At 44.3% G+C, this 70446-nt stretch overlaps 4 protein-coding genes across 24 annotated transcripts in view; 1 reads left to right on the top strand and 3 right to left on the bottom strand.

Annotated features, from left to right (window-relative positions):
- Window positions 1-2029: 2029 nt before the first annotated feature.
- On the top strand, window positions 2030-28392 carry MTFR1L (mitochondrial fission regulator 1 like). Of its 11 annotated transcripts, none has more exons than XM_083455951.1 (9): window positions 2059-2267; window positions 4820-5173; window positions 6506-6637; window positions 7667-7760; window positions 9611-9715; window positions 11842-11951; window positions 13066-13277; window positions 16731-17043; window positions 23277-28392. In XM_083455951.1, exons 4-9 carry the CDS (start codon window positions 7746-7748, stop codon window positions 23380-23382), a joined length of 861 nt encoding a protein of 286 aa, XP_083312077.1. In that variant the 5' UTR covers window positions 2059-2267; window positions 4820-5173; window positions 6506-6637; window positions 7667-7745; the 3' UTR covers window positions 23383-28392. The 11 variants fall into 11 exon arrangements, with proteins under 11 accessions (XP_083312073.1, XP_083312079.1, XP_083312072.1 ...); XM_083455955.1 differs by lacking the exon at window positions 6506-6637 and adding an exon at window positions 21805-21847 and having other exon boundaries at window positions 2067-2267; XM_083455950.1 differs by lacking the exon at window positions 2059-2267 and adding an exon at window positions 2370-2518 and having other exon boundaries at window positions 6506-6539.
- On the bottom strand, window positions 25970-42060 carry AUNIP (aurora kinase A and ninein interacting protein). Of its 4 annotated transcripts, none has more exons than XM_083455753.1 (4): window positions 41964-42060; window positions 31166-31304; window positions 30168-30294; window positions 25970-27033 (listed from the first exon to the last, which is right to left on the bottom strand). In XM_083455753.1, exons 2-4 carry the CDS (start codon window positions 31256-31258, stop codon window positions 26120-26122), a joined length of 1134 nt encoding a protein of 377 aa, XP_083311879.1. In that variant the 5' UTR covers window positions 31259-31304; window positions 41964-42060; the 3' UTR covers window positions 25970-26119. The 4 variants fall into 4 exon arrangements, with proteins under 4 accessions (XP_083311879.1, XP_083311881.1, XP_083311878.1 ...); XM_083455755.1 differs by lacking the exon at window positions 41964-42060 and adding an exon at window positions 38084-38102; XM_083455752.1 differs by lacking the exon at window positions 41964-42060 and adding an exon at window positions 32496-32607.
- Window positions 42061-47617: 5557 nt separating this feature from the next.
- On the bottom strand, window positions 47618-55713 carry PAQR7 (progestin and adipoQ receptor family member 7). Its single transcript, XM_083455517.1, is given in 3 exon segments — window positions 47618-52281; window positions 55291-55583; window positions 55585-55713. Coding segments are annotated over 3 exon segments (1503 nt in total). The 5' UTR covers window positions 55699-55713; the 3' UTR covers window positions 47618-51185.
- A 2805-nt stretch (window positions 55714-58518) lies between these two features.
- The window catches only part of STMN1 (stathmin 1), a gene marked incomplete at its 5' end in the record, with an annotated part of 23681 nt that continues 11753 nt past the window's right edge, over window positions 58519-70446 (bottom strand). Inside the window, 5 exons of one of the 8 annotated variants that reach the window (XM_083453403.1) lie at window positions 58519-60151; window positions 60833-61024; window positions 61454-61626; window positions 62479-62543; window positions 69649-69851. In XM_083453403.1, the coding sequence (XP_083309529.1) occupies window positions 60080-60151; window positions 60833-61024; window positions 61454-61626; window positions 62479-62491 (450 nt within the window). In that variant the 3' untranslated portion in view covers window positions 58519-60079. Of the gene's footprint in view, window positions 60152-60832; window positions 61025-61453; window positions 61640-62478; window positions 62570-63621; window positions 63876-64734; window positions 65212-69648; window positions 69852-70446 lie in introns of those variants that run through there. The other 7 variants (XM_083453400.1, XM_083453404.1, XM_083453406.1 and 4 more) reach the window with 7 other exon arrangements.

Below are 70446 nucleotides of genomic sequence, written 5' to 3' on the forward strand. Positions count from 1 at the left end.
GAACCCAATTTGTGTGTGCTTTATGTTTTGATACAGTGCCAATATACATTATATTTGAATTTTTTCAAAGGAAATGGCAAGGCCAACATTTTAGCATACAGTGGAAGATGTACAGTGGTACCTCGGGTTATATATGCTTCATGTTACAGACTCCGCTAACCCGAAAGTAGTACCTTGGGTTAAGAACTTTGCTTCAAGATGAGAACAGAAATCGTGCTCTGGCGGCGCGGCAGCAGCAGGAGGCCCCATTAGCTAAAGTGGTGCTTCAGGTTAAGAACAGTTTCAGGTTAAGAACGGACCTCCGGAATAAATTAAGTACTTAACCCTGAGGTACCACTGTATGTGAGTGATGTCAGAGCTTTTTAAAAATGCAATAAATAAATTCATAGGGGGCTGTTACATATTGCCAGAGTCTTGTGTGTCTTACCCAAATTATTCCTGGCAGTTTAATTTTCAGGGGCAGCAGACACACAGTAGATGCAACGAGACTCCCACATGGGCCTGAATACTCCAGCTGAAGTTGGCCTATACATGCAAGTGGAATGAGGCAACAAAATGCTGCAATAGGGGATTGGGCTATAGGTGCAGGATTACATTTTTGAATGCTCCCCCGTGTAAACAACTAGCACATAGAGGAGGAGTTTGTTTGTTTGTTTAATCCAGATCACCTCATGCTGTGCTGGTTTTCTACTTGCAGGGAATTGCTTGATTTGTACGGCAGAACACTAAAAGATGGCATTATCTACCGTGGGAAGTGGGAAAGTTCACTCTGCCATAACTCTAGCACCTCATTCTGATCTTCATTTCCTGCTTGTATAGAGCAGGGGTCAGCAAACTTTTTCAGCAAGGAGCCGGTCCACTGTCCCTCAGACCTTGTGGGGGGCCGGACTATATTTTTTTTTGGGGGGGGGGAATGAACAAATTCCTATGCCCCACAAATACCCCCGAGATGCATTTTAAATAAAAGGGCACATTCTACTCCTGTAAAAACACACTGATTCCCGGACCGTCCGCGGACCAGATTGAGAAGGCAGTTGGATCACATCCAGCCCCCGGGCCTTAGTTTGCCTAACCATTGTATAGAGTAAGCTACATCCCACGGAAGATGAGAGCAGAGGGAAAGTAGTTTCTTAACTGCAAAGGAGGGCAGGAAAAGCTACATCTGTGGACTGGCCCATATCGTGAAGCTGCAGATCTATTTTTCTGCTGTGCACCCAAATCCTATGCATGTTTATTAAGAAGTCTCACAGATTTCAGTAGATTGGAGGATCACAAAAAGACCAATTTCATAGCATCCCTTCTATTCCAGATGTCCAAGTGTGAGTGCTGTTGCTTACGTAGCAGCAGACTTGAGGGAACTCCAAAAATCTTTAGGGGAGAAACACCCCAAGCAGTTCAACCAGGACTGAGTGAGGTGGGAGGGAATGGAATGGAATATCCTGGAGGAGGGCACTGAACACTCCAGGCAGCAACATTGTGTTGCGGGACTCCTTCTCTCACAATTGATTTGTAGCACTGAAAGAGTGAAAACAAAGGGTTGTATCCGACCACTCCAAGTAGACCCAGTGAAATTAATGGATCGAAGTTAAGTTTTGCCCATTAATTTTGATGGGTCTACTGCGAGTAGGACGAGCCTTGTTTACAACCCTGTGGCACCTTAAAAGACCAACAAATTGATTATGGTGTAACGCTTCTGTGGTGCGCGGAGTATTATCCTGAATTGCAAGCGCGCTTATATTATGGTTGGGGTGAGAGAGCTGATAAAAGTTAAGATCCGGAGGAAATGAAACGCAGAAAACTACAGACGGTGATCACGGCATGCTTAACAGTGCGTAATGAGGCCGTTATACTGAGCAACCGGCATCTTCCTCGCATCCTAGGAGAGGGCCGCATCAGTGGCGGAGCTTCTGCCTCAGGGAAGATGCTTATGCCCGTTTCCCGCCCTTTCTTGGAGAGCAGCCCAGGTAAGCGGAGAGCAGGGAACTCCCGCGGCTCCCCTCCCCTTTCCCGCACGGCGCGCATGCGCGGAGAGGGACCCGAGGGGTGGGCTCCGCCGCCGCCGCCGCAGCTGTTTCCGAGCGGAAGGGCGACGCGGGGTTGCTGGGAAGCGGCGGCTTCGCCTCGCGGCGTTTCTTTTCTCTCCCCCCACTCCTCACTCGGCGGGGCCGCCTGTTTTTTCCCGAAGGCGGGTCGCCCCTGCTCACCCCGAAGCGACACAAAGCCCCCCTGCGAGGGGGGCGAGGAACGGCCTCCAGGCCGAGGGAAGGGTAAGCGGCGGAGGGGGAGGCGGCGGCGTTGGTTGTCACAGGGAGAGGCGTGTCAGGAGGACGTGCGAAGGGAGGGAGGGTTTCCCGGGAGGGTTTTAATTTCTGTCATGGCCGAGGAGGAGGAGGAGGCGGGTCTCGGCCTCCCTGCCTGGCATCTTTCTTTCCCTCCCGTCCCCCAGATTTTTAGAAGGCCCAGCCCTTGGGGCGGTGTGGCGTCAGCATGGACGGCAGTGCCCCTGAGCAGGTGCAGAGTGCCTTCCCCCTCTCCGCCTTGAGGGAAGGGCAGAGGGGTGGCCGCGGCAGTCCGTTGCAGCAAAAGCCGTAAAAGAGGCGTGTGGCGCTCTAGAGGAGGCCGACAGCATTATTATGGCGTAGCGCAAGGTTTTTTGGGGGTGGGCTGCAGCTTTGCTTCCTTAAATGCATATGATGAAGTAAGACTCTCCAGACCATGAAAAGGTTACGCTGTGGGAAATGTGTTGCAGCACAGTCCTAACTATGACTACTCAGAAGTAAATCCTGTTGAATTCGGTGGGGCTTGCTCCCAGGCAAATGGGGATAGGACTGCAGCTTTAGTCTTCAAATTCCATCACAACATTAATTGTTGGTTTTGCTATAGAGAATTTATTCTCTTATCTCTGCATTCCAGTACTAACTACAAAATTGGGGGCTTCTGGGAGGAATGGCTTTTAGATCAAATACTGTACTTGAATCTTATTAATAGCTTTTGTATAAGATTATCCATTGTGCAGAGCCATTTAATGCTCTTCTCTGTGTGCTGTACACACACACACACACACACACACACATTTTATCTTATTTTAAAACAGGGCTGGGGAATATGTGATGTTGCTGAAGTCCAGCTGCCATCAGTCCCAGGCAGTATGGCCAATTGTAAGGGATGATGGGAGCATCTGGATGTCCACAGCTTGCTTATCCCTGCTTTAAAACTGTCAGTCTGCCTTGAGTGCAGTATATTCAATTGAAGAGTACAATATAAATTGCCTGAAACATGTTTGTGCAGAAGTAGCGCCTGCTGGTTTTTCTTGGAAGCTTGTGCAGGATTGCAACCTGACAATGTAGTTGTATGCACATGCCCTCAAAAGTAAGCCGCACTGAGTTTAATGGGACTTTTCCCCAGGTAAGTGTGTAGTTAATTGTAACATTAGCCCCTTGTACCAAAAATAGCTTACCAAAGGACTTTATCCCTACCTACTTAAAAAAAAAAAAGCCTTGCTAGGCCTATTCATTATTTAGTAAAATGTCTTAATGGCATAATAAATGTGCGAGGTTGATAGTAGTAAGTCCTCAGTCTTTGGCATTTAAGAGTCTTTTTTTCTCAAATTGTTAAATGTTTCCCACAGGGATCAGGTTGTTGATGGAGTGGTCATAGTGGAGCTGATGACCCACCCTTCACCATAAGGCAGCTGGCAGCACACTAATTTTAAATGTGCAGACACACTCCTGGCAACTGCCAAAACCAAGAGTACACCTAAGCTGCAAACCTGAGTTTTTAGGGGAAGAGTAACACCCACCACAGGTCAATTCCCTATTCCCTGATCTTTCTTTCAACTGACCACAAACACCTCTGGCTTGTCTGGTTTAAGCTTCAGTTTGTTCACCCTCATCCAGCCCATCACTAGCACTAGACACTGGTTGATAGAAAGGAGAGGAGATGTCACCTGTGGCTACCAGGTTAGTGCTTAGATGCAGGGCTGTTGAAAACTGATAGATGCACCCAGTAAAGTAACATAAATCCTCAGTATGGTTCAGCCCCTCTCATGGCAAAATTTGGGAATTCCTGGACCAAAGTGATTCGATGCAGAGGGCACTTTGCCTCTCATATCTTAAGGAGCTATAACTATGATTTTTCTTTTTCAAGTGTTTATTTGTTAAAATATCTGCCCCACCATTACACTTGAAAACAACACTACCTAGGCAATTCAAAGCTTTCTTAAAACAACTCGGTTGAACAGCAATAAAAAAACAAGACAAAAATAAATTGACTAAAACAGCATCTACTGGTTCTATGCTTGTTGCTCAGAGTGCATTATTAAAAAGCACATATAAAACAAAACTGTTTTAAAGCAGATGCCTAAGGGCACATAAAGAGACAGCTAGGCAGACTTGCTGTGGTATGGAGTTCCATAACTTGAGTTCCACCTCTGAGAATGCTCTGCCTCTGTTGTCCACCAGGCCATACCTCATATGGACACAGAGCAGAGGCCCAAAAGCATCCAGACAGGTTTAAGAAGGTAGAAGTGGGCCATTCAGACAGTTCTGTGGGCTATACAGTTGGGCCCATTCCTCCTTCAATAGACAAGGTTGGAGAGCACTTCAGGCATACAAGTCGAGAATCCTTACACACACAAAGAGAGAAACACCCCCTCCTTCCCCATTCACCAGTGTAAAGTGAGCGAAATGTGAGTGCATTTTGATTTTTCAGCTGAGAAAGCAGTTGATTTGTCCTCAGCAATAGATTTTAATCTCTGATCTGCTGTTCCTGCTACTGACCTTGTTAAATCTCTCTCTGGCTTCTCTTCCTTAAACTGCAGGGTCCTGTGCAGACAGTGCCTTCACTCAACATAAACAGCATATGAGCTGGGGGTAGATAAGCAACAACTCCACTTAACGCCTCTGGCTGAGTGACTTGCCAAAGAGCCCATCGCTGTCATGCATGGTTATCCTTGGTTGGCTGAGTTGTGATATCATTAGCTGTGTGTGCCAGTCTGTTGACCTTGTCTCAGAGCAGAGGAGGCTGCTGAAGGCTCAGCTTTCTAACACTTTTATCAGACCTGTTGCTGCTGAGGAAGAAATTTTGGTGGCTTTTTTCTTCTGAAGAATGTAACAAACATAACAGGAAACTAGAAAGTCATTGGTTAGCACACTGGGAGATCTTATTGATGCAGGTACCAATCTTTTAATTAGACCTAATATTACCATCACTTTTCCTTGTTTGCTTTCTCCTCCTTGCAATCCACTATAACTGGAATTTCTTTCCACCTGACACTCTTGTTTTTACATTGAAGTGCCTTTACCCTGGCTTTTCCCAGTGTAGACTCTTTTCCTTTCCTGCCTCACATACCTTGCATTTTCCTTTTAGGTTGCTTGCCTTTGTACAGGGCCAGTTTATAATCTTTTTGCATAGCACTTAGCACTGTTAGTGGTAAGGTTATTTATAAAATATTATTAATGGTCATATTGCTTTCTGTGGCACTTGTATAAAGTGCATTACAATCATACTTCATACCTGTGATGCATGTGGCTATTGTTTCCCCTTTAAACATGGACAAGCTTAGGTTGAAAGCTGGTTTTTGCTTTTGGTGCCTCTATTGGGATTTGAACTCAATAGTCATATGCAAGCCAGTGCCTTTTTGCTCAGAGCTGGCAAGCTGTATCTGGACAATGTTTCATTTGTAATCACTTCAGATCAGTGGATCTGAGGGCTGAATGTTCTCATGTGTGATCACTGCTGCTTACTTGTAGTAGACTATATGTAAGATATGTAAGACAGTATATGTAATTTCTCATGGCAAATGTTAAAAGTAAAGTAGGATACTGTATCCTACTCTAGTCTTGCCCAGTGGTGCATAATTCTGGAAAGTTTTTATATAAAATATTTCCTATGCAAATCAGGTTAATTTGCATTGGAAGCATTCCTGATGCCTTGGGAAATTATTTGATTTAACGTATTTATGCTATTTGTATTTGGTAACAAAAGCTAAAGATGTTGAAACTGCCAAGCTTGTCTAAATTTTATTTGCAGTTGGTATCCATTCACTGTTACTAATTAACTTGGGAAACAGAAGAATTTCTGCAGAAAAACAGAGCACTGGAAAACAATCTTTTTTGGAAACTTTTCTGCCCCACATCAGTGGTCTTATTTTTGTAGAGGCCAATAAATATCCTTCAGAAGATGAGTTTATGTTTTTCAAGTAGATCTCCAAAACCAAATTGGTCTAGTCTCTAGTGAAATTTGGTGAAATCGGAATTTACATCACCTTTGAGAAGCTTCATACCTTGCTTATCTGGTTGTTTGTAGAAATGGCAAAATTGTTATTGGGCAGCATGCAAACAAATAGCTGAAAGGGGAGAAACTGGAATATAATATGTTCTAAACAGCTGAGTAGATACTTTTGGAATATATTTCCCATAGGCAATTCCTGGTGGTCTCTTATTCTTTCAAAACTTTAGGGTTTTTCCCCCTGTCTTGGTAAGTAAATGGGTTTTTCTTTCTGCAGAGTCGATCATATGAAAGTGGGAACAACTACAAAGGTGTGGATTGCTGATTTGTTCTACATACATTTGTGGTGAATGTGACATCAGCTAACAACTCCATCATGAGAAATAGCTGAATTCCTTTTGGTTGTCCTGTGAGTCCCATTTTTTAGAGAAGGGAATGCTGTAATTCTACAGCAGCACTTGCCATCTTCTCTGGGGTCTCTAATTCTCATATCTCAGTTTAAAAGGGTAGAGGGTGACTGAAAGGAAGAAAGGCCCTGCATCATCCCTCTGTTGTGAAGAAATCTGCTGTCAGCATCCAAATCTAACAGACTCAGACAATTTAGGTGCATCAGCCTTACCCTATTGTGATTCCTTTGACAGAAATTAATGCTTAGGTTGGATTGTATGTTTGGTAGGATGGTTACAAAGGGAGAAAACTGGAGGAGGATCTTCAGAAATTGTAGTATGTCTGTAGCAGAGCTGCTGGCTCAAAAGTCCCAGTTTCCATTGTGGTTACTGAACTATTTGATGCATATTTCCTAACTAAGTTCCATCTTGATGGAAGGTACATTAGGGTACCACTTGTTCATTATTTGCTGCAACATTATAAGGGCAACCAGCCGCTTGCTGGCCAGAAGGGTGGCTTAGCTTTCATTATACAAGGCACTTGTCTTTCTGCTTGAAACATTAGTCCTTCTACCAGGATAATATTCAAACACAAGGATAGTCAATGTGGTCATTTCCAGAAGTTCTTGGACTACCACTCCCATCATCCCTATTAATTGGTCATCCTGGCAGGGTCTAATGGGAATTGTAGTCTAATAGCATTTAGAGGGCACCCTTGCCTCATTCTAATTGTAGCAATTGTTGGGCAGTGAGGTTAGCTACCCCGGGAATTTGCAAAATCAGTTGCATTAGGTTTTAAGACAGTATATGTTCCTGCCAGGAACAGTTTCTGTAGAGTGCATTCTGCTGCACCATGTGTATGGTGAACTACATAATTGATGATATTTGGCCTGACTCTTAAGTCTGTGAGCTAGTTTAATCCTAGAATACAGTTACATAACTGCTTAAGATGTAATTGGGATTCTTCGTATCACTGCTTATCCGCTTTAATGAGACAAATTTAGAACGTGCCCTTGTCTATGTTCATAATGAGCAGATAATTTTCTTCCAAGGGTGGAATACTATGAAGCTAGTGCAGAATCTGGAGCTGCAGTTTTGACCTTTGACTTACTTCTTCCTGTTTGGTCAGAGATGGAAGCAGATTCAGTAAGTACACAGCTGTTAACATCTCTCTCTCCCCCCCCCACCCAATATTGAAGACCTTTAAAGCTTGTGCTTTCCAAAACATACTGTTCACTTTGAGAATATGGCTCTTCTGAATTAGGCTTTCCTTCCAGGGTCTAGACAGTTTCTGCTGCTCGTGAGACACTGAAATCATCCTTAAATCCAACTGAAAATTGTTGGAATTTAATTTCCAAAATCTCTTGGGTATCTTTAAAAACTCTACTTTTGTAAAATAATGATGATGATGATAATAATAATAATAAAAATAATAAATAATAATTAATAATAATGATAATGATGTTCTTGTGTTCAGTGTGTATAATTGTGCCTGCCCACATGACAGTTTTCTCTTGCAAAGCTCCCCAAAAGTGAGAAAGTTAAAAGCTTGCACCCATTTTTTTCCAGGGGTGGCTCTCAGTCTGGATGTACGTTAGGTGAGATAAGGAGGGAACGTGTCCCCATTGCTGAGGCAAATGGGTCAATTCCTTGTTTTGTCTTATGATTTTTTAATTGTCGCAGTGCGAATTGACAAATGGGGTATGCTAGCCTGGTTGGACACCCTTAGAGCAATGTGATTGGAACTTAGTAATGACACCATGTAGCTAAATCTGTTAGACTATGTGGTGCCAGAGTGTCATTGCATTCCAGTTCCCATCAGCCCCAGCAAGCATTGCCAGTGACCACGGATGATGGGAGTTGTAGTTCAGCAACATCTGGAGGGTCAAAGTAATAAATCTCCTGTGGTGAAGTGACTGCTTGGACTTTCCTCCTTCATGTAGCCTAGTCCACGTTTTCAGCAGTATATATTTTAGCACCAGAAGAGATCCTTTTGCTGTCCAGATGTTACTGGATTATAGATCCCATCAGCACTGACTATTGGGCTTGCTTTCTGGAGCTGATGGGAGTTGGAATTAAACAACACCTGGAAGGTCCCAGGATTTTTACTCATTTTCTAGCAAAACATTTGTAAATCAAGGTATAAACTCTCTTACTTAAAATGAGAGGTCAGCTGAGTGTCTCTGTTTTATCCAAAGTGTGTTTCGCAGCCTTGGGGCATCAGTAATAGCATGAAAAATAAACATTAAAAAATGTAATAGACAAACTGACAGGTGGCCTAGGCCCCAAGGTATGTAGGGGTGTATTTATAGTACCAGCTGTTGACAACTTTCTTAATGGATTAAACAGAAGTTCTCTCTTACTTTAAACAAAGTGACCTTAGCCACTCTAGCAAGGAAAACCTTTTAAAATAATGGATTCAAACCACAGTTCCCGGAATTGTGTCAATGCAGACACCTCTTAATTTTTTTACTATCGAATTGCATGGTTTGTATTATTCAGGCCTCCTTCAAAGCCTTTGCCATTGATTGGTTGTGATCAGCATACAGAAATAGGTTGCTGCACATAGAATTGGTGTTAGAGAGGGTGCAATACATGGCAGGATAGAATGTGGTCAGAGTGGAAATCCTTGCTGGTTCATTAGCACATGTGTCTGTATGGGATGGTTTTGGTGGCCTCTCCCAATAACAAACTGACTGCAAAAAGCTTCTGTCAACTGTTTGGCAAGGGGTAGATGCAGTGACCAATTCAGCAGGTTCTCCCAGGTCCCTTTATACTGGAGTGATGGGGTTTGCACAAGGCTTCTGATCTCTCTCCTGGGGCTCTGTGACTACAGTAAAACCCAGTAAATTGCACAGCGCAGCGATTGCTGTGCTTCTATTCCTCTGGGCCTGGGCTGTTCACAGTTTCATCCACAAAAAGAGGGAGACTATCTAAAAACTGAACTACTGATTATCGGTTAAAAATATCATTACGTGTTTTGTTTCGACCCTCAGACTGTCCCAATTTGGCAGAACAAACCTTATGGCTCGGCACGCAGCTTTGTGAGAAAGATTGGGACAAACCTTCCTTTGAAGCCGTGTCCTAGAGCATGCTTCCAGGTAAAATACTGAAGTTCAGATGAATTTGCACACCTGTTCAAGGCAGGTTTAAATGCAGAGCCCTGCTCTTCAGCCTTGCTTTGCTTTTAAAAAAGTTGCTTTTTATTGCTACGTGTCAGTCTGTCAGAATTCTTCTTAGAAAGGCAATAATTACTATTCCAGCAGTGGTTTGATGGTTTTTAGCCACTTTCAAGCCTGTATTTTAAAGACTTTTTCCTGTAATGAAATAAGTGTAGTTTGTGACTTTCAGAACCTGCATAGTAAGTGTAGCATGCTTCTAAGTAAATGCATTCTTTTTGCTACCCTTTAGGATATGTTGGCATATGATTTCTTGATGTAGGATGCTATAGCACTCTCATTTATAGCCCAGTACGGTTCATGTTTTCTCAAAAAGAAGTTTCTTTTACTTTAATGGAAGCCACACTCTGCTAAATGTGCATATATAGGACTGGCATCCTGGGAAATGTGGTGCAGCTCCTGAGAGAAATTTGGCTTGGTGATCTAAAATCTTGACAGTCCTACCATAAGCTTTAATTCTTTTTGCCTTAAAGACTGCTTCATATGCTGGTATATGTATGGACTTTATTTGGACACAGCCTCTTCATTCTAGGAAGTCCTCAGCTAGCTATAGTTTCGTGCTTGGTCAGAACTGGGAAACCATGGTTAACAAAGCCTGGCTCGATTCAAAGCTGCCAATGATAGTTTCGCAGTTCAGATGAAACAGGCAACTACAGTTAATGGAAGACTCAGTTGGTTTGCATGCTGGCTCATGCAAAGGAGCTGCATATGTGGCTAAAAGGTGCAAAATGTGTGCATTGTCTGGCCACTATTGGAAATGGAATGCTAACTGGGAGGACCCTTGCTTGTCTAGCAAGATGATACTTGTGTTTGTATATTGATAGTTCAAGGTTAGGTTATTTTTAGTTTATATGCTACTTTTCCAGGGTGGACTGTGCCCAACGTTGCTCACAGTAATAGGAAAATTACATGAAACCAGAAAGCAAGTCCTAACATCCTCATTATTATTTTTGGGGGGGAAAGATTTTAATGGGTTACGTAGGTTGGGAGTGTTTAGCTATACTAGAATTTGTTTATAACCCCATAAACTTAGAATTCAGTTAATTTGTGTTCTTGCCTTCTCAGACTTTGGGGCTAGGGGTTAGTATGTCTTCCCAGCTGTCAAGCCAAAGAGCTTAGCCTGGGACACCTAATAGCAAAGAAAGTAGGCAGTTCTACATAACCTCTGCTGCATGAGGCTCCTGAACTACAGCATTAATTTCTCCAGCTATTGAGAAGCTTGCAAAAAGGTAGATAGTTGTGTTGTAGTAACTCATTACCTCATCTTCTTGCCACTTGCGCTATTGTAAGCTTCAGAGGCCATACATAGGCCACTTTTCCAACTCCTATGTAACACAGAGATGTTTGGAGGGCTGCTTATAAAGTATTAAAATGTGTGCATGATGTATCCCTTTTGGAAATCATAAATTTGTGAATAACCTATCATTGCTCACTTAGGTTTGGCTAATTGTTTGTCTAGTGCATGATCACCTCTAGTCCCACGTAACACCTCAGAGGAGCATCCAACCTTCAAGTTGATGCAAATTAGCTACAGCCTCTAAATGATCTGTAGCATGATTGTTGGTGCTGAACAAGTTGCCCACACATCACTCCCTCTAATAGTGGAATCAGTGCCGCTGTACCAACAGAGATGGAGCCAAATCAGGGGAAAGGGGGAGGTATTGGCAATCTCAGGGGAACCCCAAGGTTTGCCCAAGGCAATATATATATTTTTTTTAAAGGGTGAGAAGGTGCAAACCCTTTTCCACCCCTGCATGTACTGAATGGACACCAGGATCCAGGGAATGTTAAGTGACAGCTGGAAAAGAAAAATGGCAAAGCAAACTGAAAGGAGTCGTTTGGGTTGCTTGGGTCTGTAATGGCTCATGGTATCCTGAAGGAGGTCATGGCTGGCTGGCTAGAATCCTGACTCAGATCACACCTGTTGGGTAATGAAGAAATATTGCATTTTGCTGCAGGTCCCGTCTCTCTCCTTAATTCAGAACTGATCAAAAAATGATTCTACAGCCCCACGATAATGCTATTTCCTTTTCCTTTCTGTTCCTCAGGAATTACCTAATGTTTCAGATCTTTATTTAAATGACACGCCCCCTGTCCCCACTCTGGCAGACGTAGCATGGATTGCTTCAGATGACGAAGAAACATATGCTAGAGTCAGGTACAACCCTTTGTCCTTTTCTTCTCATGCCTCCTGACTTCTTCCTTTCTTGGTCAGTTATTGCTGGAAACAGGGCAATATTGAGGTGGCTTCCTATCTTTATCTTTCTTTTAATAGTAGGTCTTTCAAGGTAATGAGGCATGGGTGCCATTTCAGAGAGAGAGGAAAAAAACTTTTTCATATATCTTGGTAACCAGGGAGCCAGAGAGGTGCTCCAGACCTAAGGGATATTCATGTAAGGTCAGAAACCTGGAGTGGGGGACCATTGGTGCTCATGTTGAAGAAAGAGTGATACTGAATTAGAAGTTGACTCTTACACAAAGTGCTAGGGGGAGCTATTGGTGTAGGAGAAAATCCTGCATGAAGAATTGAGCTACTTCAAAGGTTTAGGCAGGTACAGAAGGCATTTGCGGGACACACCAGTATATGGATTGCAAAGTGGCAGCAGGCAAACAAAGAGGAATAAGGGCTAACTCATACATGCATGATGATTCAGTTTTGAACTGCTTCTATTGGAAAATACTATTTTCAGGTGGTTTCAAAGCTCTGTAGATGGTGTCTAGGCCGTCTTAAGCCTTTTTTATTGTCTTAAATACCACCCGTCTTTCATTGCTTTAAGACTTTAATTTTACTCAAGAGTAATGCTATTGAAATTAATGAACCTAATTTAGGGTGGAATTTCATGCTAGGTGTACTCAAAGTAGAACCATTGGAATTGATGGACTTGACTAAGTTAGGTCTATTTCAATTGATGTGCTCTGAATAGAAGTTAGTTGAACTCCACCTTTAGTTATGTTCATTAATTTCAGTGGGTCTACACGGAGTAAAATTTGGTTGAACACTTCTTCATGTCTTTATGAACTTGAATTAGGGATAGTGTTGTCTAAGAAAACATTGCACCATGGGTACATATTCAGGTTGGCTTGAAGTGATGGGAGTTTGAGAGATAAATAATGAGAGAGAAAAGAGACTAATGGGTAGCTAAAAATGGGGTCCTGTGGTGATGAGAGAAGGGCCAGTCACAGCTAGCACACTTTGTATGATATAATGAGCATGGACTACTATTATTCACTGGGGCCAGTTTCATTTGAATTTCTGGGATCTTGACTTGTAGGACAGACACTCGTCCACTAAAGCACAAATGGAAGCCCACGCCACTTTTCGTTATTCAGCGGAATGCCTCTGTCCCAAATTTGAGAAAGCAAGAAGAAAAGCTGCTGGCTTTGAAGAAACCAGGTTTACCCGCTTTGAGTCGGACAACAGAACTCCAAGATGAACTGAGCCATCTGCGTAGTCAGATTGCTAAGATTGTATCAGCAGAGTCAGGTAGGTACCCAGCATCAAGCGCTCAGAGGAAACATCTCAAAATCTTGTGCACAAATTTGAAATGGTGTGGGTGGGTGTGTAAGCGTTTGCAAGCCTACAAGAGTGGATACAGCAGATGAGCAAACAACTTGGAAATTATATTTCCACTTTGATAACCAGAAGTTGTGGCAGAGAGGATGGTAAAAATTTGTTGTTGTTTTTTATTGTGGAGAAAGCATGATGCATGTTTTGTCCTGTTCTCTTCTAATTTGGGGTGGAGATTCTACTCAGAACAAACACATTAAAATTAAGTGACCAAAGTTTTGCTTGTTAATTTCAGTGGGTCTGCTCTGAGTAGGAATAGCGTCGGATACAGCCCTTGGAATTGTGTGTCATGTTTGACAAGTACATAGTAAGTTTGGAGATTCACTTGGGAAGTGCAGTAAGGGTTTGCTGTCTCTCCTGGTGAAGAGTCAGGTTGTTAACAAAATGGTGCAGATATGACTAGTTTAAATTTGGAACACATGAGAGGGAGCAACATATGCAGGTGTTGCCTGCCACCTTCCTTTGTTTGACCTCATTCCACAAATTTCCTTAACTTTCTTGTATGGCTGCTGCCTTTATTCCATGTTGAGAGGGTACCAGAAAACTTTGCCCCTTTTCACTGCAGTGCCACAGCAGTAGGGAACCTGCGACTCACAGGCAATTTGAGTTAGGTATTCAGAGATAATGTTGAACTGTGTAATGGCCACATTTGAAATGTGTATTTTGTAAGGGCAAGACTATGAAGAGCATGGAGCACAGTTAGAATAGATAAAGTGCCAAGCAATTATAGTCTGGCAGCTTTAAAAGATCACTCTAATAGCACAGTATAGCTTGAAAGGTGGGAAGTTCTTATTCTTTCCTGATATTAGTTGTATATCTAGGCCCATCACCTGAGTAGCTGTTGATATTAGACATTGTGTGGTTTTTCTCCATCATGTAGCTTTGGCATTATTCCTTGGGGCCAAAAGGTGTTCTATCTACCAAGCTTATGTGCTTAATTTTAGATATCCCACAGTCAGTAACTCATTTCGGCAGTTGGTTTCCCTCCCTAAAGCAGGTTTTGTAGCAAAAACTTTTATTGGTCTTTGCCAGTGCATATCAATCTATTTGATTACAGCAGGTTGTTTTTTTAAAAAGGGACAGTAAAATTCCAAAATCATTGCTTGTTTAAAAATATTATTCAAGCTATTACTATATTAGATAAATGAAGTCTGCACTAATTTTCAAAAGTTTGACACACACATTTCATACCCTTGTTTGTCCATCCGTTCCCTAAATCAGAGGAGGCCATACTCAGCACTGACTTGGACATATAGCTGAACCATAATTGAGTATCATGTGCATCAGCTGTAGTGAGCCTCATGGTGGCGTGTGGACACACCATTCTCCTGCATGCCAAGAGGAAGAGGCTGAAAACTTCCTCTTCTGATTGAAAATAGAGTTCCTTGAACAAGCTAGCATTATCAACCACAATTTGGTTCTTTCCTGTTCTGTCTAACCGTAGTTTAGTCAGGGCTTGGATTCATACATAAACTCCTGGTTAATCTAAAATCCAAGGCAGAAGTGTTAACGTCTCCTCCTACTGGCATGCAAAAGAGGGAAGCTGGGGAGCATGCAAACTAAAGACTAACCACGGTTCAAGCACATAACTCTAAATTATGGTTTATCATTAAGTTTGAACCAGCCCTTGGTGTCTTTGCCACAGGAAGTAAAGTTGGCAGGAGCCACAAAGCAGGGCCCATCTGTCCAAAGAGACCCACACTGATGTTTCCTTGTGTACTTTGAGAAATAAAGGTTCAAAGTTTTTGTTTTATTTACCCATTACTATTAACCGGGCATCTGTCTCACCCACTTTAAAATGCTATGGTGCTTTTTGGTTCCATTTTATGAGTGGCAACTTTATCAACTGGTTTTATTGTATTTAAGCTCATAACATTACACTTCTATATAATGTGTGTGCCCTTACAGCATTTTGATAAACAGACCAGACATAAATGAGAGACTTCTATAATGTTAGAAGAAATTGCACAGAATTTGTCACAAATTCTAATTTATAATGGCCAGGATCCTATGATTTCTGCATCCCCAGTTTTTCAGGCAAAATATTTTGCTTAATTTTTAATTCAATGTAATTTGCTTATTTGTATTATTGTTGAGCCAACCATTTGCATGGTGCTGTACAGAGTAACAAACAAAAAGACAAAGTCCATGCCCTGAGAAGTTTACAGTCCAAAATTTACTATGGGGAGTGTTAGAGGGAGAAATAAAGGTAAGAGTAAAAAGGAAAGAAGATGCATTCTGCTTCATTCTTCTTCATGCCCTTTTCTTGTAATGGCCTATGACAGGGATGGGGAACCTTTTCTGGCCCGCATGTTATCTCAACGCCCCCGATGGACCAAATTTGACAGGGTGGTGGGGCCACCCACATCACTTTGATGTCAGGTGATGCTTCCAGGCAGCTTCTGGAAGATCAAATGGGGAGGGGGCGTCTTGGGTTTGTTCCTCTTATGACTAAGCTCGTAAAACAGTTGTGTTTGCACGTAACTCTAAAGTCAGTGTTGCGAAGCACTGATCACAGACTGCCACCATTGCATAATATTCCCTTAACAGAGCATGAAGGTAATAGATTTCCCAAAGATATTACCGGATGACTTTGAACGTAGATAAGGAGTTCTGTTTGTACCAGCACAGGCGATTTGTCCATTTAGATCAGCATTGACTGGCAACAACTGTCCAGGGCCTTGACAAAAGGAAGGTCTTTCCCATCACCTGCTGCCATCACCTTTCCATCCATTTTAGCTGGAATGCCAGGGAATGAACCTGAATCCTTCTCATGTGCTTTGTTCTCCTCCTGTGATATCCATTTGAGATCTTGCACCCGAGGCACATGAGCTCTTTTAGCTCTAGACTAAAAGACAGATATCCTGGTTCCTGAGTTAGGCTTTCCACCCTCTCAAGGGTGGCTCTTAAGGAAAGTGATTCAGTAGAGGTGATTGTGTGCACAGGGCTGGGTTGGTTTTAACTGGGAAGGCGAGGGATGGGCCTTGGTTGATGCCAAAAGTGGCCTCCTGTGGCTGTGGGCCAGTTCTCTTCCTATCTGTGATATAAGGTGAATAACATGCTTCTTCTGAGAACTTCATGCTCAGTGTTTGGGGTGGCAAGACAGGAACAAGATAATCTTAACAATATACATTGAAATACTGCCATATAGAAGATGGTGGTTGTACTGGGAGGGTGTGAGATGGAAAAGTGCTTCACCCCTTTTGCGGCATTATAACCAGCATTTCAGTAAAGGCAAGAGGCAGGCTTATGATGTCCATTTGTGGGGAGGTTTGCCTATAAGCTTGGCGTACATGTTCTGTTGCAGAATATAAAACCTGTAGTTTGGCACTAGGTTTATGTCAATGTGTATTGTTCTTTTTTTTCCAGCTTCCACTTCATTAACACCTGATTTATTATCACCAGGAAGTTCAAATGTCTCTTCTCCCTTACCTTGTTTTGGATCCTCATTCCAATCTACAACTTCCTTTGTCATTAGTGACATTACAGAGGAGGAGGCAGAATTAGAAAGCCCAGAGCTTCCATCCGTTTCCATGCTTTGTTCTGCAACCTCTGAATGTTGTAAAGCAGACCCAAAGGATTCCGACGACGAAGATTCGGTGTCCCTGTCCAAGGCCAGCAGTTTTGCCGATATGATGGGCATTCTTAAAGACATTCATAGGATGAAACAGAACAAAGACTTGTAAGTTTTTGTTTGTTTGTTTTCTCTTTTTCCATCCCCAAAAGTGTCTCTCTTTCTTTTCTGATTGGAAGCTTTGCAGTTTTGCTTTGTGTGATCTCTGCTGATCTTTAGCGCTGTGACTGATATTTGCAAGGGTTAGTTCTTATGTACTTTCCCTGCATCACCACAACACAGGTTTTTAAAGCCTTTCTTATAATAGGCCTTACAATATTGATCTCTAAGGACAACTGTTCAAATCAGTTCACCAAAGTTATGAGCCTGCCTGTGCTTATCACAGTCAATTTTGGCTAATAAGAAAAGAATCAGTTTTAGTAAAGCTTCTTTGCCTGACTACCAGGGCAATTTAGTCACCATGGTCAAAAAGACAAGTAGCTTCTTCTAAACTGCCTCCAGATTGAAGTTATTATAACCACTGCCCTGAAGATCTGAATGTTCTAAACTAGGGAAGGGGAATCTGTAGCCCTTAAAACACTATGGACTGCAACTCCCTTCATCTCTTAAGCATTGGCCATGCTTGCTGGGATTGATGGGTCAGTGCATTTGACTGTTAACCAGAAGGTGGGTGGGTGGCTGTGGTCAGGAGTCCTGCATTGCGGAGGGTTGGGACAGATGAACCTTGGTGTCTCTTCCAACTCTATGATTCTGTTATAGGAGTTGGACTCCAGCAGCCTTTGGAAGGGCCATTGGTTCCCCATTCCTGTTCTCACTGGTCTGCAAATAAATGCTGAGATTATTACTATTCTAGCAGCTGAGACAAGGGTAACATGAGAGCTACAGGTCGGAGGTTTTGCCTTGTCTCTTCCTGTTTGCCTGCTTCTCCCTCTGCTACCTCCCAAATTGCCCATTGTACAGTTTATGGTTAAATTTGCCTCACTATGTGTCATTCTGGAGATGGGTATAAAATGTTGTACTTCGATAAGCAGAAAACCACTTGCCAAGTTTCTAGGCATGAAGCCTTCCTAGGTTGCTACAATATATGCATATATGATTACATGATTAGCATGTTGTGGCCCTTCAGATGTTGAACTCCCATCACCTGTGACTGTTGGCTATATCTGATTGAGGCTGATACGATCCAGGGTGCCACAGTTTCTCCATCCCAGGATAAGGGAGACGTTAGTTTAAATCCTTAGTCAACCATGTTATAGCCATTGGCTCCAAACAACAAAACCTGAACTTGTTTCTTAAGGTTAGTAGCTAGCCATTCAGCCATTCTTTATCACATAATTGTTGTAAGGGTAAACAGGGATCACCCCCATCCATCTATATCCTCCTGAGCTCACTGGAGGAACAATAGAATAAATAACTAAAACAGTAAGCTGGGATTGCTTGCTAAATAATAGATAGTTTTTTACATGCAGGTTTTTGTGTTTTATTTATTTAGACTATTTATATACCACCTTCCAACAAAAAAACACACCCTTTTATGCATTAATATTGGGCAAAAATCAAAACCTCTTTCAAGCCAAACTTTTCACTATTGTTTCATCTGCACTCTGTTTGAACATAGTGTTTCTTGAGGTTTGGAGGGTTCAACAGGCAGATGGAATCATGAGTTGAATTCATTAGAGAGAGGGAAGTAAGGGGAGCACATTTAACAATTATTACAATATTTCTTATTCATTTAATGCACAATCCAGTTAGAGCAATTTAATTCTGGTAATAAGCAGTGAGATACCATGGAAACATTGAATTAAAGTGTAATTTGTTTGATCAGCTGCCCTTGGTTTGTCCCTTCTGGTTTCTTAAGGAACAGAATATTATGCAGAAGGAAGAATCACATTCTCATTTGAGCTTTCTAAAAAAAATTTGCTTGAGTTTATTGGAAACTGGAATAGGATTCTCAAAGCTGAAATTGATCTCTTCTCATACTGCTTGTATATCTGCCAGATTGCTGCTGCTGAGGTTATTCCACTCTATATATTAACTTTTAAGAAGAAAAATCTCAGTTACAGTAAAAGGGGTGCAATCTCTACTGTTTTGACCTGTTGCAAGAATTAGCAGCAATTGCTCTACCTCATTTCCTAAGTTAGACTCATTTGCCTTCAGATTTGAGTAACTTACAACATCCAGTAGTGGGGAAATTGCATTGCTGTTCTTCCAAACAATACGTAATGCAGCTGTACTTGCACTTGTTGGACACATATCATATCATCTCATATCATCTCATATCATCTCATATCATCATATCAATGTTATTCCTTGAACAAGTAACTGCTAATTCTTTTATTAGACTTTATTTTCAAATCTCAGATCTTACAGAGCTTGTACAAAGTCTAAACTTAAGCAAATAATAGCAGAAAGTCTATCTACATCCATAACTGTGCTTCACAAACCCACATTTGTGACCATGATTCTTCTAAAAGAGAGTCAGTAGTTTCCATAATCGAGTAAACGTACCCATATTTCTTTAATTATACTTTCAACAATTGCCTCCATGACTATTTGTTTCTTTTTTCACAATTTTTTATTTATTTTATTTATTTATCCCTTCAACCTTAGGGCAGTCAGGGCAGTCAGTGTACATAGCTTGACTTTAAGCAATCCCTGGCCCATTCTTATTAAATAGCTAGACTGGGAGACAATCGCAAAGGAATACAGCAAGGCATGGGGGAAGAGGGGCCAGTTTTATCATAGCTCAATCAAGGTGCTCTCTCATTTTTATACCAAAATGTGGCACGGATGTGAATCAATACAAGTGACTTGCCCTGTCAGTGTCCAGTTTGGACCAAAGAGCATAGGGAAGCTACTGTATTCCATCTAGCCCAGTATCGTTTACTCTGATTGGCTGCAGGTCCCCAGAGTCTCAGGCAGAGGTCCAGCCGTGACATCTTTTCTTAACTGGAGATACTGGGAATTGAACCTTGGAGTTTCTGAATGCAAAGCTTGCATCTAAAACCCACTTCCCTAAGGCCAGTGGCTTTCACTACATTTTTTTTTAAGAGGCTTATCTTTACAGTTTTAAAAAGCAATCCAGATTCGTAGAACTTTTTAAAAATGCCGTTTTAATCTGCCTCTTGTGTCTCTTCAAATTCCGTTAGTTGCATCATATATAATGTGCACATCCCTCCTTGCCATACCCACAATGACCTGAATTGTGAGTGCTGAAAGTCCATGGTAAAATGATGAGATTAGCTTCCTTCTTAGTAGAAAACAGGAAATCCTGCTTTCCCCTTTTTAGCAGCAAATGGGACCCTGCCCTGGCAGAAATGTGTGTCCTTTGTTGCAGGGTGGAAGGAACTCTGGACAACAAATGTTGCAGAGTATACGTAGCTACAGCAGCGAAGCCACTGGGCACATCTGAGACAAAGAGAATTAAGGCGCTTAAGAGCTGCCCCCTCCCTTTGTGCTGTGCAGTGAGCAGCAGCAGACAAGGGCTATTATGGGAGAGAACTGTTCAGCTGGGTGCAGCCTCATCCTGCTGAGCAGAGGAGACGGTTGCAAACACATGTTGTCAGATGCCCACGGGAATGTTGGGACTGGATCTCAGCACTACAGCTCTGCACAACTGGTCCCTCGGATAAAATTGAATAACCTCTGATACAATGAAATACGAATCAGAAAGGTTTGCCATTATCCATTGTGCCAGCAGTTTGAGGAAGTTTAGTCTAAGCATCTGTGAGAAAAGCAAAGAGACAAATAGATAAAAGGAGTTTACTGGTGCTTTTGCCAGTCTTACTGATAAATTACAAGAAGTTATAGAAATTAGAGTGGGTGTCTGTCAGATGAATTTGTAGAACAGCAGAGTCAAGGGTTGCCCTTGAAGCTGCTTCGTCTTACGGCAATGCAGACCACTCCATTTCTCCCTGTGCATGACACAAATTTAGAGCATGGCGGGTGGGTAGCTATAGCTGGGCTTATTCTTGAATCTTTGAGTTGCTAAAGTGCTATCAGAGTATAACATTCCTTAATCTGTAAGTTGCAGAAGCAAGCAGAGTGTGACACTGTGTAATGAGTGCACCACTTTGGACTTGCTCTTGACCCAGCATATGCTGACTATGAAGAAATGATGAGAATGGTGATAAATGGAAAGCTGTAATTAAATCCATTTTGGACAGGGAGAAAGTAGCCAAGTGGGGCCATTCACTTAAAAAAAAGAGGAAGGTGCAGTGCTGCTGTCATTCAGAATCCTTGTGAAATGGTTTGCCCTAAACTAAATGGGTCAGTTTGCCTCCTTTCAATTTTTCAGGGTGTGGGTTTTAGTTTAGGAACTGTATGCTAATGGCTGAAATTTCAGGAGCAATGTGGTGGGGGTCCTAGGGTTCACATTTCTTACCACTTTTGAAATCTTGAGTCCCATTGTCATGCTTATAGATGAGGTGCTTAAAGAATGGTAAATATATAGGTGCCCCCTTCTTGTAAGTTCTAATATACTCTAGTAATGGTGAAAACAAAGGAAAATAATAAATCTGGACTGGTTCACACAGAACAAGGAAGTGAATGGCTTTTGTGTCAGAGATTTGATATTTATTTATTTATTTATTAATTACCACCAACTTACGGTTACCATGAGAGAGGAGAGGAATCTGCCAAGTTAAAAGTCACTAAGCCGGTATGATGAGCCTGTGGCCCTCCAGATGTTGTGGGCTACAGTTCCTGCCCCCATTGGCTGAGATCAATGGGAGCTGGGAATCCAACAACATCTGGAGGACCACAAGTTTCCCATCTTTGGAATGAAGGAAGATACAAATGTTCTTTTGCATGGAAATCCTATGACTTCTGTGCCTCTTGGGCTCAAAATGACTTTTCTTTGTCCCAAAGCATGCTGCTCCTATTTGAGGTTGGCACAGTATGAAGGAACTTGGTAATGTATGCAGCAGAACTGAAGAAAAATGGTTGGAGTCCTTTTGATAGATTTACAGAATGATGTTGCTTAAAATCATCAATATTTAAGTTGTTTTTTGGGGGGTGGGGAACCACCACCCTAAGAATCTACCAGGAGAAAATTAATAACGTTTTGTAGAGAAGCCTTTCATTTGCTTACCCATAGGGATTCCCGCCCTCACCCCCTAGTTAATTAAACTGGTAAACAAAATTATCTAGGTATCAGGGGAATGTAAGGTGGCTGAAAACCAGAGCTACAACAGATGTGATTACACGTGTTTGAAATAAGAGAGCTAAAATTTAAAACTGGACAGATTCCAGATCCTTATGATGCTTATTGTATAAAGGAATCAATGTTCTTTTGCACACGCAAGCCCGCATACATTTACCTCAGAGACTTTAGTTGTTGCTGTGCTCTTGAAATTCCACACATCACCCTGTAGTAACCCATATTGCAAATCCATGCGTACAGACATTGGTGACTCTTCACTTCTGCATACTGTGCTGGGCAGAGAAGCAGATGGGGAATTGCTTCTGCAAGAACAGGAATGAGGAACCTCCCCCCCCCCCCGCCCCCAAATGCTGCTGAACTTCCAACTCCCATCAAGCCCAGCAATTCCTGGCTAATGGCTGGGAATTATGGGCATTGAATTTCAGCAATATTTGGAGAGCCAAAGGTTCTCCACAGAGTTGAGTGTGTAATCTGTTCTTTATTGTGCCAGCTTCATCCTGGTTTTTGTACTTTTGCCAGAAGGTAGGCTTCATCCTTGCAGATTTGTTGGAGAAGTTCTCTAACTGTTACTAATTCTACTCAGACAATAGAATAGCACTTCAGGGTGCAAGAGAGAGATTGCTTTATTGGGTGCTTCCTCTCCCCCATGACATAAGGTTCCTTGCACATTGAAAATTAGCCAGTTGGAGGAATCCAGTCTAGCATTATCCTTGACAGTTCTGTCGAGGGGAGGAAGCCACGTCTGGTGCATCCAGTGCATTTTGTAATTTGTGCATGTGGAATGTTGCACAAATAATCATGGGTGCCTGTGGCATCATTAGGGATCAGCGAAATCTCTAGAAAGGCCCTCAATTTGCTAGGTAAAAACTTGTACGCTGGAAGTAATTTTTAAAAGTCTTTCCTATTCTTACTGTTTACCTAATATCAAATATATGGGATATATATAATATCAGATATATGGGATTTGATGGTGACAAGAATTAAAGAAAACACAAACCGGTAAGAGATTTGCAAGAATAGTCCCTTTGTTGAAAAACATGCAGTTGAACCACAACTAATTTGTTAGATTTATTTTATTATTATTTTTTAATCCTGTTGGCGAAAGCAATTGGGGATGGTGGAGCAGAATGTGGTTTGCACCCCTGTTAATACCCTTCATCTTGTATCCTCCTTTCAGGAACAGAACTTTACTGAAAGAGGAGGATCCTGCAGTTCTTATAGCAGAGGTTTTAAGAAGAAAGTTTGCCTTGAAGGATGAAGATGTAAACATGAAGAAGAACTAAAATTATGCTCATTGGTTACCTTGTAAAGTAAATTATCGTTCTCCTAAGATCTTTCTCCACAGTGGCTGCCTTCCTTGAACATCAAAAGTCCTTTAGGGATTAGGTTTCTACTCTGTATGTGCGTGTGTTGGAGGGGGGAATAATTCCTACCCAAGCAGAACTGTGAATTTGCTGTTTTCCACACAGCCAAGAGAGACTTTAAAAAGGTAAATGGTTTTCCACATTTTGAAATGAAGCATTGTTAGCAAAGTAGCGAGATGAATTAAAAAGGATCTATTCATAATTTTGCTGCAATTCTGAAGCCTGTGATAACTTACTGATAGAAATGTATCCCTTCCACATTCAGGTAGAGATGTTTTTAAAATTTAGTCATTGAAAAATGCATTTGCTCTTTTTCTCCGGACTTAACTTTTCAAGGCAATCAAGTACCTTTTCAAAGTGGATAGATATTCCAGCACTGGCTGACGAGGAAAGGGAGGCACACCATATAGCACTTGTAACCAGGTGGAGAGGTGGTAAACTTGCAGCCTTCAACCACATGCTTACCAAGTGTTAGCAAGGCTACCTCCCCTCCAGAGGGTTTTTTTGAGGGGAAACCTAGGAGTGAAAGTCTGGGCAATGTAAGAAAATATTGACTCCCCATTAAGTACATGCATTACAAGTGAGCTTTAGCATGGCTATCTGAATCCATCCTCTTGTTGACTTGGAGAGAAGCATCGTAGCTGCCTGTGCCTGCCTATGGAAGTTAGATTGCTTTTACCCTGCAGATACTAAACTGATACTGTAGCTGAAGGACGCTTCTTCCATGTATCTCATGTGAGAAGTATTTTTTATTTTATTTGTGTAGGATTTTGAAGAGCAAACCAGCTTTTGCACCCAGAGCAGTGGGAAGCCTGTGTCCCTCCAGCTCTTGCCGGACTACACCTCCCATTATCCCTGAGCCTTGGTCATGCTGCCTGAGGCTGATGGGAGTTGGAGTCTGTCATCCGCTGGTGGGTCACAAATTTCCCACCCCTGACTTACGTGGGGATGCATCTGTACTGCAAACGTGGTTGAGCGCCATGTATTTTATCTTTTAAGTTCCTTGGCTCCTTCAAAGCTTGTAATTAAGGGATAAAAAATGCAGAATGTCAGAGAGCAATTACAGAATGAGCAGCAGGATTGGATTTTGTCTGTTAAAGGTATGGTTGTGTTTAAACTCATGGGGACCTTCTCAGCCACTGTTTATTCTATATTTAAGAGCAATGACAGATATCGTAAGCAGTTATATTGTGCCTCTGTCCTCTATACAGCTCTAGGAGCATCACTGCCATTTTCTTTAAGCCACGGTTGTGAATCTGGTGCATCACGTTTTCCATGTAGCAGAGCAGGGTTCCTCTTTCTGCATTTTTCTCACAAGAGCCTTGTAGGTGGGTGAGGTTAAGAACTCATTGAATGGGCAGTTTTGACCCCTGACCTTCCTCAGAGTTAATTTTGAAATCAGGTCTCCCTTCTTAACGTTCGACAGCAGCCTCTCAAAGTAATGGCTGCACTCAGAACTCCCATCCAGTCCTTTGGGAGAGCACAAGGACAAGAAGAGGATTTTTGCACGCATTAGTGCTAATGTGTGGGTCTGAAAGGGACTCAGCTAACTTTAGAGAAGTCAGCAGCCTTCCTTAAAAGCTTGTAGAGGCTTAGGTTGTAGGGGGGAGTGATAGACATGCTGTCACTTAACCTGCCTAAGCTGTGTCGTCTGTTAATGTGGCCTGTTTGGCAGATCATTCAAGGTTTTATATATCATGTTTTATAAGCCAGGAAGTTGCAGTCACTCTCGCATGAACCTGGGATCGCTCAGTCAGTAGAGCATGAGCCTCTTAATCTCAGGGTTGTGGGTTCAAGCCCCAACGTTGGGCAAAAGATTCCTGCATTGCAGGGGTTGGGCTAGATGACCCTGGTGGTCCCTTCCAGCTCTACAGTTCTCTGATTGCTTTGGCATGAGGAGCTTGCTATATACTAAGCCAAAATTCTCCATTATGTCAGTTACAGACAAGGGCCATAAAAATGCTTCCCTTCTGGTGTGTTGTAAGCTCAGTGCTCGTTAGCCATGCAGGCTTTCTGTAGCATCCACACAACACCGTTAGCATCAAAATGCTAATCTGTATTCTTTTGTCCTTTATCTTTTCCAGGGGAAAATCTGATAAAAACAAAAATAGTAAGAAACCAGATGAAATTTGCAACGTTAAAGCAACCTCCCCCCTGCATACAAAGATCCAGATTTTTTAAAAGGTACCAATTCATTTTAAAACACAGAGAACAGAGTCCAAGGCAGCCTCCACTTTAATTCTACCTCCACCTGATACAGAAAATTCATAGAAAACTGAATGGTAGGTAGTTGGGAAGCCTTGCAAGGAGCAGTGGGGAAGGCACAGCGTAACAGTTAGAATATAAACCTTATCCCACAAAGCAACAGTCTTCTTGCTTAAGACAAAAATGACCTAATAGAGCACATGAAGACCCTGCTTGTTTAGAATGTAATCTGGGTTTTCTTCTTGACACAGCTGCATATTTTGCCAATTGCAGCTTCTGAAACCATTTACAATACTCCATATGATATAATTTCTTTATTAGGCAATGTACAAGTTATAAAGAAGCTGGCATGCAGAATAAGTATGAATGCTACATATATACCTAAGGTCTGCATCAGTTTGTTTTGAAAGTCTGCATTAGGGGCATTCCTCTCTCACTGAGCAATTATGAGTTAGTGTTTAATGACTCTATTGCCTTCCGAATCCTCTGTGAATAACAAGTCATAACATGACTTCTCACTACTGTCTGTTAGAACAGACACGCTCCCGCCTGGGGATAGGTGGGTCCAACTCTCTGCAGAGCAGCAGGCCCCCAAGCAGCCATGGTAGGATGGGCTCATTATAGCGTTGCTTTCATCACCAAGAAGCTTCTTTTGTAAAGATGTTTTGCCTCTCCCTTGAACAAAGAGGTGAGAAATGACTTTGTGACCCTCAGAGTCCTGCGTAAACATTGGCAGGCCTACCTGGCTGTCCTCAATCCCTTTATCAGAACTGCAGACGGCCTTGTTGATTTTCAAACAGAGCCCAGCAACAGATTGATTGATACTCTTCAGAGGCTTCACGTCCATAGTACTCTGCTCGAGCTGAGGATTTATGTTCTCAGAGTCACAGGAGTGCACGAAGGAGCTATAACAAAAGGGTGGGCACCTGTGTCTTCTCTGAGTCTTGGTGTCCTTGCTTGTAACTGTCAGGCTTTGGCTGCTTTGAGGAAACAAGGTGGCATGTTTTTCTCTTTCCCAACCACTATTTTTCTCTCTCAAAGCCAAATCAGGAAGAGTTCTGTGATCAGGATCCCTTTTCTCCTTTAGCTGCTGAATGAAGTTTAATAACTGAGGATCTTCTCTCCCTGCAGCAGAGTCTCTTCTTTCAGTTGGGAGGATGCAAGCAGTAGTCTGGGCTTCAGGAGGGGTAGAATTGCAAGGAGAAATGTGTAAACCTGGTGTTTGTTGGATCCATCCTCCTCCTTCCTGAAGCATGTCCGCTGGCAACATGGTTTTTCCGCTCCTAAACAGTCTGGGGTTGTTCACCTTGGAGGCACGGTTTGATGCAACAGCCAGCCTTCTGTTTGGATTGGTTTTCTTTTCCTCTGCAAAAAAAACAACCCCAAGCTGAATCTGAATATAACCAGACAGATCAAACACACAGCCTGAACAAAAACTTAGTATGATGCTGGAATGGCAAATACAAATCAGCAGCCTTCCATGGGCAATTTTTTAAAAAATAGGTATCACATAATTGCTTCCATGACAAACTGCTCAACCCTTGCCCCTGGACAGATTAGTAACACTACAAAACTACCAGTCCCCTCTGGAATCACTATTGCCTCAAAGACTCAGAAGAACTACCCACCCCAGAGGAATTCACATGGGCACCTTTCTTTGTCATGGGTTTCTGCTACCAGTTGTGGGGGGAGGCCCAGAACTGTGACTTATGCAAACAACTTGCACATGGACTCTGACACATGCGAGTGGATGGAGCAAAAGGTACTGCAGCTTTTCAGAAAAAGTGTGCCTTAGCTGCCGCCGCCCCCCCCCCAAACCCCCAACACCACTGTTGATAACTGATAGAAGAAACATTAGAAGTGTTGTTATAGGCTCCCCCTTTTTGCAGATTTGTATCCTGGGAATGAAGGATTGTTGCATGCAAGGTCTATGTTTCAGTAGATTTTAAGTTACTTTAAATTAAAAGGGCAGGAGATTTCTGGTGTTGCTGGATGGCCATGAGTGCAAGCAAGATTTTCCCTATTTAAATCAGGCATAGGCAAACTTGGCCCTCCAGATGTTTTGGGACTACAACTCCCATCATCCCTGACCACTAGGCCTGTTAGCTAGGGATGGTGGGAGTTGTCCCAAAACATCTGGAGGGCCAAGTTTGCCTATGCCTGATTTAAAAAGTTGACTCACTCCACTGGCCCTAAGCAACTCACTATTCTGCCTTTACCCACCCACCTTCCTGCAATATGAGGGCAATAGGTCTGATCAATATTCTGCCTAAAAGGAGGACTGTTCAAGAAACACCAAGAAGTTTGGTGCTGCACCATTGTTGCTGCCCGGCAAGTTAATCCTCAGACTGATGCCAGCAGACCACACTCTTATTTCCTCCCAGATCTCTGCAGCTCGCCCGTCATACCCTTTTCATGGGGATTGCAATCAACAAAACAGCTGGTCTGTCCTTTTTGAGAAAAGCGAAGTGAAAGCAAAGTAGGGTCACTTTTTGCTGCTCTTCTCAATTACCTTTTCCCATCTGCCTCTGGTTCCTCATAGGATATTTCAAGTGATTCTAAATTTGATTGTAGAGTGGGCAGTTGCTACCTCCTCTCCGCACCCTTGTTTGCAGACAATGGAGAAGCAAAGCTTTTTAAAGGACATTGTGTGGTTTTGTATAGTGTTTACACAATGCAAGGTGCAATGGAAGTGTGAAATAATAAATCCTCTTACAGAAAGCATTGCAAATGTTGTGCAGGTTATTAAACCCTATACTTTCCTTTTCATTGCTGTTGGGATAATGTGCAAACTACTGCACCTTAAGCATTTTGGCCAGCCAACATGGCAGCAGGGTGACAAAGGCAAGTTTAAGCTTTCCACTCCACGAAAGAGAGTTTTGTGGTTGCACAGCAATACAAGTTTCTGAACAGAACACAGAGAAGTCTCCAAACCCCACAAAATAAAACACAATGATAGCAGTCTCAGTATAGTAATGGAGAGGTGGTCTACATTTAAGGAATGGTACAAGCATGTTGGAAAAGAGTACTTTTCCCTTCATAGGACAGCACATCTAAAAATATTTAGTCAAAAGTAGCATGGCTTGCATACCACTTATATGTGCCAATCCAGCTAGGACATGCGTGCCCATATCTATCCACCAGGCATACAGGTACAGAGCACTAATCAGATATTTCACAATCAGTCGTGCATAAAAATGAATGAGATTGGATCTGGTCACTGTGCTCCCTGTCCCAAGATGCTTGGCACTATTGCTGTGTACCTGACCAGAGGCCAGACACGCAGCTGGATCAGGTCAAAGTGTTTCTCTCCTCACAAAGTCCAGCCTTGGCGTATTTGACTGTAGTTCCAGCCTATACATTTTCACTCACATGAGTAAAAAATCACACCAAAATTTTAGAGATTTGTTTGGAATGGGGTTAAAATTTAAATAGGGGATCTAACCTAATTTGCTATAAAAACAGAAGGCACCCATTCGGCTGAACACCCTGTGCTCTGCTTCTTGACAAATCCAATATTGTAAACAGAGGTGCTTCCATTTGTTTTCAGCATATGGAGCCAAGTGCAGCAGAAGCCCCACTGACACTTTGCTCATGTATAGGGTGCAAGCAGGTACAGTAAGGGTGGGGAAACACTTGTATCAGATCCTCAGAACTCTGCCCGGGACTTGAGTGTCTGTGGCCCTGCTTTGCACCCAGGTTCCTGCTTGGCCGAAATGCACCCTTGAACTCTTAATGCCTCTTGCTTACCTGGATGAAGAACTGAGAGGGATGTATGCAGAAACTAGCCTACTGCACAAAGATATCTTTTACATTCATTGACCAGCCCACTTTACCTCTCGTTCCCCCCCACCCCTGGCATGTGGGCCTTGAAAAGTCCAATGGGGCACCGGGACTGAAAAAGGCTCCCTGGTGTAGAACAATGAATGCTTTAAGCCCTGCCGCCCGCCCACAAAATAATCATTGCATATGGGTGTGGAATCAGAAATCCCCATGCACAAACCCCTGCTCACAAGTAGGGGCTCTGCCCAATTGGGGCACTTGAATATTTGCCCTGATAGCATGTATCTGCTACTCATGAGTGGGAGCTCCTGCTTTGAGATTTTCTGCTCACACTACCACATGCAACTGGGTTATTTGCAGGGAGAGAAGAAACATGATGTCAGAGGCAGTGCTTGGAGTGCAGCTCTCCACCTTACTCTAGACATGAATAGGGCTGCAAACTGATCTGGAAGAGGCTGGAGCCAGACTAGGAAACCCACATCCCTGCAGATGTTGCTGGATTCCCAGTTCCCACCAGCCCAAGCCAGGAGACAAGGGTCAGGGATGTTGGGAATTGTAATCCAGCAACCTTTGTAGGGGCGGCACAAGTTCCCTAGCCCTGACCTTGAGTATTTTGAGCATCACATCCAGAATCCCAAGTTCCAGTTGCCCGGCTTCCTCCCATGACATGTTCTGGCTTTTGCCCTCAGCTAGAACACAAAAAAACACCAACATACCTGCTTGTTGTGTGCTGAAGAAGGTGGAAATGGTGGTTTGCTTGGTGCATTGAAGAGGTGCTTTTGTTGGAAAAGGACAATGCGAAAGTTGGTTCAGTGTTCTTAATACTGGCTTAGCCATGAAGCTCTGGGTGGGAAAGCAGAAATTCTGTGTCAGAATTCATCACCATGCAGGAAATCATCCCTTTGAATAGCAGTTGTTGGGAGTCACAGGTGGGGAGTGTTGCTGTCACACTCAAGTTCTGCCTACAAGCAACCATGAAAACAAAGTGCTGGGCTAGATGAGCCTTTGGCCTGATCCTGCAGGGTTCTTATGTTCTCTCCCTTATTGTTCAGAACTGATTTATTCCCATAAATGTTAGTTCCATGGGAACAGGACTTGCACGTGGGCCCTGTGACAAAGTGTTGCAGCACCTATTTAGGGGTCCTTCCAACCAGTCATGGCCCTCCTCCAGGACAGTGTTTGTTCCAGGTTTGGGCAGGCCTGCATGGTGTCTACCTCCTCCCTGCACATTTCCCAGTATTAAGTGATGTCCCAAGTACACACCAGCCACAAACTCACCAAGTACAGTGGTGCCTCGCAAGACGAAATTAATTCGTTCTGCGAGTCTCTTCGTCTAGCGGTTTTTTCGTCTTGCGAAGCAACCCTATTAGCGGCTTAGCGCTATTAGCGGCTATTAAAGGCTTAAGGGATTAGCGGATTAGCTGCTAAAAGGCTATTAGCGGTTTAGCGGCTTAGAAAAAGGGGGTGGGGAGCGAAAAAAAATCTCAAGACTTGCAAGACATTTTCGTCCTGCGAAGCGCATTGAAAAACGGAAAACCCTTTCGTCTAGCGAGTTTTCCCTCTTGCGAGGCATTCGTCTTGCGGGGTACCACTGTAGTCTTAAAATTATCAGCTGGCACCCAGGAATGACAAAACAATTCTCCACCATATGCAGATCTGGCACCTTACAATGTGGAGTTATAAAAACATATTTCCAGGCTTGTTCCTCCATTACCTGTATTTTGCGTTTTTTAAGGGCTGATGTATCCAGCCAGACACCACAAGACTCAGACTGCTTCTGCGCTGGGCTTTTGGCCTTCTGTTTCATGAGCAGTTTGTCTTCTGTGTTCAGATGATGCAAGGCTTTCTGCAATCTAAGAAGAGAGGAGAGGCATGCATGCTAAGTTATACCAGCCTCTGTGGCTGCAGAGGAATGGTTGAAAAGTATACACCTGCCTCAATAGCTTCAGGGCTGAAATAGGCAAGGGATAAGGCCAGCCTATATTATTGTTTCAACACGTTGATACCATCTGCTTCCACACCCATCTCAGTGGTTGGTTGGATGCAACCTTCATGGTAAACAATTCTGCGTCTGACAATGAATGTGGAAAAGCAAACTTCCCAGGAGCTCAGCCCTCCCCGTTTTATCCTCATATGAACCCAGCCAGGTAGGTTAAGCCAAGAATATGACTAGCCCATGGTCCCCCACCAAGCTTCATGGCTAAGTGGCAATTTAAAACTCGCATCTCCCTATTCAGCTACTTAAAGAACCTGAGTACCTGCTGGATCAGGGACATGTAAATTCCACAGCAGCCACCCCCAGCCCCAAAATGCTGCAGACCTCCCCACTACCTCTGTCAGTTGCTATTGACTGCCAAATCTTTTTTTTTTTTTTGAAACCTTTAATTGGTTTTATATTTTTTACAGCCTCCCACCTTTGAAGGGAAAGGATTCTCTAACAGCAAACTCAGTTCCCCAAGCACTGACTCTTACGTTGCCATGCACATTCAGTGAAGCCCCTGTGGTGTACCTATTCCCCACTCAGCCATGGAGCTCACTTGAGCCTCTTAGCCTAGACCTATCGCACCGAGGTGTAAAGATAAACTGGGGAGACGGAGAGCCCCGTACACCACATGGAGCTCCTTGGAGAAAAGGTGGGATGCAAGAAACAAGACGGAGGTCTCGGCAGGCTGAAGGAAACCCAGAGCTTTGCACACACGAAACAGCTGAGGGCGAGAGGGCGGGTAGGAAGATCAAACTATCCCAGGAGAACTGAGCATGCTCAGTGGACACTGAATGCTTCCTGGTAGAGTGGGTGGCAGGCAACATTTTGACGGTGGTCCTACTTGCAACCTTTTTAAAAAAAGAAGAATAAAATTCCCACCATTCCTCCAAGGAGCTCAGAACAATGTGCACAAAGTTCTCGCTATTTCGTCCCGCGGAGGCTGAGAGAAGGAGCGGCCCAGGTTTTTCTCAGTGAGGGCAGGATTGCAATCTGCGTCTCGGAAGCACCGCACCGCCCTGCCTCCCTCCCTTCGCCCACCTTGCATTTGCAACAGCATTACCTGCATCCGAGGAAGCGCCAACAAGAGCCTGTCCCACCAGGAGACTTTGCGCATCTGCCCAGGCTTGCCCTGTTGCAAAGCGATTCCCAGAATTCAACGTTCCCGCGTCTCAAGCCCCGCCCCTCGCCCTAGGAAATGCCCAATAGCAGGGGAAGCAGGAACCTTGCCCCGCCCCCTAGCCTCTTCCCGCCCCCTTGCCCCGCCCCCTTCTCGCTCTCTCTCGCAGCTGCGCCCAGCGGGTCTTTGTGAATGTTTTGCGACATTCCGGGCTAGCCGTCTCTATCCCCACATCCCTCCCCACCACTCTCTCCACACACGCTATTGCTATTAAGCCCAGGCCAACGAATGCAACAATTTTAACAGCTATAACCACGGAGATTACTCCCAGGGGTCCAAGACAACTCTCATTGTGCCAGAGATCTGGACAGACACACACCAAACACGAAAGTGGCTGTGTAGCTCAGTTTCAAAAGTAATCCCACAAAGAGCCAGTGTGGTGGAGTTGTGAGTGTCAGATTGGGAACTGAGAGACCAGGATTCAAATCCCCCCACTCAGCCATGAAGCTCACCAGGTGAACTTGGGTCAGTCACCTCTCAGCCTAACCTACTTCACAGGGCTGTTGTGGGGATATAAATGCAATAAATTAAAAAGACAAAGTAGATGTGTTGATCCAGAAGGTGGAGCAAAAGGGGGGTACAGAATCCACAATCCATACTGGGGCAATCTCCCTGCATTAGGCCCACGCACGACAGTCAGTGAGTGTACAGCCTGTGTACACAAATAGCTGAGCTGTACACTCCTATGTTATTCACATGTAGCCTTCGACGAGTGTAGTCTGTACCAGTGTACACAACAGACTTGGACAAATCAACTGAAAACATTATTTCAGTATTTTAATATTTTGTTGGAAGCCGCCCAGAGATGGGTGGGGTATAAATAAAAAAATATTATTATTATTACTACTACTACTACTACTACTACTACTACTACTACTATGGTCAGCTGGGAAAACATGAAGACAGGAGGCCCACATTTGGCCAGTCTTAAGCCTAGACTGTGGGGCAGAAATTCAAAGGAGACTCTGTTAGGTACTGCACAGGTTTCAGGAAGCACCACCAAAGGCTGCTTTGAAAAAACACAACTTTCAAAAGCATTCATTCTTTATCAAACAAGCTTTACTTTTCATGATGTATGACACCAGTATTTATATTTTTGTGCTGCGGATTTTATTTCCTGCATATTTTAGCATAGGTTTTGATTATATTTTACCACATTTCACACAGGACAGAGAAGGAAGTGCATAGCAGCACAAAGCTAAAAGATGTAGAGACAGCAACCATCAACCTAGATGACTCTAAGGGGAATTAAGACAAATTCATGGAGGATAAGTGCAAGTAGATAAATGGGTACCAATCCAGCGGGAAGGTAAACGGCGTTTCCGTGCACTGCTCTGGTTCGCCAGAAGCGGCTTAGTCATGCTGGCCACATGACCCAGAAGCTGTACGCCGGCTCCCTCGGCCAATAAAGCGAGATGAGCGCCGCAGCTCCAGAGTCGTCCGCGACTGGACCTAACACTCAGGGGTCCCTTTACCTTTTTTAATACTACCAAAGGCTACCAGTCACAATGGGTATATATTACATTCTGCATTTTGGCAGAATATGCCTCTGGGTCCCAGTTGCTGGTGAACACAAGTGAGGAGAGCCATGCTGCCCTCATGTCCTTGCTTGTAGGGCTTCCCATGGACATCTAGTTGGCCAGTGGGGGGATGCTGGACTAAATGGGTCCTCCGCTCTGATCCAGCAGGGCTTGTCTTATGCTCTTAGAACAGGGGCTCCCAAGCTGGTCCCTGGAGCATCCATGGACTGAGAGCTTCTTTCTTCACTATCCGTAAAGTTGAGGAGTTCCCTCCCCACAGAGGTGCTTTACAGCTTTCAGTGACTGCTGAAGACACACTCATTTACCCTGTCCTTAGATGTATGAGGTATGTTTCCAGGACCCACCCGATTCCTCTGACTGGAATTTGTTTTATCTGTTTCTAAGGGCGGGTCATCGTCTCAAGGTGTACATTTTAATCCACATGTGAGTCCGCTACCCACGTGTCTCCCTAGGGCCTAGGCACCCTCCCAAGGCAAACAAATACTATTTATTTGTTTAGCCAAAGCCATCACAAAAGATAGAACACTCCCAAGAAGTTTAGGATCTTTCTACTGGAGTTGTAATGAGCATCTGTTATGAGTATGTGTTTACCCTTAACCTTATGCCCACAAGAAGTTCACACACACCCTCCATGCACATTTGCGTACACACATATACAGGCTAGGAGCCTTAAGTGGGACCCTTCTGGAGGCTTCACCCAGGGCAAAAAAAAAAACTGGCTAGAAGCCACCCCACCCCCCATAGCTATAGCTTTTCTTGAAGCCTAAAAGAACACAAAGTCTGGGGGGAGAAACTGGGTAGATCTACTATGAAACTAATGAAGCTTAAGCTTTAGATGTTATAAGAATTTTAAGGTCTTAGATAGGTAATAAATGTCAAAACTGTTAGATAATCACTCAAGATGCTTGATATCACCAGTTCTGCTTCAAAAACATCACGGCTTCCACCTCTCACCCTTTAAAACTATCTATTCTAAACTCTAAAAACCAATCTTTCCATCTTTCTGTACCAAAAAGCAAAGCTGGGCTGAATTTCAACCCATCACCATACACCAGAACTTAAGAATTACCCTCCTATGCTTGCAGATACATTGCCTTCCATGTAGCCATAAATTGGCAGAGTTGGAAGGGACCCTGGGGTCACCTAGTCCAACCGTCTAAAATACAGGGTTCACAGCAAGATTTGTACTATCAGAGAGACACACACAGATGTAAGTACAGACGCACAACTGGGAAATGCCCTATCATGCAAGCACACATGTGTACTAAGGGAAAAAAGAAGGAAGGGGAAGATAAAAGTACCAACTTCATATAGGAAGCCTTTAACAAACCTTAAGATAAACAGTTTTAAGAGGGAATTTACTTTCTTAAACGAAAGAGTCTAAGGGGTGCTTATAACGCATAAAATACCCAGATTGGGCAAAGTTTCTAGAGAAGAATTATAAAATAAAGATAAAGAGAGAACAATTTCCTGAACTTGCATCGTAAGGGTAAGCCTAGTATATAGGATAGGAGTAACCTAAGGGTTAAAATAAGCACACACAGAAAGTGAGAATGGAGTTCCTAGCAAACACTCCCCCCCCCTTGCAGTTTCCTCATGAAAGGAAGCTTACTTGGGAGTAAATTTACCTGTTAAGGCACAGAAGTAAGAGGGGGGTGTTTTCCAAGAAAAGAGGCCAGGAAATCCTGGCTGACTTTACAGAGGCTGATACTGGGAGTCAAAATGGTTTCAGGGAGTCAAAATGGTTTCAGGAGGTCTTCCTGTGCTGCTCCAGACATTGGCACATTTATGAACATTTATTATATATATATGACCTTAAAATTCTATTACAGTACCAAGCAAACACATACATAAATAGATAAACCACATCTGGAACAGCACAGGAAGACCGTGCTGAAACCATTTTGACTCCCGAACTGACCAAATGTTTCCTCTGCAAGGAGGGAGGGGGTGAGGGAACCTTCCCATTGTCTCAGGAATTTGGTAATCACCATTTAAAAGGAATGGCCAGACTACCAGGAAAGGCAATCAGATAAGGCATTATCAGATAACCTGGCAGACAGGAAAAACAACATTCAAATTTCTGTTGTAGACCACCTTTTCTGTGATGTAGGTATGATGTTTGTGGGGAATGGTCTTGGGTTACACCCCTTCTGTGATGTATGTATGATGTATGGAGGGGTGGTCTTGAGCTCCAGGGCAGGGAATTTAAAATGTCTATATAAGGGCAGGCACACCTTTGTTCTGGGTCCTCCTGTGTGTGAGGGGAGCACCCTGTTGCAACAGCTATAATAAAGATCAGGCTTACTAGCAGCTTTGCTTCTCAATATTCTCTGGTTAGCCTCTGTTATTTTCTCCTACCGATAAAGAACCCACTTAAGGACTCTATATGGGCTCTTGGATACCCAATAAGGGAAAAAGGGCAGATTTTGTTTACAACACAGAGCCCCTGATCCTGTGGGGCCCCCAGAAGCGACATTAGACCCAATTTGAGTTGCACTACTCAAGTTGATTAATTTTCTGTATTTCAACCATAGGGACCAACTCCCACAAACCAGATTGGCACACACTATTATTATTATTATTATTATTATTATTATTATTATTATTATCTGTGGCATCTGCAAAAATACAATTTAAATTGTAATAAAACACAATAAATGAACTATTGGAAGCAATGAAAATAAAATGAAAAATCATACAGCATCTAACACATCCCATTACAACAGGAAAATCATTAACTGACCCTCAAGGCCCTTAGCAATTTTCAAGTTGTCCATGGAGAAAAAGTTGGTGAACAGCTGTCTCAGAACTTACAGGAGAGTGTTCTTTGCCAAAGCTGCTAAGAGAGTCTTTGCGATAAATTGGGTGAAATAATTAGCTGTTTCTTGAGCTGAAGGCCAACTGACGTAATAGTACTGGTATGTTACTGAAGTCTAACTATTGTGTATTTTTGTTATTTTCCACTGGAAAGACTTCCAGTGACCTTTACTTAATGTAGATAAACTGACTTTGAACAGAGAAAAAGAAGCAGCTTGTGAGACTCCTCAATTTTATCTCCCCTCTCTCCTAGCCAGTGGTGAAGCTGCATGCACTGCTACCAGGGGCGGCGAGCAGGCGGGGGCGTAGCTGGCGCCCCAGGGGCGTGGCGTGGCATGCATCCCTGGGGTGTGGCCCACCACCCGCAAGGCCATGCCACCTGATGGGGCATGGAGCGCATACTGGGGGCATGGTGCACCGCCTGTGGGGGCTTGGAGCCCAGCGTGGGGAGTGCGCAGCTTGTGTCTGGGTGGGCCGCTGCAATGGCACCCTACCAAATAGTGGTGCTGGGGGCGGTCCACTCCCTCCACACACCCGTTCCTCCGCCAGTGCTCCTAGCAGGTTACTCAGGATGCCTTGCCAGGCAGTGCTAATCCTGGGAACAGCACTGCCCGTTATCCAGCGGAACTGAAGAGTATCACTCCTTGGCAGCCATTTTCTGATCTCTAGTCCTCCATAGGAAGCTGCCCTGTACTGAATTAGACGGTTAATCCATTTGAGTCAGCAAGGTCTACGCCCAGTGATGGGGAGCTTCCAAATGCATTTTAGGCATCTTAATTTGGCCCGCGGGACTGTTTTCCCCAAGCCACTCTGTCCTGCACCTGCTGTCGTATATGACATCAGCTGTGGGATGGGTAAAAATGCAGCTCCCTGCCAAAGGTGGGACTTGCCAAACCCCTGAACCTTTGCCTGTGTGGCTTGATTTCAGATTGCCCGGGGCAAAGCAAAACACTTTACCTAATGGCATGATGATATCAGGTAATTGACAGATGAGGAGCCGCATCCACCTGCCCAAATGGCCTGCAGGCTGGGCCCAGCTCCCCCTCTTTGACTCTTGAGCTATGCTGACAGTGCTCCATGATTTCAAAGAGGGGACGTTCCCAGCCTTACCTGGAATTGAACCTGGGACCTTCTGCATACAAAACAGAAGTTCTACCACAGAGTTACAGCCCTTTCCTGGAATCTCTGCAGTTCTTGCAGTGGGGATGGTTGGAGCAGGCATGGCCAGCCCTGCCATTGAGCACAGTGAGTCACAGGTATCCACATTTTCCTTTTCCCTCCTGGCTTCCCTGCAACACACCAACCTCTCTGCTCCTCTAGACTGCAGGCTTGAAAAGTCCACCTCACTCTTACGTACCAGAGGGTGGGAATAGGCACACTTCCACAGGGGAATTTGCAGCAAAATCCTCTCTGCTCAAAAATTAGTTTCAGCCCAGGGACCTCATACTCCTAATGGCTTAAAGAGAAGAAGGTGGAAGGGCTGTTCCAAACCACGGGGGCAATCATGGAAGAAGCTTCCTGTGACAGCCTTAGTGGATCCAACAGGCCTGCATATGGGGAGGTAGTCTTTAAGAAGATAATTCCATCTTCTCCACAAGTTTTTTTAAAGAGCAGGACAGCAGAAGTCCTCCTTTGCCTAGAGTCCCCCTGCCAGGAAGAGAGAATTGTAGCCCCTTGGAAGATGCTTTCAATACAAAGTCCGACCATTCACCTACCTAGTTCAGTTAGTTATACCCGGAGATTTACTGTATTTTTCGCTCCACAAGGTGCACCGGACCATAAGGCGCACCTAGTTTTTAGAGGGGGAAATCAAGGGGGGGAAAATCACTGTCTTGGCTTCCTCTTTAGCCGCCCGCAACCTCTCCAGCCGGGAGAGGCTGCGCGCGGCTATGACAATACCCCCACCTCCCGCAAAAGCCCACAGGAGCCGCGCATCCTTTAAGGAGCGTGCAGCTCCTGCGGGCTTTTCTACGAGTAGGGAGAAGGGACTGACTGGCCACGTCAGTCCCTTCTCCCTCCTGGGGAAAAGCCATAAGAGCCACATGGAGCTTGTGGGCTTTTCCTGCCTGCCTCCCCCCTGCATTTGCTCCATAAAATGCACACACATTTCCCCTTACTTTTTAGGAGGGGAAAAGTGTGTCTTATGGAGCGAAAAATACGGTATTTATTTACTGCATTTCTATCTCACCTTTTTCTCCAAGGAGTTTACATGGTTCTCCCCGTCCTCATTTAATCCTCACAACAACCCTGTGAGGAAGGTTAGGTTGAGAGGCAGTAACTGACCAGAAGTTACCTAGGGCCAGATTAAACCCTGCAGAGGCCGCTAGGCAGTCAAAATCTCAGGGGTCGCAAATTATCTCCTAATACGTTTTTTTATTTTACCAACCAACAATTTTAATAAATGAATTTTATTACACACTATTATTTTGATTCGTTGTTGTGGGGGCCCTAAAAGGCATGGGGCCCACTCTGTGTATTTGGGAATCCGGCACAGAAGTTACCCAGTAAGCTTCATGGCTGAGTAGAGATTTGAATTCTGGTCTCTCAGGTCCTGATCCAGTGCTCTAGCCATTGCACCACCACTGGTTCTCTGGTACCAGGGATTGAACCTGGGACTGTCTGCAGGCTCTACCACAGGGTAGACTAGGGCTCTGACAGACCCTACCATAGGATATCCCTAGGACTAACCCTAACAGGAATTAGAATTGAAGGTCTGTGCCCCATTAGAAAGCAGTGCATTCAGGATGCACAGTTTGGGGCGGGGTATTTTGGCTTCCCCCCTCTCAGGCCCCCACATGTCTTGGTCTGTCTCTCTGTCAGGCATCCAGCCCAGACAGGGTCAAGCTATTTAAACATGGCATACATTTAACCTCACTTTGGGCTGTCTGGCTGGACCTTTGCACAGCGGGTGAGTAGAGGACGATGGACTCAGCTATTGGGGGTACTGATAAAGCCTGCTCAAAAATCAAAGTCCCTTGATTCATCCCTCTTTGTCCCCAGGGACTCTGATGCAGGCAGGCTGGGAGGACTGCACCATTATTAGACTTGGAGATTTTACTCTCGCCAAGTTTCCTTCCAACCACCAAAGAGGAATATCTCTTCTGCACAGTGGAACAGGGTTTGCTCACCTGTGGCCCTCCAGATGTTTTTTGACTCAAGCTCCCATCAGCCCCAGCCAGCATGGCCAATAAATTATCCAGCAATCATCTGGAAAGCCACAGATCACCCCTCACCCAAAATAAAACTTTTTATGCCAGGGATGGGGAACGATTTTCAGTCCAAGAGCCACATTCCCTTACAGGCAAACTTCTGAGGGCCACATGTGAATAGTGGGTGGGATCAGAAGCAAAAGTGAGCGGAGCAATGAATTTGAGTTTTGCCTTTGTCCAGGACGTTGATTCCTAAACACACTCACACATCCCTCTCTATCCTCTCTCCAGACAAGGAACAGCCATCATCAGATGGACACATTCCAGCAATGCAAAAATACTTGAGTACAGAGCAGAGTCTGTGAGGGGTGTGGCTTGTAGAAAGTCCTGAGGGCCAAATGGAGAGGCCTGGAGGGCCGCATTCAGACCCTAAGCTTGAAGTTCCAAACCATTGTTAATAGGGGATTAGACCAACTGACAGAGGATAAGTCTTTCAATGGCCACACCACATGTACTTCTACTTCTGTTGCTGCCTCTCCCTCTCCCTGATCTGCACAGTTTTTGCTGCCGCCACCAGCGCTCTTAAAAAGTGCTCCCAAAATTACAGGGGCCATGTCACCTCTCGCCCCGTTGCCATGCTCTGAGGAAAGGGTCTGACATGGGTGGTGGTGAGGAGCAAAGATTTAGTCTGCTGAAGCAAACAGAAATGACTAAAGACCCTAGCAGCTCCTTAAAAGAGGAACAAATAGCATTTAACGCATTAACTTTTACCATGTCTACCCTGAAATAAATCCCCTGGAATTTAACAAGGTTTTTGCCCAGCTAAGTGAGTATAGAATTAAACTATTAATAGTCTTTTAACTAGTTGTTGTTTTTTTAATAGCATTTTCTATTTAAAGTGGCCCAAGATCATTTTGTTATTTTTAGACATGGGACTTATTTGTGCAGCTGATTAGCTGCCTTGTTTTTGCACAATTTCTGGACTCTTCTGGATCAATTAGGCTGCAGGACAGCGGGGCTGTTGGCACTGGGTTCTTTTCATTCTGGCTTCCTGATGTGGGTTGCAGAATGGAGGCAGGGTGCAATTGCTTATCGCATGTGAGCAACAGGAAGGAACGTTCTTCTGTGGTATATACAATGACGCACCCTCCACGCCACATCTGCTTTGAGGAGTACCAGCTGGACTCAAGGCAAGGAATCCAAAAGGGGCCAGAGGCGCCTGGGGAACTCTCCTGAGCAAGCTCTGGGCACTCTGGGGGTCTCTGCCAACCCAAGGGCCGCAATCCTTCATGGACAACCTTCCAAGGGCCACATGCCAATGATGGGCAGGGCAACAAATGTTGCTTCTCTATGTGCAATAGGTGTCAGTCCAGCCACACAAAAAGGAGATGTTTCTACAGGCCCATCGCAAGCTATGTGTTTCTTTTTAAGCCATGCAAGGGCTAAAAATGCAGATAACATTGTGTCTAAGTGGGCTTTCATCTGCTTGCAGTAGCAGGCAGCAGAGGGCAAACCCCAGCTGGACACTTTAAAGAGCCCTCTGCTTCCAACAAAGCTTTCCCAGCTTGGATGAACAGAGGTCACATCCTTACTATACATTTAAAGCACTCTTAGTCATGGAAAATCCTAGGAACTGTAGTTTATTAAGGGTGTGTGCACACTCAAAGAATGACCTCCAAATCCTCCTAAACATCTCCGCAGAAGCTTACAAAAAGCTTGGCCTATTGCTTAACATTCAAAAAACCAAAGTGCAGCACCAACAAGCACAAAACAACCGCTCTGCAGTGCCACAAATGCAACTCAATTGTGTAATGTTGGAAAGTGTCAATCACTTCTCCTACCTGGGCAGTTATCTTTCCACAACGGCTGACACTGATGCCGAAATCCAGCATCACCTGAGCTCTGTGAGTGCAGCTTTCTCCCGATTGAAGTGCAAATCTAAAAAAAAGTAGTATAAACACTGACAACTGGGAAACACTGGCCTGCGAGCACTCCAGTTGGAGAACAGCTTTTACCAAATGTGTCATGGACTTTGAAGACGCTCGAACTCAGGACACAAGGGAAAAATGTGTTAAGAGGAAGGCACATTTGGCAAATGCTCACCGTGATCAACTCCCGCCCGGAAACCTATGTCCCCACTGTGGAAGGACATGTGGGTCCAGAATTGGGCTCCACAGTCACTTATGGACTCATTGCTAAGACCGTGTTTATGGAAGACAATCTTACTCGGCTGCGAGTGATCGCCAAAGAAGAAGAATGGGGGCCAGGCCTACCAGGGATGAGCTGCTGTGCTCACTAGGCCTGACACCCTGCCTAGTCTGTGCAGATCATAGTAATAAAGAGTTAACTCTAACTTGCATGATGTGGTTTACTGCTGGCTCGCTTGTGACAGAGGAAGACATTCAGTAAAATAAAACTACCATTTTCAAGCTTTTGGGGCCCTTCCAGGTGACCTGTTAGTATACATCCTGATTTGCTTACATGGTGATTAGACTACTCCGAGGTTATGCAATAATGAGCATTTATCCTGACTTACTTGCATGCTATGCTTACACATCTTCCCATTAATCATTAGTTTATCACATACTTTTCATTAAATTTCCCTGTGACGTTCCAAACCACAAAAGATCCAGTTGTTCCTTTTAAGTGGATCTGTTGTCCTAGGGCAACAGAGAACCTTAATTCACTTTAATTGCACAACCCTAGTGCTCAGGAATGGGCTTGAATCCTTCCCTTAAAATACTGACAGTCTGGAGGCAGCTTTTATGACTTGAAAGAAAGAAAGAAAAAATGTGATGATGGTTCTTCAACATCAATATCTGTATAAATACCCTAACAGTCCAAAGCTCTTTGGGGCTTTTGGCTGCTATCAACAGACATTGTCAATCATTTAGCAAATGTCATGTGTAATCTGCCTGATAAATTCTGCTTTGGTTTCTTGGGTTCGGAATATACACAGGAAACCTCCAGGCTGCTGCAACCACATGCCTATTATACAAACAATTGTTTCTGAGAAGAGGAATTTTATTAGGCAATAGTCCTGATCTCCACCCAAACCAAGCTAAGCCAAGCACATAGCATTAGCATCAATTTTAAAAAAGCAAGTCTGGATATTGAGGGAGAGGGCTACAGTTTGCAAGCTTGGTTTGCATGGATAAAAAGTGCCAAATTCAGAGCCTGGCATCTCCATTCCAAGGCTGCCTCTCAAGTACCAGAGCTGGGGAGATCTTTTCTGCAAAAGCTCCTGCAGAGCCAATCTGGGTATAGTACCACAGAATTGGGTACGGTTTTGTAGGTGATCTAGCATGGAATATTAGGTGGCTCCTAAGACAAAATTCTGGCAGCTATAGACTGAAGTGGAGATTTGTTGTTGTTGTTTAGTCGTTTATTCGTGTTCGACTCTTCGTGACCCCATGGACCAGAGCACGCCAGGCACTCCTGTCTTCCACTGCCTCCCGCAGTTTGGTCAGGCTCATGTTTGTAGCTTCGAGAACACTGTCCAACCATCTTTCCTCTGTTGTCCCCTTCTCCTTGTGCCCTCCATCTTTCCCAACATCAGGGGTTTCTCCAGGGAGTCTTCTCTTCTCCTGAGGTGGCCAAAGTCTTGGAGCCTCAGCATCAGGATCTGTCCTTCCAGTGAGCACTCAGGGCTGATTTCCTTAAGAATGGATACGTTTGATCTTCTTGCTGTCCATGGGACTCTCAAGAGTCTCCTCCAGCAACATAATTAAAAAGCATCAATTCTTTGGCGATCAGCCTTCTTTATGGTCCAGCTCTCACTTCCATACATCACTACTGGGAAAACCATGGCTTTAACTATACGGACCTTTGTTGGCAAGGTGATGTCTCTGCTTTTTAAGATGAAGTGGAGATACATTGTGCTAAAACTCTCTGTTTGAAGCCCACCCCCTAGTTTCAAAATGAGCTGCAGGGATTATCATCTAATCTTCCTCCACACACTCCATCATCCAAAGCATATAGACTAGAAGCACAATTTTTAAAAACATTATCCTAAACTGCTCTTTACAGCATGCTGAAAAACAAAAACAAAAATCCCTGAATTTCATTAGAGGCCATGCTTCTATTTACCCTTGAAGGAGCTGCAAAATCAACATCACTTCCTGAGCCTTACAATGTGATGATGTTTTTTCCCAAGACAGAAGTATTTCAAGCTTGATATGTCTTGTAATACGTTTGTAACATGGCCCTATTTATAAGGATGGTCCCATAACTATATTTTTTAAAAGTAAAAAAAGGACTTGCGATATATGCAATGGATAAAAGAAGATATTGCATAATTGTGCCTGTGGAGTGTGACTGGTAAAAATTGGGTGAATTAAGAATGGTTATAAACGTGTTAAGGAACAGTATTGTTGAAATCCCCACTTCTCAAATAGATTACTCTTGTTCACAAGTTGCTGAGCAAGAAAAACCTGCTGGCTGTTGTCATCCAGAGGCTGACGTGTAACTTGTCTCCCACACATGTAGAAGCAACTCTTAGCTTTATTAAAACTGAAAAATAGCTCCCGAAGGCTGCCAATGGGAATGGAGAACCAGGGGTGCAAGCATCTGCTTAATCCTTTCCCTCCAGCTGTTTTTCTGCTCAAAATCAATCCCTCCAGCTGCTTTTCCACCCAAAGGGAAAAGAGAATTATGCTGCTGTTCCTCTGTTCCCCATCAGTCTCCTGTGACTTTTTCTTACAAACAAAACAAGAAACTGTTGCGGACATTTCTGATGGAGCCCCAGGAGACTTTGGCCAAAACCAGGCATGGCTGGCTTTTCATTAGCGCTGGCTGCAAATCTGAGGGGGTTCTTGGCAAAGGGACCTTGGTTATTATATAATAGGTTCCCCTCCCTGCCCCCCGATTTGTGGGATAGAATACCATATATCAAAGCAGTGGGTTTTATTATTATTTTTAAGTGACAGAGCCCCTGTGGGTGCCTGCCTCCCAGTAGCTGCCATTTTGATTTATCTGCAATGCCCCCAAATACTGTGTCAGTCTAAGGCACTGTGCGGGAAACAAAATGGTAGCTACAATAAAAACTTAAGGACATAAGGTGAGCTTGGTGGGATCAGACCAAAGGCCCAGCATCCTGCTTTTACAATGGCCAAGCAGATCTCTATGTGAAGCGAAAGAACAGGGCCGAGGCTCAACAGCAATTCTCTCCAATTTCAACTCCTAGCAACTATTCAGCAGCATATTGTCTTTGACACTGGAGGCAGAACATAGTCATTATGTCTAGCAGCCATTGACAGCATTATCCTCCATAAAGAGGATGGGTATCATATCACAGGTGGAACAGACTCCCTCGGGAGATGCTGGACTCATTGGAGGCTTTAAAGCAGAAATTGGACGGCCAACACTCCTGGATGCTTTAGCTGAGATTCCTGCAATGCAGGGGGTTGAACAAGATGACCCTCAGCGGCCCTTCCAAGTCTACAATTTTATGATTCCTTCCTTGCAATGCTCTGGACTGCCTGAGGCATTCCAGCAAAACAAAATGGCAGCCACCAGCTGAATTATGACTGCTATACCTAGGTCTGCCCTGCAAGCAGTGCGGGGGGTGGGGTGGAAGCCATGCAGGCAGCAGTGAAGGGGCTCTGCCAAGGTGCCAGGGCCAGATCATAGAATCATAGAGTTGGAAGAGACCACAAGGGCCCTCGAGTCCAACCCCCTGCCAAGCAGGAAACACCATCAGAGCATTCCTGACATATGGTTGTCAAGCCTCTGCTTAAAGACCTCCAAAGAAGGAGACTCCACCACACTCCTTGGCAGCAAATTCCACCGTCGAACAGCTCTTACTGTCAGGAAGTTCTTCCTAATGTTTAGGTGGAATCTTCTTTCTTGTAGTTTGGATCCATTGCTCCGTGTCCGCTTCTCCGGATGTTGGATCTGCTTCTCATCTACTGTATGAGGAATATTTTCCTCCTCTGAAAGCTGCCTGCACAGGGGAGACCCTGCAAAGCCTTTCCCTCACCAGTGGCCAGATTGCGAAACCCCCACCCCCAAAAAAGACACAGCTGACCACAAATTGGGAGAGTCAAATGGCAGGTCAAAATTGCCTTCCTTAGGTCTGCCTTTCACAGAACTGTTTGTTGATTTCAGTCCCTTCTGGATTCCCCTAGTTTGGTTGCTGGTAAGCTTTGTTACCGCTGCTGGATAATTATTTGACATTTTCCTTTAAACTGCATTTTTGTTTTAAATGGTGGTGTTGCTAAGTTGTCTTCCTTGAAACCCACTCTCTGGGGAAGAAATGAAAGTTATGAGTTTGCGGGTACCAGAATTTATGAGTGCCAGACTCCCATAGTTCATGAATTTAGTAAGTGTTAGAATTTAATCAATGCTTGAAGAATCACTAGAAGTCAGATTCTTAACAGCTGGACTCAGCTACTGTGTCAGGAGATTGCCTGAGAAATAGGTCATTAACAGAGAACAAAGACAAGGAAATGGGCTATCAGCAAAGCAAAGACCCTGTGCCAGCCCCGCCCTGAGATAGTGAGCAGAGACAAAAGGAGAGCACTCCTTTAAGGTTGCAGTGGTGATGATTTGCCCTAGCAGAAAAGGTTCCAGTTTGTTGCAGCAAGTTGGAGAGAGGCGCTGGAGCACAATGTAGACTGCCTGTTTGAATCGTAAGGTTGCAGCAATGGGAGAGAAAGGACTCTCTTGGAGTATAGTGCTTTGAACCACTCCTTCATAGGCTCAGGTCATCTATATGTACAGTGGTAGCTCTGGTTACGAACGGAATCTGTTCTGGAAGTCCGTTCATAACCGGAAACCGCTCGTAACATGAGGCGCCATTAGCAAAAGCGCACCTCTCTATTTCCGTTCGCATCCTGGAGCAAAGTTCGCAACCGGGAGCAGCTACTTCCAGGTTACCGGCGCTCATAACCCGCAGCGTGCACAACCAGAGGCGTTCGCAACCAGAGGTACCACTGTATAAATAAACCATATTTCATATATCACAAAGACATCATGTTGTCCACTGTGCCTCATTTCCCAAGGAAAAATGAACCCTAGAATCTCGCACTGCTTGGAGACTGGGGTGCCATGCAACACTACTTTCAGAAATAAATATACTGCTCTGGAAACCAGCTGAATTCTTGCAAAGCATGACATTATTATAGCCATCCCTTCTGTATCCAATGTCCAGGCAGTTTGTGTTGGTCCTCATGTAGCCTAACCATCCATGTGCAGAAGACTTGAGGGAACCCCAAGGTTTGCAGAAGTACAAAAATACTTCAGGGTGGAAAATCATAGAGGATGGGAAAGGGAAGACACCCCCCCCCCCTTCCCACAAGAGCATATCGGGAATGAGAATGTCCAGTGGTCACAATGCCTGTTGAGAGGAGAGAAACCCACATCAATATGTGTTTGTGACTATTGGTAACTAATTTTGCACCCCTATCAAAGTTGTCTCTACAGACGATGTCCCAGTTATGCTGCTGTCGAAAGGGTTGCTGTGGGGATAGACGAGACAGAAGACTATAAAACATTTGGCTTGTGAAAATTGCTTTATAGAAACAAATGGCAGAAACAGGCCCATTAAACCGTATAAAATATAAGACAGACAGGAAAAAACACACACATGACCTTCCCAGCCTTAGTTCCTGCAAAATTCTGTCTAACTCCCTGAAATTTCCTTTATATGAAACTCTGAATTGCATCATATTCATTAGGTGAACACCAAACACATTCAGAAATAGTGTATATCTGGTATATCTCTCTTGAAAGGACACCACTTTATAATTCTGATGTGGGTGCATGTTGCAAGGCTTCCCCAGAGAGAGAGAAATCACTGCCATGTGGGAAAGGAGCATGTTCTCGACCAATTTGCTCCCTAACATGATAGGTTTTGTTCTTTAAATTTAAAAAATGTTCATGATTAAGTATGGCCATTTGAAGAGATTAAGATCATCTTTCCAAAATGTTGTACAAGACCAAAAGTGGCTGTGTTGAGATATAAACAACAACCCCCCAACACACTCAGGGATGGTCACATGCAGCCTTCAAAATAATGCCATGCAGCCCATGGGACTTTTGCTCCTAACCCCTCTTCATCTTCTGTGCTAACTATACAGTCTAGAATGATGCCACATTTCTGTGTCCAGAGAGGTTTCTCCCCCCCCCCCTCACTTTTAAGAACCAGAAATAACTTGAACAAGCAATTCCACCAGGTATTCTGAAATGGCACTCTTCCGAGAGGTCTACTTTAAAAGCAAGGGCTTTTTAGTCCGACTGAAAGCAAGACTCAAGCCAGCTAAAAGCCGCACCTTTGATTTAAGAGGTTTGAAGAGCACCCCATTTCCAACCAAGCCCACCCCCACCCCTTTAAGGAAGCTCATAAGTGCCAATCCACACAACTCTTCCGACAGGGTGAAGTCAAATCAGATGGCTGCATTTTGAAAAGCAACGAAGATTCCAACCAGGTGGGTGGCCACATCCTGTCTCAAGACACAAGGCATTGTCGTCTTGCCACATGCCGCCAGTAGTCTGGAGTATTTCTACAAACTTGCTTGGGGCACTGAAGTGCAACATTATCAGCCCCCTTAGGCTGCAATTCTATGAATGCTTACTTGGGAGTCAGGAGCCCTACTGGACATAGTAGCGCCTACCTCTGAGCAAATTAAGGAGGATGTTGACAAGCTGGAACGTGTGCAGAGAAGGGCAACCAAGATGATCAAGGGTCTGGAAACCAAGCCTTATGAGGAACAGTCGAAGGAGCTGGGTATGTTTATCCTGGAAAAGAGGAGACTTAGAGGAGATATGACAGCCATCTTCAAATATCTAAAGGGCTGTCACATGGAACAAGCTTGTTTTGTCCTGTTCTGGAGGGTAGAACTCGAACCAACGACTTCAAGTTAAAAGAAAGGAGATTCTGACTAAATAACAGAAAGAATTTTCTGTCAGCAAGAGCTGCTCAACAGCGGAATGGACTCCCTTGGAAGGTGGTGGACTCCCCTTCCTTGGAGGTTTTTAAGCAGAGGTTGGATGGCCATCTGTCACGGATGCTTTAGCTGAGATTCCTGCATTGCAGGGGGTTAGACTAGATGACCCTTGGGATCCCTTCCAACTCTCCAATTCTATGGTTCTATGAAATGTTCATAGGCTCTTCCTGCAGTTAAATGCCTTTAAACCAGTGGTGGCTGACCTACTCTCCTCTGACTGTTGTTGAACTAAAGCTGCCCTTATCACTGACTATTGCTGGCTGGGGCTGATGGAATTCCAGTAACACCTGGAGGGTTACAGGTGAGCCACCGCTGCTTTAAATGAAAGAGAAGCCTTTTTTCATCAAATGCATAATTAACATGGGGATTTATCGGCACAAGATTTCTCAATGGTCACAAGCACAGACGGCCTTTTAAAACAAGACACACACAGGCTTGCAAACCATAGAATCGTAGAGTTGGAAGGGACCACGAGGATCATTTAGTCCAACCCCCCTGCAATGCAGGAATCTTTTTGCCCAAGGTGGAACTCGAACCCACAGCCCTGGGATTAAGAGTCTCATGCTTCCCCACCTGAACTGGCACCTCCAGGCAAAGTACACCCTGATGTTCAGGGAAGTGCTATCCCCAAAACACCCCACCAAAGAGCTTTACAGGGATCTGTGGCTGGGGATGGAACATGTGCTCAGTGGCAGAGCAGAGGGCAGTAGGTCACAGGTCGAATCCTGGCTGCCTCCAATGAAAAGGAGCAGCTGCCAGTCAGCGTAAATCCTGGGGTAGATGGTCACATGGCCTGGCCTGGTATGGCAGCTTCCTGTTTTCCTGCTGGAGACAGAATGTTGCTTTCGATCAGGGATGGGGAACGTCAGGCCTGGGGGCTGAACGTGGCCCTATAGGCCTCCCTATCCAGCCCCCTGGACTGTCACCAGGCCATATGCACTCCTAAGCTACACCCATCGCTAGCTGAGCTTTGCATCCTCCTTGGGTGTCTTTGGTTGGCTGAAACATGTCACTGAACTCTGATAATGCCTCTTGCCTGGATGGAGGACAGAGGGCTGTGGGTGTTTAGGAATTAGCATCCTGTACAAAGGATGCCCACTCTTGTCTCTGGCCCTGGAAGGTTGCCCAGAATGGAATTCAACCTTCAAGATAAAAAAGGGTCCCCAGCCCTGCTTTAATTGGTCCTTTGGCCTAACCACTTGTGTGTGTGTTCATTTAATTTTAAAATCCAGCCACAAAAGCCAGCCCTACTCTAGATAAACGCATACAAGACACTCATTTTTCCCTGGATGCATCACATTCACCTAAATTACTAGGGTGAGTTTTACTCCAAATATTACAGTTCAGCTTTACCCCATCCACAGGGTTATGGGGTTCCACTCCTTAAGGCACGTAAACAAGGCAGCTTCCCAACTAGATGGATGATTGTTGCTGCACCTGACAGGAATGATTTCTCTGGGACACCCCTACCTTGTGGAAAGCCAGAAGGCAAGCTGTGAAGGCACCACAGTCTGACCCAACCTTGCTAGGGTCCCTTCTCCCAGCATCTGTGGAGATGCACCATGGGGTCTGTGACTGCATAGGTCAGGCATGCCAAAAGAGCATCGAGGGATGGCTTTGGCATGGAGCAAAGTTGGCATGTGCCCAGAGGCCGTTGATGCTTGAAGGACCCTCCCACCTAGTCAAGTATGGACCTGGTGCTAGCCTTCGTCCATCTCTCCTGGAACTCTTCCACCATTGAGAAGACCAGAAGGGAAGACATATTAAGTGTATGAGTAACTGTCTCTCTCAAAGGGAAGGCAGGGGGAAACAGAACCACCTCCTGGAAAGTCCTATTGCATCCAGGAAGCAGGCCACTTCCTCCCACAAGATGGCTGTGCTCATGTCACTTCCTTTCTGGTGCAATATCTGACCCACCCTCGCTGCTGCTCGGATGTAGTAAGCAACCCCAAAGGGAGCAAGCGACGTGCTCTTAACCATAGGAAGAAACGCCAGCTGCGCCAGGCAAAAATGTCCAGTCCCCTGAATTACAGTGACACAGGCACACCCAAAGCGAGAACAAGGAAACTGGCAGATCAATACCCACCCACCCTCTATTCCCCCACTCTGTCCTTCTCACTCCTCTTTCCGATGCAGTTTGCGCTGCACTCTGGCAGTCATGAGGAGGGCCGTAAAGAAGCAGATGGATGCCACAAGAAGGCATAGGGAAGAAAAAAGTGGAGCCAGGTCGCCGTGGAGCCGTGAGTAGATGGGCCGCCTCGTTTCATAGTCCAGAAGCACCGCCTCCACCTGGGTGAGGGTGCAAAGCATCAGGAAGACGTGGAAGATCTGGTGCCCCTGGCCCACAAAGTGGCACTTGCCGGGAAACCACTTTTCGGGGTAGGGGTAGGCAAAGAAGAAGGCCGCAATCAGGAAAAAGAGGACGTGGCACTTGTGGTATAAAACGGCCACGTCTGTGAGTCCGGAGGAAGGGGAGACGTAGATGCGGTGCAGCACCGGGCTGATGTCCAAGGCGTACGCCAGGGCAGAGGGCATTTCCTGGCAGAGCCTGCCCCACAGGGAAGAGAGGTGAGGGCTCCTGTATTTGGCATAGCAGGAGCCGGCGCACGAGAGCCAGGCAAGCAAAATGGCTCCCGGGATGTAGAAGCCCGCAACCCTTGTGTGCCACTCGGGCTCAATGGCGTAATAGTAATGCACCAGAGCACTGCTGTACTGGTATGTGGCTACGCCCACATAGTCCAGGAAGAAAAACGCACAGTGCCAGAACTCAGACTTGGCCTGCAGGAGGTGTGCCAGGGTGCTGAAGGTTGCGTAGATGACCGAAGAGGCGGCGATGACGAAGAGAGGCTGCGTGTGAGGGTCGCCAAGGAAGTCCACCGCCTGCGAGAGCCGCCAGAACCTCACCACCAGGACCAAGGCAGCCACCAGGTGCGTCCAGACATTGACGGCCTCGTTGTGCCGCTGAAAAAGCGAAAGGAAGTAGAACTTCCAGGTCTGGTTGAGGGGCCGGTAGCCGGCATGGATGTAGGGCTTCTGGAAAAGCTGGGGCACGTCCGATGCCTCCACCGTGCAGGAGGCTGAGGGGAGGGCCTCCTCCAGCAGCCGAGGGACTTTCCAGAAGTGCTGGGCACTGATGAAGAGGCGGCTGAGCTTTTCGGACACGATCGTTGCCATGGCAGGAATGGGCAGGCCCTGCAGAGCAAAACAACCCCTTTCAGGAAGAAAAGAGGAAGCAGAGTTGGGTTTGTGTTGGTTTGCATTTTGAAACAATGGATGCAACAACTGACAGTGGTTGAAACGGGAGCCACTGGGGGAACAGGGGGAATTGGGAGAGCAGGTGGCTGCTTGGGGAACAGAGGAGAAGCTCAGCAGTGTAATCCTAACCCTACTTACCTGGGAGTAAGCCCCACTGCAGTCAATAAGGCTGAGTTCTGAGCAGTCATGGTTAGATTGTAGACTGTTAGCGTACAATCCTAGGCGCAGTAGGAGGAAGCCCCTTTGAGCAAAGTGAGGCAACTTATAGGTAAACATGCAGAGGAATTGCACTGCCTGGCTCTGATACTTAGCTGGAAACAAGACCATTTGAAGGAAGTGGGTCTTGCTTCTGAAATGAAATGTGGCTGGAATTGGCCTTGCAAAAAGGAGCGTATTCCCTTTAGAGTAAGGAGGGAAAGGTGTAAACTATGTGGGCAGTATTATAACATGAATCTATGCAACGTTTTTCACTCCTGCTTTGATTACACCAATCACTTTTGCAAGGCAAGAGGTGAGAAGCTGAGAATGAGCTTGCGAGGAGGCATACCATGGGCAGACTGTCAGGCAGAGAAGCGCAACAGCAGCTTATCAGTGGTCCACTGTTTGCAGACTAAACTTAGTGGCCTGGTTCACAAATAAAGCTAAGCCATTATTAACGTTAAGCAAAGCAAAGTTCATAAACCAAGAAAAAGCCATGGATTGCAGGTGTGCCTTTTTGTAGTTAATACACAATAATTAAGCCATTGGGTTGACTTGAGCAATCAAATCATGATAGAGGAAGAAGAACACTGGAGATACGGGATTCTGGCCAGCTGGCTAGCAGTAGCCAGCAGCTTACTTTGTACAACACCATTCGAGCTAAATCCATTACAACAGGCTACCTGAGCAATGGGAAATTAGGATTCCAACAACTGTATCCTTTAAGATCCAAGAACACTCAGCTTCCATCCCAGATTTTACCAAGTTCTTTCATCAAGCCAGGGGGGGGGGGGGAATCCTGTTTCATGCTTCTAACTTTTGTAACTACAACTCTAGATTTTTGTCAAATAGATGTGTGTGTGTGTGTGTGTGTGTGTGTGTGTGGAAATTCTTCTTCCTTTTTTTTTTTAAATCCCCAAAATGAATGAAATAATTAATCAACAACAAAAGCATTACCTGGCCCTGATTTCCACCACCATTAAACTGGAACCCGCTCAACCACCTCCTTCCAGGAAACGCCTACTGTTCAAAGGCATTTTTTCATCTGTTGCCAAAGATGGGCTTGGTCAGAATTCCTAACACCACGATCACCGCCTCCTAGCCAAAGATTCGTCTGGCTGAGATCACTTTCTTAACATAACAAACATGGTTTTTTTTTGCAGTGCTCAGAGGGAAAATGCCAGGCTCTCTTCTACTCTGAACCAAGCCATGGGCCGCCAGAACCTGACTAAATACCAAGGCAGGAAATTTAGCAGTCTTAAGTCAGGATGGATTTAGTGAGAGAGATTAGGTGGCAGATGAAGGGAGCCTTCTCTCTGAAACCCTGGAGCCCCCTTTCCCAACGGGGTGCCCTCCAAAGTTTCAGGTGAAGGGCTGGCTCTGCCTTCAACTACTAACTTATTTCGCCACCTGCCACCCCAAGAGAGCCTGTTCCTCAGCACTTTTGAGCAGGCCTTGTAGATTGAGGCTGTGTACCTGTTACTGTTAAATATGCTTACAAAATATGCTTAAATATGCTTACAGGTGTTGGAATCCTAAAAATAAGACGGCCAAGTCACCTCACTACACCAACTCTTCTAAAAAGAGCAAGACATCCTGATTATTCAGTGATAGGTGGCTTTATGGGGCAATGAAACATGAGGGGATATGCGCACGTCAGTCTTTGAATCAGCTGAAAGTCTGGTGATCATCAGACCTCCAATTCTCCCACAGGCTGCCAACAGCACTAACAGCAACCTCCTCCCAGTTTTTCCCCACAACTCAACAGCCTGGATACATAACAGAACCCCATTGTTATATAATGCAAAGGGATGAAGGCGGGGTTTGAATTGTCTATATAGGAACGGACCTGTAAGCAGCTGCTTAAGCCGGAATCCATGTGAGAACTTGTTTATTTTCCTGCATTCAGAAATTCCAATACCACCTCTTCTTTCTTTTAAAAATAAAGATGCCTGCGAGACTTCGCATTCTCTTTAACACCCACCCAACATTTGCAAGCCCTGGCTTGCTTTGCCTCTCTATGTACTCAAACGTTTGGTTCCATATTTTAAAGTTGTAAAACTCTCTCTTTTTTTAAAAAAGCCATATACACTGGCTGACCGACGCTCTTTTTCCAAGCAAGGTACACCCCCCCCGCCACCAATGGAAAGATCCACGGGCTGATTGCCCCATTTTATAGCCCCAAAGCCAGGAGAAAAAAAAACACCTCACGCCCATTTTAGAAGAAAAACTGGTCTCCCCACCCGCGCTCCCTCCTATTAGGGAAGCTCCCTGATCGCCCCATAGTTTAAACTGACCAACTTTTCTTACGAACTACCAAGATGTTAAAAAGTTTGAGCCGGTAAAAGCTTGCAGACTAAATCCTATGCACGTTTACTCTGGAGCAAGTCCTCGTGAGCTGTGTGGGGTTTATTCCGAAGTGTAGCCAAGCTGCAAAGGAAACCGTGATCCTGTGCACACTTGCTCGAGAGTAAGTGCCGCCTGATGTCTCTGGGGTTTTACTTCTAAATCAAGCTTGCATAGGATCGGGGAGCAAAGGAAACTGCCCCCACCCACCCACCCCACCCACTCAAAAGCGCGCGCACTTTCCTCAGTTTCTTTAAACGCCTCCCGGACTCGCGTTGCATTATGCAAATAATTGCTCCCCGCAGAAATCTCTTATCCCCGGTTTGCTCTATTACTACACAGTCCCGTCGCACTGGGCATCTTGTTCCTTGAAAGGAGGGGGACCCCCATTTTCTCACTCCGGTGCCCCCCCTCCTCTTACCAATCGCCAGCAGCTTCTTCCTGAGGATGCTCGTCTGAAAGCGCCGAAGGAAGAGCAAAAAGAGAGAGGCGCCGACCTAGCCTAGCCGGGCAAGGCCGCCCCTCTGCGGCAACAGCCGCCTCTCCCCAAGAGACCCGCCTCGTCTGTTTTGCTTTTTCCCACGCAGCTGCAGGCAGAAACCAAACAGAAGCGCCGCCGAAGACTTCGGACCAACGAGGCGCTGCGCCCCCTGGAGGTTGCAGCCGACACCCGAAAGTAGCGCCGGGCGGGAGAAAGGCGCGGGGGGGGGGGGACGACCCCAATGCGGAAGCTGCAGGAAGGGGACGTGTATGCTGCGTTTCCCTCCCTCAGACGCCGAGGGAAGATGCTTGTGGGGAATCCCGGGAAGCGCAGCTTTTGTCGCCTCATGTGCCAAAAATTCCATCCTCTGTGCAGTTATTAAAGGCAGAGGAGCCCCGTTCTCCGTGTCCTTATCCCCAATCGCCTCTGTTGCAAAACATGAGCTGCCATAAGGCATGGAGGAGATAACCTGAGATGGTCCAGTGCAGGCTTCCTCAACCTCGGCCCTCCAGATGTTTTTTTTGGCCTACAACTCCCATGATCCGTAGCTAGCAGGACCAGTGGTCAGGGATGATGGGAATTGTAGTCTCAAAAAACATCTAGCGGGCGAAGTTGGGAAAGCCTGGTCCAATGCCTGCCAACCCATTGGACTCTGCAGTAGGATCCTGCACTGTTCCTCTGGGTCCTGGGCAGCTTCTTTCCGCTTTATGTTTACATGGACCCCAATGGAAAGCAGCAAAAAATCATAGAATTGGAGAGTAGGAAGGGACCCCAAGGGCCATCTAGTCCAACCCCCTGCAATGCAGGAATTCTGCCCACCACCATCCTTGAGTGGGCTCCAACCACCAACCTTCTGCCTTAGCAGAAATTCACCAGAAATTCCCAGAAAATGACTGCTTTGCTTCTCATTGGTTTTTGCTGTTGCATCACTCTGTGTCAACTTATCCAGACCCATGGGCGTAGCCAAGAGGGGGCAGGGGGTAGCTGCCCCTCCCCAAATCAATAAAAATACATAGCTAACTGAAGCGCTGCCCTCCCCGCCAAATCCTGGCTACACCCATGTCCAGACCCACTGTTTTCCTCTCTCCCTAGACTAACTGCAAGATTTGTCAAGAAAAGCTAAACCAGGAGCCCAGGTTCAGACAACACACTAAACCATATCATACCTTAGCACAACAGCAAAGGACCAGGGAACAAAGCAGCCACAATCACCTTTCATAGATCCTGTGCTTTCATGCCAAGACAGGTGTGGAAACGTTCTGGGGCACAGGCCAAATTAGGCCCAGCACAAACCCCAAGTAGGTTCAGGAGGCCTTGTTCCCTAAACTACACTCACTTGACTCAAACCAGTCATCATGTAACACAAGAATGGAGTAAATGCATGGCTGAAAGACCCACTTGTGTGAAAAACTTTTCACAGCCAATCCCTGCAGAAAACATTTTTGCCCAACTCAGGTCTAGCAAAGTCCCATGCCGCGCGTTTCCCGTGCCCAACACCCAGCAGGCTGTTTGGGAAATGCTGCACAAGGGACATACACCTTTTGATTCACCCAACGGCTAATTTAGTCCTCCTTCTACCCCATGGCAAAGCCATTATGGGAAAAATCATACTATTAAGTAAGTATGAGCTTCACTTCTTCTGAGTTTTATGCTCTCAAACATTGCTTACCTGCATTTATGTGCTACAACCGTTCGAATATAAATGTGTACTGCATACTGGTAATCTTATTTGCCCAGTTTGGAATTCATTGATATTTTACTAGACTAGATAGCAAGCTAAATCTGAAGTACTGAATAATGCAAAATCTGTGTTACAAGTCCAAATGGCTGCTAGCAAAGGCACACTAAGCTGTATAGTGTTGGACCATATGCACAGCTATTAATCATTTAGAAGTTTTGAAAACTTCTCAATAGTCTTCCACCACCCACAGTACACACCTTTAATATTTTTTATTTATATACAGTCTTTCATCAAAGATCTCAGGGTGGTTCACAAAATAAAAATTCTTATTCATTGGGGTAGAGAATTAAGCCACTGCTTATTTGCCCCATTGTTTTAAAGCCCTGCTTGTGCTTTTTTCAGAGCAGCCTCTCCTGCATGCCTGGCTCATCCCTTCAGAATGGCAGCTGTATTGTGCTGTTATATTTGTTGTTGTTTAGTCTTTTAGTCGTGTCTGACTCTTCGTGACCCCATGGACCAGAGCACGCCAGGCACTCCTGTCTTCCAATGCCTCCCGCAGTTTGGTCAAACTCATGCTGGTAGCTTCGAGAACACTATCCAACCATCTCGTCCTCTGTTGTCCCCTTCTCCTTGTGCCCTCCATCTTTCCCAACATAAGGTTCTTTTCCAGGGAGTCTAATCTTCTCATGAGGTGGCCAAAGTATCCGAGTCTCAACTATAGTAGTTATATTTACTATACATTAATTTACCCATTTCTAGTCTCTGCACTCAGGACTTGACAGCGGAAAGTACCAGAAAGGCATGTCAACTGGTATGTTTCTTCATCATTACCTTGTGAACTTTGGTATCAAACAAACTTTTTACCTGCACAAGGTCTGTTAAGCAAGATATTTCCATCTGGTGCATAGCTAGAGGACAAGTGATGCAAAATACTGAATTATTCCAGACTATGGGAGAGAGTTTGTGTACCTCCAGACTTGCCACTATTTTGCAGGAGTGATTCAAACACATACAAGAACTTTAGCTTTGGACAACTGTGGTCTGTCACCCTAGTGCATCAATTTTCATTTAAAAAAACCTTGTTTTAAGTGATGGGGAAATGCCCTGAGAAGCGTGGGGTGGGGAATCAATGAACAGTAAGACAATGTAGACAATCCCACAAGCAAATTGGGATGTCTAACTGCCACCTAAGGTTTGTGCAAGCAAATCAAATTGAAAGTTCTAAGGAGCCCTTAGCAACAGAACAGGAACAAGACTATCCTGGATGCACTTACCTCAAGTCCCATTGAGGTAAGCAGGAATGCACTGAGGCCCTATTTCTCCAAGAAAACTTGGGAGATATGTTTTAAGAATACTTCCCAGTTAGCAATTACAGTACACACATTCAGCATTCATTTTTCTCTGCCCCCCCCCCCATTTTAAAGCATCACAAGCGCTTTCGGTGGCAAGGTATTTACTATCTATAGGCAGCAAGGAAAAGAAACCAATTTAGTTATGTCTATTTATTGATGGCTGACTAAATCTAATAGGTTACAGAGTAATGCTTATATGTTGATGTAATGAGCAAGTTAACCAAGCACACATCTGTACAGAGATATGGACAGGAAGCAATTTCGCATTTATGCCATTAAAATACAGCTTGAATAACCTGGTACCAGTCACACTACTTATGAAACATTCCAGAAGTTTTTTTTTTTTTTGGGGGGGGGGGGAGAGTTGGGGAGAAAAGGTCTGTTAAGTGGCTCTCATCAAAGTAGGTTGGTTATGAACACAGTACTAGCTAGGTTGGGTGTTCTCCGTACTGCAAGTGAAGAAAAGCCATCTATTCTGTAAAATATTTATAATTTATTTTCTGAATTAAATATTGTGCCTGCAGTAGTTGTTTGTGCACTGAAATGTTAAGTATTTATTACAAGCCCATACTTCAGAATGGAATATTGAATTCCATACTGGGACTATGTAGTTACATTTTTGGCCACATGGGGGAGTTGCTCCAACTGGCAAATACATTTTATAACACTAAGATACAAAACAAGCACTATTTGGCAGACACTATCTTTCAGATCATTGTTTTGCTATCATTCCCCACACCCAACTCCCAAAACCAATTTAAGGCTCTACAATGCAATCATTTTACAAGATCCACAAGTTCCCTTTTAAAAGTATTAAGTCAGTATGTTTCAACAATAAAGTCTCTTTAATATCCAGCACCACCTAAGCTTTCTCTTATCCCAAGCACTATACTTGAACCTAGAGCAGTTTGCAAAAATGGTGACTTTGGAGCTTGAGGGTGTATGGACACCCCAAAATTTTAAATCAAACTTAAAAACTAACAGGCAAATGCTTTAGAAGTCAGATCACAGTCACGTTAACAAGAAATTATTTGTTACAAAGTGCAAGCCTATTCAGGGAGGGAGATGGTTCTTAATTGTTTAACAAACCACCAGCTGACAACTGCTGAGGTGCAAGACAAAGCTCTTATTGTGAAACTGGGACAATAGGCAACAACTAAGGAAGCTGGCTACTGTGAAACATCACTAGCCATTGGATATATTGCTTGCAAGCATTTTTTGTTCTTTATTGCATCAAAATGTTCTAGCCATAGCTATGCCCAAGTTGCATATTTAGTCATGCTAGTCTCAGAAACAGTCACCTGTGATAACAGCACTGTGCAGCTTTTATTAAGTCACTTGGTTACAGTAATATGTTTAAAACCGACAGATTCTGAAGTGTAACAGATTCAGCATGAGCATTACACTACATATTTCTTTCACAAATATGTCAGAGCTGAATACAGCACTAGCCATCAATCCAGGAACAAATGCACTGGAATAGAAGAAATGCAACAAGATAGCTACACTGGAAAGACAACATTTTAGAAAAAGAGTGAACATGAAAAGGGCTCCCCTCTAGCTCCCCAAAGCATGTGTACAGTTGGATCTAACTATACAGCTCTACATCAGTTTTCTAGAAACTTAACAAAAACACTGGCCAATACAGTCTTTGGATATTTAGACAAAGGGGAGATAGTCAGTTTCCAGGATGAAGTCAGTCGCTTTCGTTGTCACCAGATTCTTTCCCCCCTTCTTTGTTCTTCCGTACTTCTTCAATATGCTTGTCCTGGTAAAGCAAGAGTTAAGATAGTGAGATAGAACCTGGTTCTTCAGGGGTTTTACTGCTACCAAGACTGTTTTGTTTCTATAAACACAATGCAAAGTCTGGACTAAAATAAAACTTACAATTTGCAGTTTCTGCGGAGCATATCCTGGGGTTTTACATAGTGATGCACTCAAGCAGATTGGCACCCTTATAGTTTAATGACTTGAGAAGCATGGTTTTCATCCCAACAGGTTAACTTTTAAGCTTCATGCAGCCAAAAAAAATCCACCCATCCAGTTTTTAAGTACCTCCAGCTCTGTGCAGTTCTCATTTATCAAACACATTCTTTAAACTCTACCACTAAATACCTATTCAACACAGTATTTAACACAGGGACAAAACAAAGAACTAACTGCAGCTATTTTGTTTTAGTCAAATGTTAGGGAAGTGGTTCTCAGTAGAAACCTGTATGTATTAACTGTCTATTTGTTGACTTGGTCTTACCTTATTGCTACTTAGGAAGTCCTGTGATTCCAATAGTTCATTCCCTCCAAAATTAAATAATTATGTACAATTTCTGAGCAGTTAGGTGTTAATTTTTATTTTTTTAACCAAGGTCTACTGTCCCTAGTTTGTTAATGTCACTGTTGGTCCAAGTTCATATTCCATTATTTTATAGAGAATCTTAAATACCAGACTTACTTTCTCTCTCAAGCGCTCCAGTTTAGCAGCCATTTGTGCTTCTCTGTTCTCTTTGATAGCTTCCATTTTGTGGGTCAACTTTTCCTCTGCCATTTTGCTGAAGTTGTTATTTTCTTCAATTGCCTTCTGCAGCACCTCTTTCTCGTGCTCTCGTTTTTCAGCTAGCTGCTTCAACACTTCAGCTTCATGGGACTAGAATATAGATCCATTCCATGTTTAGTTGAGAGTGGTCTGTATGCAATTACAGTTGTTGGGCTGTGTTAAGTATCATCTGAGTCATTGATAGTGGCCTCAGTCTACTAGCAGCTAAGCTAGTTCCAAATCAGGGCAGACATGGAATAGACAAGTGTGTCTCCCCTATTTGTCTTGGAATCTCTTTCTCCACTTCCAGTATACTTAAATTCAAACAGAACTGCAGCAATTCTATTTGAACTATTAATCTTTAACAATCCTCAATTTATTATAACTATTAAGGTGCTGTAACATCCAGTTTGAGGCATTTTTCATGGGCTACGGCATTCCTAATGGTAAATTCTAGAAACTGGCTACCATTTCAAGTATACACTTGTGCACAATGTAGTGTAGTATTTATTTATTAAGAACTAGAAAAATAATGTTTACCTTGCGCCTTTCTTCTGCTGCTTCTAGCTTCCTTTGAATTTCTTCCAGTGAGAGATCTTTTTTCTTTGGAGGAGAGAGGGGAAACTCTGGAACAGCTTCTTTTGAAGGAGGGCCAAGTATCAATTCAAATGCCTGTCCAGAAGCACGTTTTTCTAGTTCTTTCACCTGAATGTCTAGAAGAGACATTGTAAGTAATAGTTAGTATCCTTGAGCCACATCATGCTAACACACTTTTGCTTAAAAGTGCCTCAAGCTCAAGGAAGCAAATCAAATTTCAAGTCTGCATTTGCAGTACAAACTTTATAACCTGTTTGACTAGTTAATTGAGGCTCCCACTTCCCTCCGCATCATTAAGTAAGTGCTGTTTGAGGTCCCTGGAGGCCTATAATGGAATACAAAGTACCTCCACAAAGGCACAATCCCTATTTCCTTGAAAACAACAAATCCAGTTTAAAAGTGCCTTATGTTTTAATACAGGCATTTGCTAAATATTCACACTTAAGACCTGTACAGTTATCCTACCATCAATATTTGGGCACCTACAGCAAAATTTAGTTTCACACATAGTCAAACTACAATAAAAACACCATTTGAGGACAGTTATAGACATTTTAATAGTTGTCACAGGATGTAGGTATGAACCTTAGTTATATCGCACCTAACAAGAACACTATCATTCAAGCCTAGACGTCATCTGTGCTTTTCAGTATGTGTAATATAGCTGTAACACTGGCAGGTTAATGCTGATGCGATTGAAAAAATAATGCATTTTAATATACATTTTACTGATGTTTAAGTATTAAGTAACTTAGAATGCTTTTAATTTATTAAAAATGTATCTTGAGACATCATTACGTATATCTGGATTGCTCAGTTGGTAGAGCATGGTGCTGATAATGGTAAGGTTGCTGGTTTGACCCCTGTATGGGACAGCTGTATATTCCTTCATTGCAGGGGGTTGGACTAGATGATCCTCAGGGTCCCATGATTCTAATACAAGTATTAGTAGATAAAGTAGTACTTACCAGAAGAAGCCATGGCTGAAGTAGATTCCAAAATAATTTGCTGCAGGAACTTCAATAGGTGAGCACTAAGAAACATTAGATAGATAGTATCATTACGTAAGTGTTAGGACTTGAACTTCTCTATTCAGTATTTTCCTTCTACCAGTTTCTAGTCCTTATTTAGGTTTGGATGACATGCAAAATAACACATCTGGAAAAAAGAAACCAATCTGCTATACATAGTAAATATCTAGATTGATGTACTCTGAATTAAGTTATGTCCTCAGATCAGCCCCACCCCCAACACTAAGGATCCACCACTGTTAACTCATATTATTCAAAACTGTATTAAAAGAAATTAATCAAGATGCTACAACACAATAAAGCAGGGGCTGGTCCTGTGTCTCAAGCTAGGTGGTTATGAATAGCTTTCAAATTACATGTGTCCATTTCAAACATCCTGTTATTTATGTCTGGGATTAACAATTCTGTGCCCCAAGCTCTTAAGTAGATAGTGGGCAACCAAAAGTGCAAGTATTTTGTAAGAAGGTACACCAGATTTTCCTACCAGCTAGTCAAATGAAGGCACCTAAGGCTAGATAGATTGCTAGAGTGCAGGCTGCTTGGGCACCAAGAAGTTTGATAACAGCACCTGAGAATTCTATTACCTCCCTCTCCTACAGCTATATCCAAGGGTACCTAAAAGTAAGACACTATGGTTTGAAATTTATTTCCAGCAACGAATACTAATCCACTGGGCAGATGTGCTCCATCTGTCCCTTCAACCTTGATTAAAAGAAATCAAAGCCTTACATATATGCTACTAGATTCACTAAAACCCTCCCTCAGGAGCCTCAGAAAGATGACATATTTCCTTTTTATCTGCTAGCCTAGGATTGGTATGCGCCATTGTTCTTGCTACCTCGAGACACAAAGGGTAGCTCACTATAATCGAGATCTAGAACCGTTTGTGCTAAACCCAGTATTAACAAAGCAAGGCGGCATACATTAAATAAATCCGAGCCTTGCCCTAACCTTTCCCGCCCCTGACCTCTTAAGATAATATCTAATTAAATGTAGCACAATGGCACCCATATGTATGTTTGTATTCCCAGGCAAACAAAGCTCTTTTGCGGGGAGGAGGAGAAGAAATAAAACACGCACAATAGCAAAAAGCTGGGGTTCTTAAGGGGCACCTCTTCTGCGGTCAGGCTGAAAAACCAAAGGCTAGCAACAACGCCCAAGATCTGAAAGCAGGGGTGGGTGGTTTCGAAAAAAGCCCTCACTGGCTTTCTACTACATACTGTGGGGCGGGACCAGGAGAAAATACTCACAGCCAATAAGGATCAGAGATAATGCAAGATAGTGGAAGGGGGAAAAGATGGGGGAGGGGGGAGAGAAAATGAAGAGCGGCGCCTGCCTCGAAGCCCCGCCCACCCCACGCGCCATTCTAGAATCGCACCGAATTCAAACAGCCCGAGAGCGCGCGCGCGCGCTTCCACCCTCAGCAAAAAAAATAAAAAAAAAATTGAGGGGAGGGAAGAATATGAGCTATAACGGTAACATCCGGGCACCTGCTGCTCGCGCGTTCCTCCACCCTCCCGTATTCGGCGCGCCAAAACAATCCCGAGCGAGACGGCGTCACACACAAAAAAACCCGCCTCAGCCGCGAGCCGCTTGCCTCTTCGTCTATTTGGGCTCGGGGCTTCTTCTCGCTTTCCTCCCTCCTCTCTTCTCTTTCCCGCCCACTCCCACCTTTTTCCTGTGTCGCATTTTAGCCCCTCACGCCGCTTGAGGAACGCGCCTGCCGCCCCCTCCCTTTAATCCCCCTCGACGGGCGCGACAAGGTGGCGGCGGCAGCTTCGACAGCAACAGCGGCGCCGCCCCTTTCCCTCCAACAATAGACGGGCTACTCCTGTCAAGAAGAAAACCAGAGGACGGGGAAATGGGAGCGGGCGCCGCCAGTCCGTTCAGGAACTGGGGTGGGGGCGCGAGCGAACAATAGCCTCCGCGAGGAGAGCACGCGCCCCTTCTGCCTTCCTCACTCGCGGTCCTTTGTCCCCCGCTCCTACCCGCTGGTCACCACCGAGCCACCCACTCGCTTAAAAAGCAGCAGCAGCCCACTCAGGTGACAAAGCAACGGAGCCGTCTGAGACAAAAGCGGATTTTTCAGAGACCCCGCCCGAGAAACCCCCTTCGCCCCTCTTCCCCAACAACGCACTCCGCTGCCGCCCTACTAAACGAAGCCCCATTTGCCCCTCGCAGTGAAGGACCGACCGCTCGTTATCGCCGTTCCCGGCCCCGCCTCGGATTCAAACCAGCTTCTTATGCAACCCACCTGCTCCTGTCACTGCGGCGGCTACACACAGACTCAGCTCCTAACCGCCCAGCGCTCCCCACAAAAGCGGCAAACAAAGGCACGTGACCTACATCGGCCACGCCCCCTATTGGCTGAGAAAGGCGGCACGTGCCGCGCAGCGGGGAGGGGGAGAAAACGAGGGGAGCGTTCTCTTTCTCTCTAGCCCCTTCTATTGTGATGGCATGATGGGAAATGTAGTGCAGGGGAGTGTCTCTGGGTGCAATAAAAGTTTTTTGGTTTTTTTTAAGACGGGTGGATGGAGGCAATATATGGGAAATTGGCAGGCTCTTGGTTTCCTTCTCCAACTTCCGTGCAACCTTTGTGGGCGTCGCGGTCCATTCCTTGCCTGGGGCAACAGAAGAGTGTCCCTTTGTTCTCATTCTCCCTCCTGTCTCCGCTGCTTACATGTCAATCATTTGACCTTAGAATAGACAAAAACGCCCTCCCTCCACAAAAAAACCGAGGTCTAATCACACTCCCTTCTACTCAAAAAGGCCTTGCAGCCCCTGCATGTGGCCCTTTAACTCTCAAGCAAGCTTCACTGAGCTCAATGTAGCTTACTCTCTAATAAGATGTTTATGTAAGTTTCAACTTTCAACTCATGCCTCAACATGCTTACCTGAATTCACTGGGTCGTTGGACAATTTTTAAATTTATTTTGACTGTGTCAGAGCAACAATCACACCAGTCTTTAATTGAGCAGTTCCACCTCCTTTAGATGAAGTTATTTGGCACCTCACTTGATGATCAAGAGCTCATTTCGGTGGAATCTGGCCATATAACAGAATATAGGATGTCAAAATCTGCTAAAAGGAAGCTTTAAAATGTGGGTGAGGAACTTGTGGCCCTCTAGATGTTGAACTTCAACCACTGTCAACTTCAGCCAGCATAACCAATGGCCAGGGATGGTGGAACCCTGAGCCCAATGGCAACACCTGAAAGGCCACAGGTCACCTACACAGATTTAAACAAAAAGAAACCTCAAAATATACACGGCTTTATTGTTGGGGATTTTTTAAACACAAACATTAAAAGTACTTGCATTTCACATTTCTAACTCAAATGTAAAACTGGCATTGGCTTGACACTGTAACTTGCAACGTATGTACACCATGGGATTAAGGCAGTGTAACTGTGAACAACAGCCAAAGGTCCTGTGCCATCTTAAAGATTATTATGGTATAAACTCTGGGGGGGTTTTCTGGGAAACTAAAACCCAGTTGCAAAAAGCTTGTGCCACAATACAGTGGTACCTCGGGTTACATACACTTCAGGTTACAGACTCCGCTAACCCAGAAATAGTGCTTCAGGTTAAGAACTTTGCTTCAGGATGAGAACAGAAATTGTGCTCTGGTGGTGTGGCAGCAGCAGGAGGCCCCATTAGCTAAAGTGGTGCTTCAGGTTAAGAACAGTTTCAGGTTAAGTACGGACCTCCGGAACGAATTAAGTACTTAACCCAAGGTACCACTGTACTGTAGATGTGTTAGTCTTTAAGATGACCCAGCACAGTACTCTAAGATGCCTGCATTCTGGTTAAATCGTTCATACATCCCTTCTCAGGAACTGCAGTTCTGTGCAATATATAGCACATCTACCCTACATCTTTAAATTAAACCCATTTGGAAATTGTTTTAATTCACTGGTAGAAACCTAGCCATACACTATAGTTAGAAAAATAAGCATGTGCACACAGCTCAACCTAGTGTAAGGAAACAAACCACAGACTGGTTGGCTTAGTGTTAACATATGAACCAGCACTCATGGGTTCTTTTAATCACATACAAACAATGAGCAATCAAGGAGGTGGGGGGGGGGGTCACAAGTGCTGGTTTGCATGTAACATTAAACCAGCTGTGCCATGGTTTGCTTCTCTAGAAAGAGAGCAGCAAAGCAGAGTGCCCTTGAGCTGCACACACTGGCTAATTTCCCTAACCATGGTTCACAGCCAACATTATGCTTGAATGATGTCACTTTCACATCTTTTGAACAAAGAAGTCGGATACACATTAGCTCAGGAAGACTGCAGAGCCAATTCTAGCCCACTTCACGGAACTACAGTCCCCAGGATTCCTTACGAGAAATGGCAGTGAAACAGGCTTGAAGCTGATTTAAGTTTGTCACACAGCCAAGCCCCAGAATCTACATTTAGTTTGGAAATAGCTATTTTCTGCTTTTTTAAAACCTACGAACAACATTCTGACCATTTTCCTGATTGACGCTAAAGCAGCTTCTCCTGTGCTGTTTGTGTGCATGCGTTAACTGTATTCCCTAGAGAACCTCTGCCTCATTATTTTCCAGCAGGTGTCCTCGACATATTTGGAGGTCTGCAACAATAGGAAGTGAGTCTGTTTAGTCACACCCTGGAGGCTCTTTGCATATCGGCAGTTCCTCCATTTGGTACATTCTCTGATAGAAGTTCATAAATTACGGCTAATTCAGAGGAGTATTGTTAGAGTTCATTTACTAATGTTTGTAAAATGCTGGCAGATGCTTTAGTGGAAGCTGCTATAAAAATACTAATTATAAACTGAAAACCACTCACGTGTGTTACCATAAATTGTATGCTGTAACTTTAACGAGGATGAAATATACAAATTAGACATCAAATAATAAAATGCAACTGCTATATCAAAAATGTACAGTCCTCAACACGTATTTTGTTAATCTGTTAACTGATTTATTTTTATCTTTTTTCTGGCAGAAAAGAGAGACAGACCATGATACATCCAGAATTAAGGCATGTTTAAATCCCATTGATTTCAGTGGGGGAAAGTTCCCATTAAACTCACTGTGGCTCTAACTTCTAAGTGTGCACAGGATCAGCATATTTACTCCTTGCCTTACCTCCAAGGAGCTTCAAGATGTACATGGTTCTGCCCCCTCCATTTTTTATCTTCAAAGCAGCCCCATGAGGTAGATTAGGCTAAGAGACAGCGACTGACCCAAGGTTACCCAGTTAGCTTCATTGGGGTGGGGATTGGAATCCTGGTGTCTCAGGCATAGCAGTCAAATTTTCCCTTTTCTTGCGAGGAATTCTATTCGGATTAAGGGAATTTCCCTTTAAAAAAGGGAAACGTTGACAGCTATGGTCTCAGGTTGTTGTTTAACACTACATGGTACCTATATCAAGGCCTGTGCAGAGCGTGTCTGATTCCTGGGACAAGAGTCTTTCTAGAATAAAGTTATAAACTCAAACGAGTTTATAATTGGTCCCTGGTCCCATTTTTAAACATAGCACTGGGTGCTTGGGATTAATTCTGTTCACATGTAAATTTCTCATGCCACATACTTACCTAAACAGCAAGTCTATGCAGGTTACTCAGAAGTAAGTCCAACTATGCTCAGTGGAACTTGTCCCAAGTAAGTGTTGCAAAGGATGCAGCCCCAATTCCCTGCCCCTTCTCAAGAGTTTATCATAGAAACCGTTCCAAATGCCTCCTCTTTCTTCTCTGACTAGTTTTGTAGCCACAGGTGTGTGTGCCTTATCCCTGTTTATTGGTAGAATTAAAAGCATGCTGGCAGTATCTTATCTAATTGCTTACTAAGACCACATTATTATTATTTATTAAATTTGTATACCACAGGCAGTTTACAACATAAAAATACAAAATGAAAACACAAAATACTAAATAAAATAAAAACAGAAGCAAAACAAGCCAATAGCATCCCCTCCCACTGACACATAGAATGTTAATCAGCCTAACACCTGATTGAAGAGAAACGTTTTCACCTGGCACCTAAAGATATGTAATGAAGGTGCTGGGCGAGCCTCCTTGGGGAGAGAATTTCACAAATGGGGAGCCACTGTTTCTGTTATGTGGGGATGATTCCTCAACCCATTAAATCCCATTTTGAGACCATTTCTGGCTTGCCTCTGTCCCGTCCCAAATGTCGTAATTATCTGAAATAAATCATGCTTCAATTCATCTCAATATTGTAGGGGGTTGCTTTCTGCTGGGGTGACAACTTTGCAGGAAAAAATCCTACTAGTACACCACTATGCCTTCAGCAGCAGCATCATAAGCAAGAATTCACAGGTGAAAACTTTGCAGCACAGAGATAAGCTGAAACACTGGTTAATGCCTGTAGGGTTAAAGGGCTTTTAAATACATAGTTAAAGGTTGGTTTACAAATCTGACAACCTTATGGCTTAGAATTGCCTCAAAACAATAGTCTCTCTCTCCCTCCCCCCCCCCCCCCATATCCCAGGCTTGACAAAATGATCAGAGACAAAACACTAGTTGCTGAACACTCCCTTTAGAGCACTCGGGACAAATGTCCTATTTATTCAGTAGCTGGGCTGGATCCACAATTCACATAAGCCAAATGCTTGAACTGAAGCCCATTTAGTGCTGTCTGGGCTGTGGAATGGTAAGAGGACCGTAGATAAAGCATATACATAAATGATCTGTATGGGTTTTTATTGTTAAGCGATTCTGCCTTTTTCTCCATCTGTCCCCATCTCAGATATTGAATATCTACCTACCTAAGCACATGAGTGTGCACACTCAGGCACAGCACTCTCAAAGGTTTGGTTTCCTACTGGCAATGGATGGGTTTTTATGACCTTTTCATTTAAATCACAGTAAAAATCAATATACATGTCAAGGACAAATGACCATGGACTAACTGCACCAGTGGTGATAAAACCAAGCCCTTATTTTCTGAGCTCTTGCCTTACATTACCCATGGAATGAGCTACATCAATAGGACCCTGATGTGTTACGTATCTCTACTTTTAAAAAGCACAATGATTTCTGCACATGAATTTCTAGATTAGAGTGGGTTAATATTGTGACAAGCAACAATAGATCCTTCAAAACACACATTACCTTAAAGCTGGGTTGTTTTTTCTCCTCCCAATTGGATGTCTGTTTCCATGGAAACAAGCATCCGGCAGCCAAACATGGGTAGATTTTTCAGACTGAATAATCAGCAGTAGATGTTTTTTTCAAGCAGATGTTTACAACCCGAAGGACTCCGCGGTATTTTTGATGTGGTTCAGCTTCTTGACCCCTTGATGAAGATTTCTATGCTAGAAAGAACCATAATTAATTAAGTTCTGTGGTGTTTAACGTGCTGTGTTTGCAGTACAAACCCTCCCTAGTTCTACATGATGTTCGTCATTCTAAACCAGCCTTCACCAACTGGGGCTGATGGGAGTTGAAGTCCAAAATATGGGGGAGCACCAGGTTGGAAATGGGTGTTCTAAACATTCTGCTAAAGCAGGAATGGGAAATCTGGGGCCCCCGAAATGTTGTTGGACTAGAACTCTTAACTTTAACCACTTGTTGTGCCAGTTGAGGCTCATGGGAGTGGAATCCAACAACATCTGCAGGGCTACACATTCCCCAACTCTCGTCTATGAAAACAGCCGAGAGATTTTAAAAAAGAACTTATAGGATTAAAAAGTTTTCAGCACCAGTCAAAAAACACAGAGAGGGAGCTTATAGGATCTCTGAGGACTGAGCTCCATTAACTGCAGTGGTACTACTGACATCACCCTATCATTTGATACCCTTTAAATCAGCTTTTGCCAACCTGGTGCAACTCCCATCAACCCTTAGGCCCATTGACTGCAACAACATCTGTAGGACCACGGGTTCTCTATCTCTGGCCTATTGCTTGTC

The sequence above is a fragment of the Podarcis tiliguerta genome, assembly GCF_965153285.1.
Source record: "Podarcis tiliguerta genome assembly, chromosome: 8".
NCBI classification, from domain to species: domain Eukaryota; kingdom Metazoa; phylum Chordata; class Lepidosauria; order Squamata; family Lacertidae; genus Podarcis; species Podarcis tiliguerta.

What these genes read in the sequence shown, in the direction of transcription:
- MTFR1L (XM_083455947.1), top strand. An exon ending in GAAACATATGCTAGAGTCAG is followed by an intron (nt 11,952 to 13,065) that starts GTACAACCCTTT and finishes CTTGACTTGTAG; the next exon opens with GACAGACACTCGTCCACTAA. An exon ending in ATGAAACAGAACAAAGACTT is followed by an intron (nt 17,044 to 23,276) that starts GTAAGTTTTTGT and finishes TCCTCCTTTCAG; the next exon opens with GAACAGAACTTTACTGAAAG.
- AUNIP (XM_083455753.1), bottom strand. Translation starts at nt 31,258, where the DNA reads ATGAAACAGAAGGCCAAAAGCCCAGCGCAGAAGCAGTCTGAGTCTTGT. An exon ending in TTAAAAAACGCAAAATACAG is followed by an intron (nt 30,295 to 31,165) that starts GTAATGGAGGAA and finishes TTTCCCACCCAG; the next exon opens with AGCTTCATGGCTAAGCCAGT. An exon ending in CTTCAGCACACAACAAGCAG is followed by an intron (nt 27,034 to 30,167) that starts GTATGTTGGTGT and finishes TTTTTTTTGCAG; the next exon opens with AGGAAAAGAAAACCAATCCA.